The sequence below is a fragment of the Kogia breviceps genome, chromosome 8, assembly GCF_026419965.1.
Source record: "Kogia breviceps isolate mKogBre1 chromosome 8, mKogBre1 haplotype 1, whole genome shotgun sequence".
NCBI classification, from domain to species: Eukaryota; Metazoa; Chordata; class Mammalia; order Artiodactyla; family Physeteridae; genus Kogia; species Kogia breviceps.
The window spans coordinates 27,649,417-27,721,505 of NC_081317.1; positions in this window are offsets into that span (position 1 = coordinate 27,649,417).

Sequence of the window (72,089 nt, forward strand, 5' to 3'; positions counted from 1 at the left end):
ATTTGTAGTGCCTCCTTCCTACCTCCTGATACAAGATTCTTTCTCTGTGGGGCCTGTTTCACGTTGCTACAAGTGGATCAGTATTCCTCAGGCCTGAAACCCCAACTATAGTTCCAAGAATTGGCAGCTGTTTAAACCTGACCTAGAACTTTCCGAGTGGTTGGATTTTATTAACTGTTCAGTAAAAAGACTTGGAACCCTGGAGATAAGTTAGTTTAAAAAAGTAAGTCAGGGCAAACACTTCCTGGCCTGTCCTTACTAGCTGTGCAATCTGGGACAAGTTCCCAGGCGCTTGTAAACCACATTTTCTTCACTTGTAAAGTAGGGATAATAATATGTGATAAGATAATGCATGTGCATTGCTGAGCAACATGCCTGGCACATAGCAACTGTTTAATAGTGGCAGTTATCATAATTAATATTGAAAGTCAGTGATAGAAGGGCCCTTAGGGATTATTTAATCCAAGAGCCAATTTTTCAGCAGGATAAAGTAAGGTCCAGAGAGACTGAGTGACTTGCCTAGGGTTACCACAGCTCATAGTTGATCAAGGGCTAGAACACTAGTTTCCCAACCTCTAATCTCATGCCTTTCCCACTGCGTCACAGTTTTTTGGCTTAGGAGGCCCTGAAGAAAAAAAGGGAAAAGGAAGAAACTACCAACTACTAAGTGCCTACTTTGTGCTTTTATATATATCATGTCATTTTATCCCCATGATAACTTTATAAATTATTATCTCCACTTCACTACATGAAGGCACCAGGGCTTGGAAAAATTAAAATCTTGCCTAAAGGTCCCACAGGTGGCAGATTGGGGACTCCAACCCATGTCTGTCTGACTCCAAAACCAGCCCACGCTCCTCTACCATCTCATGCCCTTTCTGGGTCGGGCTGGGGAGCCTGAGAACCACAGGAAAGAAGAGTTTCTGTAGAGCCTGGCACCACCCTGGCTGCATTTCTTCTCAATCCTCAGATGCAGTAGCTGGTCTGCATGCAAGAGCCTTTCATCCTTCCTTCTACACAATCCTTTTAACTGAAACCAAGTGGCCAAAACTTAACTGTAATTCTGCAGAACTGGCAGCGAGAGGCCTGGCTGGGCCTTGGGCTGCTCACCCTAAACGTCATGTGCACAAAGAGTGGGGCTGACATTGTTTAGCTCTCTGCTCAGCAGTGCCCAGCCAAGCCTCCCGGTCTAAATTGAGCCCTTAATCGTTTTCCTGGCATTTGCTCAGACAGGATTTTATTTTCTAGTAATAAAAGCTCCTACATTGTAGGAAAAAAAAAAACCCGATCTGCCTCTTTTCTAGCTTTTGTGAACGCTTCACCACCTGTCCTTCCCTCCCCGCCTTGTTTTCATGCTTGGGGCAGAGCCAGATTGTTTTGTGCCTGCTGTCAAGTTTGGGGGAGCTCTGCGTGGGCAGAGAAATGCACTTGCATTGACTGTGCCTCTGCTCATTACCAAAGGCCTCCCATCTCTTGGACTAAGAGGTTTAATCCTGCAGGCTTGACTTCTGGGTCTGCAGGTGGCACAGGGAAGCCAGTCCCAAGGAAGGAGGAACAAAGTGAGTAACCAAGGGCCTCCCACCTAAGCAGCTCTTGATGGCTCACACCTGGTTAGCTCAGTTTTTCCCTTAAGAATTTTCAGTGGCTCCCCAGTCCTACAGACTCAAGTGCACACTTCCTGAGACTGTGTTCAGACCCACCTCCTCAGCCTCTTTTTTTTGTTTGTTTTGGTGAAAAATGAAATAACATACAATATAGATGCCTAAAAAAGTAAAATTGAAACTCACCAGAATCTTCACCACTATAACCAATGTTAATATATTGGCATTTATCATTCCACACCTATGTGTAAATATATATATATATATATATATATATATATATATATATATATATATATATATATATTTAAAGATTTTGAGGCCTTTTCTAACCTTATCTTGTGACAATTCCCACAATGCATTAAGCATTATCTAGACCGAGTCTACCTTCTGTAAATATATCATTCACTTTCACATTTCTAAGACTTTGTATCTGCTAGCTAATCTCTCTGCCCAAAATGCTCTTTATACATTGCCTGGCACATAGTAAGCTCTAACAAAATTAGTTGCTCCTCTTCACTTCCTTTCTTGCCTGGTGAGCTCCTACTTACTATTTAAAATTCTGCTGAAATAACTCCCCCTCTGTGAAATCCCACTCTCTCCCAAACGCACACTTGTCTACTTACCAGTTAGCCACTCGTTGTCCATTTTGGGACCCATGGATCTGCTGCCTCCCACCCTAGCCTGTTCTAATACTGAGTTCTTCCAAGGCAGTCAGGGGACTTTACTCAGAACCCAGTATGGGCTGGAGAAATGGGCATCACCTCTATCAGAGGCAGCGATTTGCTGCTGAAGCTGAGCCGAGGCACATTGCTGTGGGCCTGGCACTGCTGGACTGGTCAGGGTGGCCTGTGAGCTGCTGTTTGGACAGAGATTCCAAATTGCTAAGTAGGCCCCTGTTGTTTACTCCTCCCTGTCTGGCAACAGCCAACCTTCAACCTTAAGAGCATTATAGTGCCAGGGAGCTGTCTTGGCAGACCTTGGATGAATTATTTACTCTTTTCTTGCTGAGTGAATGCAGGCATCTGTGTGGTGTGTCCAATTCTGGGCACATCTAAGGCGCTTCTCAAGATGCTTGGGCCAGAATTCTAGACTTAATGATGCTGTATCTTTAGAGGGGGTACATTTTGTTCTCTCCGGCTCACCTTTGCCCCCAGCTCCCTGCACTGCCCTCCCACCCCCATCTACAATTAAAATGGAAATTTTACATTTGCTTGCTGGTGTACGGTCCTTGCTCCTCTCCCCTCTTTTGCCACCCACCATGAAGCTCCTATGTCATAATCTTACACATCCTTCCACCTGGTCTTCCTTCTTCTTCCAGACTTGAAAACACTGATAGAAACCAGGGGAAATGGTTTACTGGATGCTGTAGCTGATTTGAGCAGCATAAGTTGAAAGCATGAGCTGGGTGCTTTCCAATGCCTCAGATCACTCCTGGGCAGTCATCCTCAAGAGAAGGTTTCTAGTCTTCCTGGGTAACACACCTCCATTCCCCAAATCCCCGAGAATGAAAAAATGAAGCAATAGAAGTGACTGGGAACAGCGTCTAACGGTACCTGAACTCACATTGTGTCAAACACTCAGCCTGACTCAATGATAAAGTGACTTGAGTTTCTCCAGGCCTCACCAACCTGTATCAATGATGGGATCTTATTAGGGGCAATGACCTATATTTTGCTTTCTCTTGCTCCTGCAACTTTGTTCCCTAGAAGCATTTCACAGCTGCTCACAAGTACCCCTCTCATTCTTCCTCTCACACCCATGTTGGCAGTGTTTCTAGATCACCTGGCAGCTTTGGGGGCGGGTTGTGGTGGGTGCCTTATGTGCTCTTGTCTGCACTAAGAACACTTTCTCCTCCTATGGAAACTGTTCAGGTGACTAAGCAGCATCAAACGGAGTTCTCCACACGCTGGGAAGAGCACTCCTCCTCCACTCCTCCTCACTTGTACCCCTAAAGCCCGACTCTGCCCCATTTTGCATCTTAGTTTGTCCCTAGGCCCTAAAGTGGTAATGTCCTTTGTGAAAACAGCCCCCTCGGCTTCTGCATGAAGCCCCTCTCTGCTGAGTTCTGACTCCCGCCATGGTGTCGGCCAGGCACAGATGTCTGAAGCTTCCCGCCCATCTGTGTTTCTTTTTCTGGCTTGTGATCAAACCACTTCCTCATCCTCACGTGGAGTGACTCCCAGACACCCTACATACCAGTTCTTCAAACACACCACCCAGGGCTGAAACCAGTTTAGGCTCAAGTTGGGACCTCATTAAAATGATAAATGTTTTTCCAGTTCTTTCCAGTTTATAAAACTCTTTCACATACGTTATTTCACTTAATACTGGAAGCAGCCTTTTGAAGGACGTGTTATCTTTATTCTCTCTGGGGAGTAAAACTGAAGGTCACGCAGGTCAGGGAATGTGGATATGGCTACTTTTTTAAAAAATTGAAGTATAGTTGATTTACAATGTTGTTAGTTTCTGGTGTACAACAAAGTGAGTCAGTTATACATATACATACATATATATATACACAAACACATATATTCTTTTTCATATTATTTTACATTATGGTTTATTACAGAATATTGAATATAGTTCACTGTGCTATGCAGTACCACCTTGTTGTTTATTTTATATATAGTAGTTTGTATTCGCTAATCCCAAACTCCTAATTTATCCCTCCCTCACCCCTTTTATACTTTGTTAACTGTAAGTTTGTTTTCTGACATGACTACTTATTTAGTAAATGACAGAGCTGGGAATTTTCAGTCCTGCTAATCAGAATCCTAAGTTCCCTTTGTTATAGCACCACAATGCCCAACATTTAGATGATTGAAAGGGATATGGAAAAAGTCAAAATGGCTGTGACTTCAGACCTGGAGTTAGATGCAGCTGGCACCACCCAGAGTTGATTGAAATATCTGATAGAGTAATGGCTAGAATTGTGTAGTCCAGGCAAAAATGGCTATGGTCTCTTCTCAAAAGTTTATGAGACTTTTCTGTTCATTTGGCTGGTCTTCATTTTTTATCTGTGCTCCAGGTATTTGGCTAAGACTTACCGTATAGTTATTTTTGTGGGTCTCTTACTATGTTTGCTCTACTTTAGGATCCTTGAGCACAGGCACCATGTTTTTGGCATCTTTGCATGTTCCAAAGCAAGAGCTATGAATATAGTAGGTGCTATAATAAATGTTGTTGGAGTGTTTTGGAATGAATGACTATTTCTTAATGTCACCCTCTTAGATTTCCAAGTGGATAATTCAAATGTAGCCATTTCTTCCCCATTAGCACCTCTATCAGAGGATGAGCATGGTACATGATCAAGCAAAATAATTCAAACCTCTTGGTCTCCTGCCTCAATTTCCAAGTCTTTATGTTGCCCAGCTGTTCCCTTTTGGGCCCATTGATGCACTTCACTTTCAGTTGCCCTCCCTCCCTGTCCCCCACTTCCCATTTCTGAGTCCAAACCAATTCAGGTAGGAAGTAGATCAACAACCTCAGTGCCATTGGTAGGGCTTGGTGGTCAGTCATCTGATTGAACTTGGGGTTTGATGGTCTAATGACATGTTTTCCCAAGTGACATTTGTTCTCTTCCCTGTTCATTGTTGTTCCAAGCCATAGATCTGGCTTATACTGGTCTCTAGTTCTCCTGCCCAAAAGCACTATTCCCTTTTACGACTGGACAATGGCCCTGAATTCAGCCTAGGACTGGGTCCTGATATCCTACCAGTGCCAACCTTCTCCCTAGGCAGGAACCTGGATCTTTATACCAGCTTATGGCTGCCCATGGACAATTTGTCTAGAAATAACTTCCCACCTTTCTGTCTGCCTGACTGGGGAGTGCAGACAGGATGTTTGGATTCCTCTCCATTGTGCTCCACCCATTTGATTGGAAGAGTTTCTTCAATCATGCTTGGGCTTGCTATGTCCTTTGGCCACTGTGCCTCACCCATCTGGCTGCCAGTCTGGTATATGCCTTTGCAGCTGGGCCTATTTCTCCTGCTAAAGAACTGACTGTATACTTCTAGGGCCAGGGTTTTGCTTTGTCCTCTCTGCCTGCTCTGCATGGCTGTGAGAAACCCATAGTGTCCTGTGCATACCCTAGCTAAAAATCCCTTTGTCTTCATCTTAATGTGCTCTTTGAGAGGTTTGGTGTGAAGGAAAGTTTGAAAGTAATTGGATAAATTTAAGGTTAATGTTTGGGGTGGATTTTATTGGTTTATTCTGTATTATTACCATTTTTTTTTTAACGCACATTCAGTCAGATACTGAATATTGCTTCCTAGTGTTACTGAACTCAGATTTGGCTGCTTGACACTTGAAAGTCAATACTTGAGAGACAAGTGCTGGTAGGAATGGAAAGCTTGCTTTAATCAGAAGGCCAGTAATAAAGAGAAAAGGCAGATTCATGTCCCAGAACCAACTCTGAAGATTCTGCTCAGCCATGAAAGTTTTAAAGGGAAAAAGATGATGTAATCTCAGTTAATCATTGAGGTAGGGGGTCAAATTTGTTGCCATCTCCCACTGGGTGCAGGCTTGTAGACTCCTGATCTTTCTTTAGATGCTGTCTCGTTCACACAGTTTGCTTTTTTTTTTTTTTTTTGGCTTTAAAATTTTTTTAAATTTATTTTTAATTTTTTTTAACATCTTTATTTGAGTATAACTTTTACAATAGTGTGTTAGTTTCTCCTTTACAACAAAGTGTATCAGTTATACATATACATATGTTCCCATATCTCTTCCCTCTTGCGTCACCCTCCCTCCCACCCTCCCTATCCCACCCCTCTAGGTGGTCACAAAGCACAGAGGTGAACTCCCTGTGCTATGTGGCAGCTTCCCACTAGCTGTCTAATTTACATTTGGTAGTGTATATATGTCCATGCCACTCTCTCACTTCATCACAGCTTACCCTTCCCCCTCCCCATATCCTCAAGTCCATGCTCTAGTAGGTGTGTGTTTTATTCCCGTCCTACCACTAATCTCTACATGACATTTTTTTTTCTTAGATTCCATATATATGTGTTAGCATACGGTATTTGTTTTTCTCCTTCTGACTTACTTCACTCTGTATGACAGACTCCAGGTCTATCCACAGTTTGCTTTTGAGGTTACTGAAGGGGAAGATGAGGAAAAGATCTAGTCATCCGTTGATTACTTATTCTTCATTTGTATTTCTTAGATCTAAGGAAAGAACCAAAAAGTTAGGTGAGGCACTGTGTGATCAAAAGATCTGAAAGGTGTGCTTGAGCCGCAGGTTAGTTAAAATATAGCTTTGCTAAAGTGACAAGACAAAAGGGTCTCCTACAGAGAGTTGCTTCCCGCAGTAGAGCTGCCTGCAAAAAGCTGCTTACATATCCATTGCTATGGGATTATGAGCTAAGGACCATCTTCTGTAACTTTTTTTTTTAAGCATCTTTATTGGAGTATAATTGCTTTACAATGGTGTGTTACTTGCTGCTTCATAACAAAGTGAATCAGCTATATGTATACATACATCCCCATATCTCCTCCCTCTTGTGTCTCCCTCCCACCCTCCCTATCCCACGCCTCTAGGTGGTCACAAAGCACCGAGCTGATCTCCCTGTGCTAAGCGGCTGCCTCCCACTAGCTATCTATTTTACGTTTGGTAGTGTATATATGTCCATGCCACTCTCTCACTTCGTCCCAGCTTATGCTTCCCACTCCCTGTGTCCTCAAGTCCACTCTCTACATCTGCATCTTTATTCCTGTCCAACCCCTAGGTTCTTCAGAACCTTTTTTTTTTTTTTGATTCCATATATATGTGTTAGCATAAGGTATTTGTTTTTCTCCTTCTGACTTACTTCACTCTGTATGACAGACTCTAGGTCCATCCACCTCACTACAAATAACTCAATTTCATTTCTTTTTATGGCTGAGTAATATTCCATTGTATATATTTGCCACATCTTCTTTATCCATTCATCTGTTGATGGACACTTAGGTTGCTTCCATGTCCTGGCTATTGTAAATAGAGCTGCAATGAACATTGTGACACATGACACTTTTTGATTTATGGTTTTCTCAGGGTATATGCCCAGTAGTGGGACTGCTGGGTACTATGGTAGTTCTACTTTTAGTTTTTTAAGGAACCTTCATACAATTCTCCATAGTGGCTGTATCAATTAACATTCCCACCAACAGTGCAGGAGGGTTCCCTTTTCTCCACACCCTCTCCAGCATTTACTGTTTGTAAAGTTTTTGATAATGACCATTCTGACCAGTGTGAGGTGATACCTTGCTGTGTTTTTGATTTGTATTTCTCTAATGATTAGTGATGTTGAGCATCCTTTCATGTATTTGTTGGCAATCTGTATATCTTGTTTGGAGAAATAGGAGAAAGACCTGTTTAGGTCTTCTGCCCATTTTTGGATTGGGTTGTTTGTTTTTTTGATATTGTACAAAAAAATGTACAAGCATGAGCTGCTTGTACATTTTTGGAGATTAATCCTTTGTCAGTTGCTTTGTTTGCAAATATTTTCTTCCATTCTGAGGGTTGTCTTTTCATCTTGTTTATGGTTTCATTTTCTGTGCAAAAGCTTTTCAGGTTCATTAGCTCCCATTTGTTTATTTTTGGTTTTATTTCCATTTCTCTATGAGGTGGGTCAAAAAGGATCTTGCTGTGATTTATGTCATGGGGTGTTATACCTATGTTTTCCTCTAAGAGTTTTTACAGTATCTGGCCTTACATTTAGGTCTTTAATCCATTTTTTTATCTTTTTTTTTTTTTTTTTTTTTTTATGGTACGCGGGCCTCTCACTGTTGTGGCTTCTCCTGTTGAGGAGCACAGGCTCTGGACACGCAGGCTCAGCAGCCATGACTCACGGGCCCAGCTACTCCGTGGCATGTGGGATCTTCCCAGACCGGGGCACGAACCTGTGTTCCCTGCATCGGCAGGCGGACTCTCAACCACTGCGCCACCAGGGAAGCCCTTTAATCCATTTTGAGTTTATTTTTGTGTATGGTGTTAAGGAGTGTTCTAATTTCATTCTTTTACATGTAGCTGTCCAGTTTTCCCAGCACCACTTATTGAAGAGGTTGTCTTTTCTCCAATGTATATTCTTGCCTCTTTTATCAAAAATAAGGTGACCATATGTGCATGGGTTTATCTCTGGGCTTTCTGTCTTGTTCTATTGATCTATATTTCTGTTTTGGTGCCAGTACCATACTGTCTTGATTTCTGTAGCTTTGTATTATAGTCTGAAGTCTGGGAGCCTGATTCCTCCAGCTCCATTTTTCGTTCTCAAGATTGCTTTGGCTATTCGGGGTCTTTTGTGTTTCCATACAAATTGTGAAATTTTTTGTTCTAGTTCTATGAAAAATGCTGGTGGTAGTTTGATAGGGATTGCATTGAATCTATAAATTGCTTTGGGTAGTAGAGTCATTTTCACAATGTTGATTCTTCCAATCCAAGAACATGGCATATCTCTCCATCTGTTTGTATCATCTTTAATTTCTTTCATCAGTGTCTTATAGTTTTCTGCATTCAGGTCTTTTTTCTCCTTAGGTAAGTTTATTCCTAGGTATTTTATTCTTTTTGTTGCAATAGTAAATGGGAGTGTTTCCTTAATTTCTCTTTCAGATTTTTCATCATTAGTGTATAGGAATGCAATAGGTTTCTGTGCATTAATTTTGTATCCTGCTACTTTACCAAATTTATTGATTAGCTCTAGTAGTTTTCTGGAAACATCTTTAGGATTCTCTATGTATAGTATCATGTCATCTGCAAGCAGTGACAGCTTTACTTCTTTTCTGATTTGGATTCCTTTTATTTCTTTTTCTTCTCCGATTGCTGTGGCTAAAACTTCCAAAACTATGTTGAATAATAGTGGTGAGAGTGGGCAACCTTGTCTTGTTCCTGATCTTAGTGGAAATGCTTTCAGTTTTTCACCATTGCAGATGATGTTGGCTGTGGGTTTGTCATATATGGCCTTCATAACGTTGAGGTAAGTTCTCTCTATGCCTACTTTCTGGAGGGTTTTTATCATAAATGGGTGTTGAATTTTGTCAAAAGCTTTTTCTGCATCTATTGAAATGATCGTATGGTTTTTCTCCTTCAGTTTATTAATATGGTTTATCACATTGATTGATTTGCATATATTGAAGAGTCCTTGCGTTCCTGGGATAAACCCCACTTGATCATAGTGTATGATCCTTTTAATGTGCTGTTGGATTCTGTTTGTTAGTGTTTTGTTGAGGATTTTTGCATCTATGTTCATCAGTGATATTGGCCTGTAGTTTTCTTTCTTTGTGACATCTTTGTCTAGTTTTGGTATCAGAGTGATGGTGCCTCATAGAATGAGTTTGGGAGTGTTCCTCCCTCTGCTATATTTTGGAAGAGTTTGAGAAGGATAGGTGTTAGCTCTTCTCTAAATGTTTGATAGAATTCGCCTGTGAAGCCATCTGGTCCTGAGCTTTTGCTTGTTGGAAGATTTTTTTAAAATTTATTTATTTTATTTTTGGCTGTGTTCAGTCTTCATTGCTGCACACAGGCTCTTCTCTAGTTGTGGCAAGGAGGGGGCTACTCTTTGTTGTGATGTGCAGCCTTCTCATTGTGGTGGCTTCTCTTCTTGCAGAGCATGGGCCCTAGATGCACAGGCTTCAGTAATTGTGGCACACAGGCTCAGTAGTGGTGGATTGCAGGCTCTAGAGCATAGGCTCAATAGTTGTGGTGCAAGGGCTTAGTTGCTCTCGGCATGTGTGATCTTCCTGGATGAGGGCTCGAAAACGTGTCCCTTGAATTGGCAGGCGGATTCTTAACCACTGTGCCACCAGGGAAGTCCTGTTGGAAGATTTTTAAACACAGTTTCAATTTCAGTGCTTGTGATTGGTCTGTTTACATTTTCTATTTCTTCCTGGCTTAGTCTTGGAAGGTTGTGCTTTCCTAAGAATTTGTCCATTTCTTCCAGGTTGTCCATTTTATTGGCATATAGTTGCTTGTAGTAATCTCTCATGATCCTTTGTATTTCTGCAGTGTCAGTTGTTACTTCTCCTTTTTCATTTCTAGTTTTATTGATTTGAGTCTTATCCCTTTTTGTCTTGATGAGTCTGGCTAATGGTTTATCAATTTTGATTATCTTCTCAAAGAACCAGCTTTTAGTTTTATTGATCTTTGCTATCGTTTCCTTCATTTCTTTTTCATTTATTTCTGATCTGATCTTTATTATTTCTTTCCTTCTGCTAACTTTGGGGTTTTTTTGTTCTTCTTTCTCTAAATGCTTTAGGTGTAAGTTTAGGTTGTTTATTTGAGATGTTTCTTGTTTCTTAAGGTAGGATTGTATTGCTATAAAGCTCCCTCTTAGAACTGTTTTTGCTGCATCCCATAGGTTTTGGGTCATTGAGTTTTCATTGTTATTTGTTTCTAGGTATTTTTTGATTTCCTCTTTGATTTCTTCAGTGAGCTCTTGGTTATTAAGTAGTGTATTGTTTAGCCTCCATGTGTTTCTATTTTTTACAGATTTTTTTCCTGTAATTGATGTCTAGTCTCATAGCATTGTGGTCAGAAAGGTACTTGATACAATTTCTATTTTCTTAAATTTACCAAGGCTTGGTTTGTGACCCAAAATATAATCTATCCTGGAGAATGTTCCATGAGCATGTGAGAAGAAAGTGTAATCTGCTGCTTTTGGATGGAATGTCCTATAAATATCAATTAAGTCCATCTTCTTTAATGTATCGTTTAAAGCTGTGTTCCCTTAATTATTTTCATTTTGTATGATCTATCCATTGGTGAAAGTAGGGTGTTAAAGTCCTCTACTGTGATTGTGTTACTGTCGATTTCCCCTTTTATGGCTGTTAACGTTTGCCTTATATATTGAGGTGTTCCTTTGTTGGGTGCATAAATATTTACAATTGTTATATCTTCTTCTTGCATTGATCCCTTGATCATTATGTAGTGTCCTTCTTAGTCTCTTGTAATAGTCTTTATTTTAAAGTCTATTTTGTCTGATAGGAGAATTGCTACTCCAGCTTTCTTTTAGTTTCCATTTGCATGGAATATCTTTTTCCATTCCCTCACTTTCAGTCTGAATGTGTCCCTAGGTCTGAAGTGAGTCTCTTTTAGACAGCATGTGTATGGTTCTTGTTTTTGTATCCATTCAGCCAGTCTTTGTCTTTTGGTCAAAGTATTTAATCCACTTACATTTAAGGTAGTTATCGATATGTATGTTCCTATTTCCATTTTCTTAATTGTTTTGGGTTTGTTTTTATAGGTCTTTTCCTTCTCTTATGTTTCCTGCCTAGAAAAGTTCCTTTAGCATTTGTTGTAAAGCTGGTTCAGTGGTGCTGAATTGTCTTAGCTTTTGCTTGTCTGTAAAGGTTTTAATTTCTCCATCAAATCTTAATGAGATCCTTGCTGGGTAGAGTAATCTTGGTTGTAGGTTTTTCCCTTTCATCACTTTAAACTCTGGCTTGCAGAGTTTCTGCTGAAAGATCAGCTGTTAACCTTATGGGAATTCCCTTGTATGTTATTTGTTTTTTTTCCCTTGCTGCTTTTAATATTTTTCTTTGTATTTAATTTTTGATAGTTTGATTAATATGTGTCTTGGCATGTTTCTCCTTGGATTTATCCTCTATGGGACTCTATGCTTCTTGGAGTTGATTGACTATTTTCTTCCACATATTAGAGAGGTTTTCAATTATAATCTCTTCAAATATTTTCTCAGTCCCATTTTTTTTTCTCTTTTTCTTCTGGTACCCATATAATTAGCAATGTGGTGTGCTTAATGTTGTCCCAGAGGTCTCTGAGTTTGTCCTCCATTATTTTCATTCTTTCTTCTTTATTCTGCTCTGCGGTAGTTGTTTCCACTATTTTATCTTCCAGGTCACTTATCCATTCTTCTGCCTCACTTATTCTGCTATTGATTCCTTCTAGAGAATGTTTAATTTCATTTATTGTGGTGTTCATCATTGTTTGCTCTTTAGTTCTTTTAGGTCCTTGTGAAACGTTTCTTGTATTTTGTCCATTCTTTTCCAAGATTTTGGATCATCTTTACCATCAATTATTCTGAATTCTTTTTCAGGTTGACTGCTTATTTCCTCTTCATTTGTTTGGTCTGGTGGGTTTTTACCTTCCTCCTTCATCTGTTGTGTATTTCTCTGTCTTCTCATTTTGCTTACCTTACTGTTTTTTGGGGGTCTCTGATTCACAGGCTGCAGGTTCATAGTTCCCGTTGTTTTTGGTGTCTGCTCCCCGTGGCTAAGGTTGGTTCAGTGGGTTGTGTAGACTTCCTGGTGGAGGGGACTGGTGCCTGTGTTTTGGTGGATGAGGCTGGATCTTGTGTTTCTGGTGGGAAGGACCGCATCCAGTAGTGTGTTTTGGGGTGTCGGTGACCTTATTATGATTTTAGGCAGCCTCTCTGCTAATGGGTGGAGTTGTGTTCCTGTCTTGTTCGTTGTTTGGCATAGGGTGTCCAGCACTGTAGCTTGCTGGTTTTTGAGTGGAGCTTGGTCTTAGTGTTGAGATGGAGATCTCTCAGCGAGCTTTCGCTGCTTGATATTTCATGCGGCCGGGAGGTCTCTGGTGGACCAATGTCCTGAACTCAGCTCTCCCACCTCAGAGGCTCAGGCCTGACACCTGGTCAGAGCACCAAGACCCTGTCAGACACACAGCTCAGAAGAAAAGGGAGAGAAAATGAGAAAGAAAGAAAGAAAAAGAATAATAAAATAAAATAAAGTTATTAAATCAGAAAAGAATATTAAAAATAAAAAAGTAATTAAAAAACAAAGAGAGAAAGAAATAAGAGAGCAACAAAACCACAAATCAAATCCATGAATAATAACAAGTGCTAAAAACTATACAAAAAAACAATCAAAAAAAGACAGTCAGAACCCTGGGGCAAATGGCAAAACCAAAGCTATACATTCAGAATCACAAAAAGAAGCATACAGATACACACTCACAAAAAGAGAAAAAGGAAATAAATATATATATATATAAAATTTTAAAAGAAAGAAAGCAACCAAATCAATAAATATATCTACCAATGATAATAAGCTCTAATTACTAAACTAAGATAAACATAAAACCAGAAAAAAATTAGATGCAGAAAGCAAACCCCAAGTCTACAGTTGCTTCCAAAGTCCACCCCCTCAATTTTGGGATGATTCATTTTCTATTCATGTATTCCACAGATGCAGGGTACATCGAGTTGATTGTGGAGATTTAATCCGCTGCTCCTGAGGCTGCTGGGAGAAATTTCCCTTTCTCTTCTTTGTTCACACAGCTCCTGGGGTTCAGCTTTGGATTTGGGCCTGCCTCTGCATGTAGGTTACCTGAGGGCGTCTTTTGGGAAGTCTGAGGTCTTCTGCCAGTGTTCCATAGGTGTTCTGTAGGAGATTTTCCACCTGTAGATGTAGTTTTGATGTATTTGTGGGGAGCAAGGTGATCTCCATGTCTTACTCCTCTGCCATCTTGAAGGCACCCCCTCTCTCCGTTGGTTTGTTGGATGGTGATGGCCAAACTGAGGATTTGGTTAATGTACCTCGCAGGACCCTGAGCGGTTGGAGTCGCACTACCCTTCTGTTACTTCTTCATGCTGATGTAGGGCACCATATTCTTAGAGTGGAAGTTGTTGACATGGGTCTGTAGCATCCCTTTGCTGACAATTTTAGTTGCCTGTTTACATACACAGGCAGAGCAAGCTACTATTATTTTGATACCCACAAAGATACAGATGATTATGAGAAATAGTGTTAATCCCATTCTCTTGAGGCTAGTTCTTGGAATTGTGCTAGCCATAGATTCAGTACTGCTCAAGATGGAGCAGCTTATGTCATGGCTACAGGAATGTGCATCAGACACTAAAAGATTCTGTGACTCTGTTGTGCTGATCATTAACTGAGCCTGCTCTTTTATGACTCAGGGAGGCCTGGGATACTTCAGTTTTGCTATAAACAAGAGGCAGGGGACATGGAAGGGCCTTTGTACTTGGGGGTTCCTGCAGTATTCTTCTTGGTTTCACTAGGAAATTAATATAGTTGGTCTAACTCATGTCAGATATATCCCAGTCATAAGGGTCCAGGTTCCTTTTGGGTGTCACACTTCACTGGGCTAGATGTCCTACACAGTCTGGGAAAATAAACCTTGGCAGTCACTATTTAACATAATTAGCATAATTAGCATAATTATTAACATAATTCTTTTAACATAATTGTTGTAAAAGATTTAGTCATAGCTTTCTTAAAATAGCAATAAATTGCATTAGTACCTTTTAAAGAAGAGTGATACACATTGGCTCAAATAAATTAATGTTCCCACCTAGAAAAGCATGTGAGGGGATGCACAGTGAAGAGAAGTATGGAAGAACTATGTTACAATTTGATGATAGATCAGGTCAGGACCTCACTCTTTAGGGAAAAAGAAAACACTGGGTTTGACAGACATAACTAAATATTATTGCCTTGTAAGGAGGCTCAGGGACTGTATAGCTCCAGACTTCCAAAAGCCACCTCAATTCTGAGATATCTCCACTTGGCTTTCTAATAGACGTTTCAAATCCACCTTGTCCCAAACTGAATTTCTGATTGTCATTTCTGCCCCCTCCTCTCCCACTTCCTGTGCCTCTTTTACAAACTTCTTCACTCAAAGCATCTTCACTTTAGTACATGGCAGCTCTATTCTTTCAGTTGTTCAAGTCCCAAACCTTGAACTCATTCTTGATGCTTCTTTTTCTTTCACACCTCATATCAAGCCTATCAGAAATTATGAGTTCCATTTTCAAAATAACTTGAGAATCTGACCATTTTCTACCTTCTCTTACTTCCCTGGTCATAGCGATCAATGTCTTTCACTTGAGGTACAGAAATAGCCTCCTAATAGGTCTCTTTGATTCTACTATTGCTTCCTCTTCTTCTTCCCTCTTCATTCTCTACACAGTCTTTGGTTTCAGCCATGACTCCTAATGTCTGCTATGGCTCCTTAATTTACCCAGAGTAAAAACCAAAGTCCTCATCATGGCCTCCAAAGGCTTCAGGCCCTCAGTTACCTCTGATCTCCTCTCCCATTACTTTCCCCTTTGTTTACTCCACTCTGGCCAGGCTGCCCTTGCTGTCAGACATGTCTTTGCCTCAGGGCATTTTTTTCTGGATGTTTCCTTTTTTCTTGAATATTCTTCCCCCAGAAATCTGCTATCTTTTCTTTTCTTTTTTTTTTTGGCCATGCTGCATGGCATGTGGGATCTTAGTTAATTCCCCAACCAGGGATCGAACCCATGACCCTTGCAGTGGAAGCATGGAGTCTTAACCACTGACTGCCAGGAAGTCCCAATTGGATATCTTCTTGACCAGCTTCCTTTCATTCTTTGAGTCTTTTTTTAAATGTTACCTTCTCAATGAGACCTACTAGGACTACCATTTTTAATACTGTCCTTTGCCCCGCTGTCTATTCTAATTATTCTAACTCTAGTCTACTTCTTTCCTCATAGTACCCATCACCTTCTAACATACTGTAATAATTTACTTATTATGTCTACTGTTTATGGGAAAGCTTTAAGCACAGAGTCTTTCCCAGGGTAGGTTCTCAACAAAGGTTAGTTCTTGCATTGTCAGAGATGTTGAGTTTAATAAATCTTTTAATTTAGGTTTGCTTTACAAAATGTAGAACTTTCTTGAACACTGTCTTTTTTTTAAATTGAAGTGAGATTCACATAATAAAAAGTTAGCCATTTTAAAGTGAATAATTCAATGGCATTTAGTACATCCACAATGTTGTGCAGCATCTATTTTTGGTCATACTTTTATATATTGTGTAGCTACTTCCAAAATATATTTGAATCAGCAGTACCTTTAAATACGGTCTTCCAGCAATTTCTTTTGCCCCTCAAATTTAAAGACAATAATATGAAACCACAGCGACAACACAGATTGTCTGACCTCTTAACTATTTTGCAGCAGGGAAATCTCAATTCAGGCAGCAATAGAGTTAAAAATAAATCTCTCTGTGTTTATAGGCCTTAAAAAAAAAGCCAAGTTTCCATGAAGTTCAGTTAATTGTTTCAAGATGTTGGGTGTTTTAAAGTATGTTGTAAAAGCCTGACATGATGACAAAACAAAACTCATTAGCTAGTACTCCCCTGTTGGGATTTTACTTAAAAATGTAAAAGTTCATGGTAAGACAATCTTACAACTGCAAATTTAAGTGCATTAAATCAGAAAAGGGAAAAATAGAAATAATATTGATACATCTCTGCTTATTGGGCTAGATCTGGGAACCACACATCTCACTCCCTCATTCTCTCCTTGTCCCATTAGAGTGCTGTAAAGTGAATTCAAGAAAATTCCTAAAAGGATACACAAGAAATTGCTAACAGCTTTTGCCTCTGCAGAGGGGCCCTAAAGGTGGTAGAAGGAAGACTTAGTTTATAATTATATAATATACCTTTGTGTACTGTTTGAATTTTTACCCTAGGCATGTATTACAGTTTCAGTAAAATAAAAAATAACACCAACAAAAAAATAAACTTCTGTTTAGTTATTTCTCCAAGTAACACGTAGTTCTGGGCATTTATTAGTCAGGACTCTTTAGGGTGATGAAAGCCCATTTAAACGAGCCTCCGCAGACAAGTGGGTTGGTTTATTGGATCACAAGCAGAGATGGAGTAGTTCACAGAATTTAAGGAAAAACCGCAAGAGTCAGGCCCTCAGGGATTAGACCCAGAATTCTTTCTCCTGCTCTCATTATCATCTCTACTTGCATTTTTGCATGTTGGTGTAATTCTTTCCTACTTTTCCATATGAACATGGCTGCTGGTAGTCCTAGTTTAGGAATCCGAGAGAAAAGAAAAAACTGCGTTTCTTCCAGGCCTCTTTTTCTATCTTGATGAAGGATTTTAATTGGATTTACTTGTGTCACATACTATATCTTGAACCACTGCTATTGCCAGGGGAATTGCCATATCTGGATCATCTGTCAGCACATGGTCAGGGTAGTAGAATCTCTTAACAGAAGGAACATATGAAAGCTTCCTGGGCAGGAAAATAACTTACCAGTCTCCTACAATCTACCCCTTACTGTGCAGTCTAACACAAACTCTCCTTCCATAAAATAGTATTCCAAGAATGTTCTAGGCCAAAATAACACAGCTATGATACAGATCCCTAAAATAGACTCACCTCCTTCCCACATCAAAAACATTTTGTAGTCTTTACCAGCTGATTTAATGCCAAGTCCAAATGTCTGGGAGATCTTCCTTCTTCTCAGGTGACTTTGAATGCTACTTCTCTTGGTTTAGCACCCATGTCTAATTGAGGAATATAATACCCACAATGAAAAACTACAATTTAGAAAAGAAAAAAAGGAAACACGATATTCAACAGTAATTTTTCTATGCTAAATATTACTTCCTACTGATCAGGGATAGCAAAGATTCACCTCTGTGGCAAAGTAACGAGTTTCTTATACACAAAGTATGGTAACTTCAGGTTCTCCCAACTAGAAGGAATCTTACCAAAGTGAAGTATAGTGGACTCTTGAAGAATACAGGGGTTAGGGGAGCTGACCTTCCAGTGGGAAATCTTCATGTAATTTATAGCTGGTTTTCCATATCCCTGTTCCTCTGTATCCGTGCTTCAGGATTCATGGGTTCAACCAACTGGGGATCACGTAGTACTGCAGTAATTACTGTTGAAAAAAATCAATAGTAATTACTGTATAAGTGTATAAGTGGAACCATTTAGTTCAAACCTGTGTTGTTCAAGAGTCAACTCTACTTACCCAGGGCCTAGAAGTCGAGCTTTCTCAGTCCCTCTGGTTCTGCTCAGATAGCCCCATTCCAATACCTGGAAGTCCCCTGTCTTTTTCAATAAAAACATTTATGTTAGTGGAACTTAAATCATTATCTGCAGGCAGAAAAGACTTTGCAATAAGTTATAGTTTATATATATTTATTTGTTTAATGTTTAATTTGTATTAAAATGGAAACCCAAATTTTCTTGTCTTTACTATTTTGAATTAGAAGGAATCGCACTCATTTTCTTTTTGTTAAAAAATAAATTTTTTATTTTGGCTGCATCGGGTCTTAGTTGCAGCACGTAGGATCTTTGTTGCGGCAGGCAGGATATTTCATTGTGGCACGTGGGCTTTTCGTTGTGGTGCGCGGGCTTCTCTATAGTTGTGGCGTGTGGGCTCCAGAGTGCGGGGGCTCAGTATTTGCGGCATGTGGACTTAGTTGCCCCATGGCATGTGTGGCATGTGGTATCTTAGTTCCCTGACCAGGAATTGAACCCGTGTCCCCTGCATTGGAAGGTGGATTCTTAACCACTGGACCACCAGGGAAGTCCCAACAACTCATTTTTGAGTGGTGGTCACCTTCCTCCAGGTAGTGTGTGTGTGTGTGTGTGTGTGTGTGTGAGAGAGAGAGAGAGAGAAAGAGAGAGAGAGTATTCATTCCTCTCCAGGAAATAGGCAGTATTAGGCAATGTTAGGCAATAATATTAGGGAATATTATTTTGTAGATTATTGTTTCACAAGTACTTTCATACTCTTGAGGAATGTGGGGAGGGTCCTGTTTGTTATTGGTTTCTTACCTTTCTTATCCTGCTTTGATTTTTTCATTCGCTGTAAAAGTTCTTTCTGATGATCCTGAGTCTAGTCATTAAGGACTTAGTGAAGGGGGTGGGGAAAGAGGGAATAAAACTTCAGGTGTGAAGGATGAAAGAAACATTGTGAGAAAGTTAGAAGGGCCACTGACTCAGAGTCACAAAAGTAATTCAAGAGTGGCCACCACCTGAAAACTCTGGATGAATAAGTTGAGAAGACTTCTGTGATGGGCCTTGTCTTTGTGCCCTGGAGTCATATTGTATCAGAAACATTGCCAGCTGACTATGCAGTTTTCATAGGATTGAAAATATTACATTACCTATTCCCAGGACGTCTGAAGATCAAGTGTTCACTCTTCATGAAATCTTTGATTATTTTATATTTTACATCAGATATCCTCAGAAGCTTTCCTTCTAGCAGAAGCAATGCGCAGCTTACCAGCTTATATCGTCTACTTCTGCCACTGGGTAGCTACCCCTTATGGTGTTCCTACTAAAATTATGAGACTAAAGGGAACCCCTAGACCCTCAGAGAAATGATGGAAGGAGTTTCCACCCCAGAGCCCCAAGCTGGGACAGTAATAAGTGGATCTTTTCCTCAGTTTATTTCCTGTCAGGCAACCTGGAAATGAGTTTTTTCTCTCCCCTTTCTAATGATACTTTGCTTAATGTTGCCTGGAGACTCAAGGTAAAAGTTTAACCAGCTGATTCTCAACAGTATATCTTAGACCTCAGCTCCTCATCTAATGTGGAGAATGGTTATGGAAAGGGAGGAAAGTGTTATAGTTCTTCTACGATAATTATTCTTAATTTCTTCTGAGTGTTTATTATTTGCATCTCCTCTTCCTGGGACCAAATTATTCTCAGTTAAGGACTATTTGGTTGCAAGGAAGAGAAACATTCAAATTAGCTTGAGTGCAATGTTATGTTTATTGTGTGGTTATAACACCCCATGTCCTGGACAGTGAGGCAATGCTATGGATGTTTATGGAGAAGAAATGAAGTATAGCTGGGCTTAGAGGGTCTGCAAAAGGGAAATAGAGAGTAAGGACATAAACCTGTTCTTTTTAAGAAACCTTTGGTCTCTTTTTCCTATTTCTGTCCACTCTGGTCTTCTCTCTGCAGAGCATGCATTTCTCCTTATTCCTGGTGTCTTTGACCCTATATTTTCAGCTTGGTTCAGTGTCTCATAATGGAGGAAAGGTAGTTACCCAAAAGGAAACTGGAGTGCTACTAAGAAGGGAGGATGAATTCTGGGCTAAAAAATGAAAAAACTTCCATGATAATGAACAACATATTCAAGTCAGTTCAAGTTGGCTGAATAGTTTTCCATGTCTGAAGTGAAAGTTTCCATGCCACCAAACCCAGGTACATGGCCCCATCCCTGGGACTGGAAGACATCTAACAATTGTTTGCTGACTAGATGAATAGGTGAATGAATGAGCAGAGGTTAAGCAGGATCCATGTCTGATTTATTTTGATTCATCTTTGTAATACTCAAACAGCACCTGATATGCTGGGATATTTTGTACATGGTAGGTGCTCAGTAAGTATTAACAGAATAACTTTCACTTCCCTTCTTCTGAATATTGTGCTATTTTATTTTATTTACAAATTTATTTATTTTTGGCTGCGTTGGGTCTTTGTTGCTGTGCTCAGGCTTTCTCTAGTTGTGGTGAGTGGGGGCTACTCTTCATTGCGGTGCACAGACTTCGCATTGCAGTGGCTTCTCTTGTTGTGGAGCACGGGCTCTGCACACGGGCTTCAGTAGTTGTGGCTCACGGGCCCTAGAGTGCAGGCTCAGTAGTTGTGGCGCACGGGTTTAGTTGCTCCGCAGCATGTGGGATCTTCCCAGACCAGGGCCTGAACCTGTGTCCCCAGCTTTGGCAGGTGGATTCTTAACCACTGAACCACTAGGGAAGTCCCATGAATATTGTACTCTTTTAAATGGCAGAATCATTGTGTAGTACAGTGGTCTCTGAAGAGAACTGCACAAAACAATCCACTGGGGTATGAAAAATATCATGGCTTCTATGCATGTTTACCTAAAAAATAAGAAAAATTAAGTATTACTAACATGTAACATAGGGATTGACATTGGCACCTTCAAATAGGTCAAATGTCAAGTGTGGTTCACAGAGTGCTCTGATGCAAGAGTGAGGCTTCTGCAACATGGAAGGCTTGACCAAGTTGTTTTCTCGTGGGTGCTGGCTTTCAGCATACTTTCATCACAGTGGATCCATGAACAACATGGGTTTGAACTGAGATGGCTTCACTTGTACATGAATTTTCTTCACTAAATATGTACTACAGTACTCATGATCCATGGTTGATTGAATCTGCGATGCAGAACCATGGATATACAGAGGGCCTACTCTAAAGTTATACGTGGATTTTTGACTGCATGGGGGTCAGTTCCCCTAACCCTCATGTTGTTCAAGAATCAACTGTATATTGCAGTTTATGTGGGCCTATGTAGATTACAAAAGTGTATATTATCTGGTTTTAACTAAAGTAACTCTCACAAAGTGGACAAAAGGCTTTAAAAGGTATCTGTAAAGAAATTGTGAATTGAAGATAATACCTATAATGGGAACACAAGGAAACAACAAGAAAATAGTCAAGTATACTCTTCTGTTTCTGTTACAAGTTCTTTGTCAGCTATGTTAAGAGATAAAACAAATAATGATCTAGTCAGATATGACAAGAAGTAGTCCAAAAAATTAGAAATTTCATGGAGCCTTGAACTATGGATTTAAATCTAATACTGTTAACAACACACAGTGACCCAAAGTAAACACTGTGCTTGAGTTTTATCCATGAAGCTGTCATGATTATCATAACATTTAGAAACAAAGCATCCAGAACATGTAGGTCAAATCTCTACACCTTTTTTACAGTGATGTTATAGTCAGGCAATGCTTAAATTCACTTAAAATAATTTTACTAACTTTACAGTTTTTGCTTAAGAACAGAAGTTAAAAAGCTACATACATGCCATGGTAAGAATTGGCTGAAATAATAAAGAAAAATGTGTTCCTTTGTTGACAAATATCACTGGAAGATGCATAAAAAACATTGCTGAAGATCTGAAAAACAAACATTAGGAGAGATTTGACAGTGTGAGAAATTTGTAATATGGCTGGATGAAAGTACAGATGTTTCTAACTTGTCTTAATTATGATATTTGTTAGATTCTGTTCCAATAATGAAATACATGAAAAACTATTTTCTCTCTCTGTCTTCACTGAGGGAAAGATAGCCTGGAAGGAATATATTAATTATAAATATATTAATGACTTCTTTAATAAAAGAAGGGATAAGGCTAGAGGGACAGAACCACAAGAGAAATTTAATCATTGTGTCATTCATAGGCAGCTTTTGCAGCAAAGAACTCAAAGCCATAGTGTTTAAAATTCCAGGAATGTAGGTGTGGTGAATCTTGTGAAACAGAGCCTTTAATAGTAAAACTTTTATAATGATCTATAGCAGGGGTTGGCAAGTTTTTTCTGTAATGAGAAAGATAGTCAGTGTTTGCAGGCCACGTGGTCTCTGTCACAACTATTCAACTCTGCCTTTGTGGGGTAAAAACAGCCATAGACAATATGTAAATGAAAGATTGTGACTGTGTTCCAATAAAACTTTAATTATAAAAATAGGGACAGGTGCTTCCCTGGTGGCGCAGTGGTTGAGAATCCGCCTGCCGATGCAGGGGACACGGGTTCGTGCCCCGGTCCGGGAAGATCCCACATGTCGCGGAGCGGCTGGCCCATGAGCCATGGCCACTGAGCCTGTGCTTCCGGAACCTGTGCTCCGCAACGGGAGAGGCCACAGCAGTGAGAGGCCCGTGTAACACACACACAAACACACACACACACACACACACACACACACACACACACACACACACACAATTAGGTATAGGCTGTATCTGATCCAAGGGCTGTGGTTTGCTGACTCCTGCTTCGTAAAGAGCGAGGAATAGCCATGACCATAGAGGTTCACTGTTTATCTTTTGTCAAACACTTAAAAATGTTGTTGAAGTTAAAGACAAGACTTCAATTTATTAACCTTTTATGTGATGACAGGTAGTTGTTGGTAGTGTGTAACCCAGCAGATAAATTAAAAGAAAAATAAGCACAGATTAAATAGCTTGCCTCTTCATGGTAAAAATGACATTTAATAATGAGAAACAAACTGCTTTTAAAAAGAACCCAGAGGGCATTTTTGAAAATAGCTCTTGGGTAATGTTTCTATTGTTATATTGTTCAGTTGTAGAAATTATATATGTTTGTCACCTGCATGCTTAATAAAATTGTAAACAGAATTTTCCAATATGCTTAATAATCTCCCAAAGAGTTTTAGTGAGTGTTGAGTATGTTTGTTAAAAATATCAATATTCAGGGGCTTCCCTGGTGGCGCAGTGGTTGACAGTCTGCCTGCTATGCAGGGGACACGGGTTCGTGCCCCGGTCCTGGGGGATCCCACATGCCGCAGAGTGGCTGGGCCCGTGAGCCATGGCCGCTGAGCCTGTGCGTCCGGAGCCTGTGCTCCGTAGTGGGAGAGGCCACAACAGTGAGAGGCCCGTGTACTGCAAAAAAAAAAAAAAAAAAAAATCAATATTCAGTTCCTTCTAATTTGTTTGCAGGAATAATTTTTTGGCATCAAGAATGATGGAAATTTATTAGCCAAACTTAAACAATAATCTCTGTATAAATGGTGACGAGAACTGAAAAAAGAGTATTATGATTTAATAAGTGCAGTCAGTGAGAGACTTCTATTTGGTTCCATTTGGAACTTCCACGTGAAGTTCTTTTTCCAGCTATGACAACCATGAAAACTAAGTGTTGATATAAGCTGAACTTAGATGCACGCCTTCAAACTGCTGTAACACAAAATATTAAACCAAGATTCTAAAAATAACAAAGCATATTCAAATGCATTGCTTACAGGTTTTCTTGGTTCCAGAGATTAATGAAATAAAGGTTATTTAAAGGCATTTTTTTCATACTTTACTGGCTTTTTAAATGTTTATCTTGTGTAAGGTTTAACATGTAAAGTAGCACATGTATATTATATAAATAAATACACATGTATTGAAGTATGTATGCTAACATTAAAAAAAATTATAGTGTGATATATGATGCAAAAAGTCCGGAGACCATTGTGTTCGTAGGGAGGCAGTGTGGCACAGCAAAACAGTCATAGACTTCGGTACCACCTAGATCAGCTGTGTTTAATAATAGTAATTACCATTTAATAAGTCACTCCTAGGGCTAGGCATCATGTCAGATGCATTGCAGAAATCATCGCATTATATCCTGTCCAAAATCGTATGTGGGAAGGATCACATGGCTATATCTCCTTTCATCTCTACCAAACACATTTCCCAAGGTGCTTGGAAGGCTGGGTCTTCTGCTTGTGAGTGAGGGCCTTGGGCCTCAGGTTCTTTTCAACTCTAAAATTGCTTGTTGAGCTCTAGTCTCCCAGGCACTAAAAATCATTAAAGGGTATTTCTGTGGCAAAAATCATTAAAGGGTATTTCTGTAGTAAAATAACCTATAAAATCACCTCAACATGTGATTATAGTCAACTCTCAATTCATTGAGGGTATTAGCAGGTAGGGATGGAATGGCAGCTTCACAAAAACCTACAACCACAGTTAATACTATAGTCAACTATTATCTAGAGATGATTAACAGTAATGTTGGCTGGACCTAGGAGGGGTTCATTTTCCTAGTGGAGCTGGGCTTTCTGATGGGCCAGAGTAAGTCCATTCTTCTAGGGAAGCTCAGAAGGCAACTGGTCCCCTCTCATCTTGCTGTTTGTTGGAGTAGAGGCTGGTAATACAAACTTATTATTTGCTGCCTAATTACTGACCCTGAAGTCTGGGAAAGCCTGCCACTCTCAGAGCTCTGCTGTACTTTGACCATCATTGATCTACCCTGGATCATAGTGTGTAGACTGGGCATTACCATTTCACAGATGAGAAAACAGAGGCTACTTTCTCACTGACAGAAAACTGGTGTCAGAGTTGGGATTGGAGCCCATGTGTGGGTGATTTCAAAGCCTCTTGTGTCTTTCACTGCTTCCCTACTGCTGACCTTATGGGGTTTGGTCCTACTTGGACAGATATTTTTGGATCGAGGTTCTTTCTTTTTGACTCTCAAAACATGTCATCTTGGCAGATGCCAATTTTGCTTATTCCAAATGACACCCTTGCTTCTCCTTTTCTGTGACTTTGCTGAGAGTCATAAGGGACTTTGAAAATTATCCATTCCAATGCTCTCATTTTGCAGTGAACAAAATTAATACCCAGAAAGATAAAGTAACTTACCCATGTCCCCATGGTAATTAGTGATGGCTATAAACCTGCTCTGTTCAAACTTTTGAACTCCTCACATTTTGGGAAAGTAGATCCCAGAGTATAAATATGTGTGATTCAGCTTAAGTTTTCAAATATCCATAATTGAGCAACGGAGTTGCTCATGGTTTTCAATCAAACTTGTTTGAAACTTTAAGCCTGCTTGGGGTGGCACTTACAGTCTACTAACCCTGGATTTGTTCTTATTCTTGTTTGCCTTGACTTAAAAAGATGAGCCACGTGATTCCCAAGAGTTTGGAAGGTTTTCTGATGTTTTCAATAAAACAGCATGTAGAGTTGGAACTATTCTATGTTAGAATTATTTTTCTGGTCAAGAGGCAGTGAGTAACCATCACTAAACTCTTTCCTATTTCTATTTGAGATTGAATTTCTAAAAAACTGGTTAGTTTTTTTTTAGCTTGCACCTGAGCCTGTAGAGTTACACAAGGCCTCAAACTTACCTTTTCTTCTTGTTATAAATAATGAGTGAATTTACTAAATAGCAGCTAAAAGCAGAAGAATTATTTGTTCTTATTCATTTATTCAACCAATTAAAAAATATACTGAGCATCTACCAGGAGCCAGGCCTTGTGCTCACTCTTATCCTTGCAAAGACATTCATGGTCTTGTAGAGGAGACCTAATCATAAAGAAATGTGGTATTTGAAATGACACATGATGATGGTTGTCATAGAAGTATGTGGCACTGGGAAGCTTCTCTCTGCCCAGAGGGGGTGGGGAAAACACTGGAGGAAATGACACTTGATTTGGGCATTAAAAGATGGCTAGGATTTCATCAAGTGAAAAAGAAGGGAAGCTTATTTCAGAAAAAAAGAGTAATACACACAAAGATAGAGAGTAGTGGATTACCACTGGGTGGTACCTTTTTGGTGGCTGATAATGTAAATGTGAATGACTGGTATTTCAACATATTGGGTCCATGAAGACTGATTTCAAGTTTCTAAAATCCATTTTAAAATTAATTTTTAAACCTAAATTGTAATTATTGTTGGTGTTGCTGGCTACCCTTGTGCTTTACTGTGTTAGGTGCTTTAAAAAATATTTAATCCTAACAGCAATTCTATGATGTAGCTACTTAGGAGGAAATTGAGCCACAGGGAGCATGCTTTGCCAGGGTTGCAAAGCTGGTAAGAAGCCTACCAAGAGTTTTGCCCTTCAAATATACTTGCACTCAGTAAAGTTTTAATTTTTAACCAAAATGGTAGTCTCTACTTTGAAGTGTAAAACCTTTATAAAAGACCTTTAAGAATGGTTTATTACATGGACTTTAAGGTATTATATAAGTGAATTTAAAAAGAGCTCATCTTGTCTGAGGCTTTGAGGCATACATCAAGAACTAATCGCCCAGGAGACCTTCAAGAAAGTGGAAGAGTAAGACGTGGAGATCACCTTCCTTCCCACAAATACATCAGAAATACATCTACATGTGGAACAACTCCTACAGAACACCTACTGAACGCTGGCAGAAGACCTCAGACCTCCCAAAAGGCAAAAAACTGCCCACATACCTGGGTAGGGCAAAAGAAAAAAGAATAAACAGAGACAAAAGAATAGGGATGGGACCTGCACCAGTGGGAGGGAGCTGTGAAGGAGGAAAGGTTTCTACACACTAGGAAGCCCCTTTGCAGGTGGAGACTGTGGGTGGTGGAGCGGGAAGCTTTGGAGCCACAGAGGAGAGCACAGCAACAGGGGTGCGGAGGGCAAGCAGAGAGATTCCCGCACGGAGGATCAGTGCCGACCAGCACTCACCAGCCCGAGAGGCTTGTCTGCTCACCCGCCGGGGCAGGTTGGGGCTGGGATCTGAGGCTTGGGCTTTGAAAATCAGATCCCAGGGAGAGGACTGGGGTTGGCTGCGTGAACACAGCCTGAAGGGGGCTGGTGCACAACAGCTAGCCAGGAGGGAGTCCAGGAGAAAATCTGGAACTACCTAAGAGGCAAGAGACCATTGTTTCGGAGTGCGCGAGGAGAGGGGATTAAGAGTGCAGACTAAGCGAGCTCCAGAGACGGCTGCAAGCCACAGCTATCAGCAGCGCGGACACCAGAGACAGGCATGAGATGCTAGGGCTGCTGCTGCAGCCACCAAGAAGCCTGTGTGCAAGCACAGGTCACTCTCCACACCTCCCCTTCTGGGAGCCTGTGCAGCCCACCACTGCCAGGGTCCCATGATCCAGGGACAACTTCCCCGGGAGGACGTACGGCGTGCCTCAGGCTGGTGTGACGTCATGCCAGCCTCTGCTGCCACAGGCTCACTGCACATCCGTACTCCTCCCTCCCCCCTAGCCTGAGTGAGCCAGAGCCCCCGAATCAGCTGTTACTTTAACCCCACCCTGCCTGAGCAGGGAACAGATGCCCTCAGGCAACCTACACGCAGAGGCGGGGCCAAATCCAAAGCTGAACCCCAGGAGGTGTGTGAACAAAGAAGAGAAAGGGAAATATCTCACAGCAGCCTCGGGAGCAGCAGATTAAATATCCACAATCAATTTGATGTACCCCGCATCTGAGGAATACCTGAACAGACAACGAATCATCCCAAATTGAGGCGGTGGAATTTGGGAGCAACGATATATATATATATTTTTTCCTTTTACTCTTTTTGTGAGTGTGTATGTGTATGCTTCTGTGTGTGATTTTGTCTGTATAGCTTTGATATTTTTTTTTTATAGCTTTGATTTTTACCATTTGTCCTAGGGTTCCATCTGTCTTTTTTTTTTTTTAGTATAGTTTTTAGTGCTTGTTATCATTGGTGGATTTGTTTTTTTGGTTTGGTTGCTCTCTGTTTCCTTTCTTTTTAAAAAAATTTTAAACGTTTATTTTAAATTATTTTTTATTTTAATAACCCTATTTTATTTATTTATTTATTTAATTCTCCCTTTTATTGTGAGCCGTGTGGATGACAGGGTCTTGGTGCTCTGGCCGGGCATCAGACCTGTGCCTTTGATGTGGGAGAGCCGAGTTCAGGACATCGGTCCACCAGAGACATCCCAGCTCTACATAATATCAAATGGCATAAATCTCCCAGAGATCTCCATGTCAATCTCAAGACTCAGCTCCACTCAAAGAGCAGCAAGCTACAGTGTTGGACACCCTATGCCAAACAACTAGCAAGACAGCAACACAATCCCACCCACTAGCAGAAAGGCTGCCTAAAATCATATGTTCACAGACGCCCCCAAAACACACCACCAGACGCGGACCTGCCCACCAGAAAGACAAGATACAGACTCATCCAACAGAACACAGGCACTACTCCCCTCCACCAGGAAGCCTACACAACCCACTGAACCAACCTTAGCCACTGGAGGCAGACACCAAAAACAATGGGAACTACAAACCTGCAGCCTGCAAAAAGGAGACTGCAAACACAGTAAGGTAAGCAAAATGAGAAGACAGAGAAGTTCACAGCAGTTGAAGGTGGAAGGTAAAAACCCACCAACTAACAAATGAAGAGGAAATAGGCAGTCTAACTGAAAAAGAATTCAGAATAATGATAGTAAAGATGACGCAAAATTTTGTAAATAGAATGGAGAAAATATAAGACATGTTTAACAAGACCTAGAAGAACTAAAGAGCAAACAAACAATGATGAACAGCACAATAAATGAAATTTAAAATTCTCTAGAAGGGATCAATAGCAGAATAACTGAGGCAGAAGAACGGATAAGTGACCTTGAAGATAAAATAGTGGAAATAACTACTGCAGAGCAGGATAAAGAAAAAAGCATGAAAAGAACTGAGGAAAGTCTCAGAGACCTCTGGGACAACATTAAATGCACCAACATTCGTATTATAGGGGTCCCAGAAGAAGAAGAGAAAAATAAAGGGACTGAGAAAATATTTGAAGAGATTATAATTGAAACCTTCCCTAATATGGGAAAGGAAAGAGTTAGTCAAGACCAGGAAGCACAGAGAGTCCTATATAGGATAAATCCAAGGAGAAACATGCCAAGACATATATTAATCAAACTATCAAAAATTAAATACAAAGAAAACATTAAAAGCAGCAAGGGAAAAACAACAAATAACACACAAGGGAATCCCCATAAGGCTAACAGCTGATCTTTCAGCAGAAACTCTGCAAGCCAGAATATAGTGGCAGGACATATTTAGAGTGATGAAAGGGAAAAAACTACAACCACAATTACTCTACCAAGCAAGGATCTCAATCAGATTCGATGGAGCAATTGAAACCTTTACAGACAAGCAAAAACTGAGAGAATTCAGCATCACGAAACCAGCTTTACAACAAATGCTAAAGGAACTTCTCTAGGCAGGAAACACAAGAGAAGTAAATGACTTACAATAATAAACCCAAAACAATTAAGAAAATCGTAATAGGAACATACATATTGATAATTACCTTAAATGTAAATGGATTAAATGCTCCAACCAAAAGACATAGACTGGCTGAATGGATACAAAAACAAGACCCTTATATATGCCGTCTACAAGAGACCCACTTCAGACCTAAAGATACATACACACTGAAACTGAGAGGATGGAAAAAGATACTCCATGCAAATGGAAATCAAAAGAGAGCTAGAGTAGCAATTCTCATATCAGACAAAATAGACTTTAAAACAAAGACTATTACAAGAGACCAAGAAGGACACTACATAATGATGAAGGGATCAAGCCAAGAAGAAGATATAACAATTGTAAATATTTATGCACCCAACATAGGAGCACCTCAATACATAAGGGAAATACTAACAGCCATAAAAGGGGAAATCGACAGTAACACAATCATAGTAGAAGACTTTAACACCCCACTTTCACCAATGGATAGATCATACAAAATGAAAATAAATAAGGAAACACAAGCTTTAAATGATACACTAAACAAGATGGACTTACTTGATATTTCTGGGACATTCCATCCAAAAACAGCAGAATACACTTTCTTCTCAAGTGCTCATGGAATATTCTCCAGGATAGATCATATCATGGCTCACAAACCAAGCCTTGGTAAATTTAAGAAAATTGAAATCGTATCAAGTATATTTTCTCACCACAATGCTATGAGACTAGATATCAATTACAGGAAAAAATCTGTAAAAAATAGAACACATGGAGGCTAAACAATACACTACTTAATAACCAAGAGCTCACTGAAGAAATCAAAGAGGAAATTAAAAAATACCTAGAAACAAATAACAATGAAAACACAATGACCCAAAACCTATGGGATGCAGCAAAAACAGTTCTAAGAGGGAGCTTTATAGCAATACAATCCTACCTTAAGAAACAAGAAACATCTCAAATAAACAACCTAACCTTACACCTAAAGCAATTAAAGAAAGAAGAACAAAAAAACCCCAAAGTTAGCAGAAGGAAAGAAATGATAAAGATCAGATCAGAAATAAATGAAAAAGAAATGAAGGAAATGATAACAAAGATCAATAAAACTAAAAACTGGTTCTTTGAGAAGATAATCAAAATTGATAAACCATTAGCCAGACTCATCAAGACAAAAAGGGAGAAGACTCAAATCAATAAAACTAGAAATGAAAAAGGAGAAGTAACAACTGACACTGCAGAAATACAAAGGATCATGAGAGATTACTACAAGCAACTATATGTCAATAAAAAGGACAACCTAGAAGAAATGGACAAATTCTTAGAAAAGCACAACCTTCCGAGACTGAACCAGGAAAAATAGAAAATATAAACAGACCAATCATAAGCACTGAAATTGAAACTGTGATTAGAAACCTTCCAACAAACAGGAACCCAGGACCAGATGGCTTCACAGGTGAATTCTATCAAACATTTAGAGAAGAGCTAACAGCTATCCTTCTCAAACTCTTCCAAAATATAGCAGAAGGAGGAACACTCCCAAACTCATTCTACGAGGCCACCATCACCCTGATACCAAAACAAGACAAAGATGTCACAAAGGAAGAAAACTACAGGCCAATATCCCTGATGAACATAGATGCAAAAACTCCTCAACAAAATACTAGTAAACAGAATCCAACAGCACATTAAAAGGATCATACACCATGATCAAGTGGGGTTTATCCCAGGAAAGCAAGGATTCTCCAATATACGCAAATAAATCAATGTGCTACACCATATTAACAAATTGAAAATTAAAACCATATGATCATCTCAATAGATGCAGAAAAAGCTTTTGACAAAATTCAACACCCATTTATGACAAAAACCCTCCAGAAAGTAGACATAGAGGGAACTTACCTCAATGTTATGAAGGCCATATATGACAAACCCACAGCCAACATCATCTGCAATGGTGAAAAACGGAAAGCATTTCCTCTAAGATCAGGAACAAGACTAGGTTGCCCACTCTCACCACTATTATTCAACATTGTTTTGGAAGTTTTAGCCACAGCAATCAGAGAAGAAAAAGAAATAAAAGGAATCCAAATCGGAAAAGAAGAAGTAAAGCTGTCACTGTTTGCAGATGACATGATACTATACATAGAGAATCCTAAAGATGTTTCCAGAAAACTACTAGAACTAATCAATTTGGTAAAGTAGAAGGATACAAAATTAATGCACAGAAATCTCTTGCATTCCTATACATTAATGATGAAAAATCTGAAAGAGAAATTAAGGAAACACTCCCACTTACTATTGCAACAAAAAGAATAAAATACCTAGGAATAAACTTACCTAAGGAGACAAAGACCTGTATGCAGAAAACTATAAGACACTGGTGAAAGAAATTAAAGACAATACAAACAGATGGAGAGATATAACATGTTCTTGGATTGGAAGAATCAACATTGTGAAAATGACTATACTACCCAAAGCAATCTAGAGATTCAATGCAATCCCTGTCAACTACCACTGGCATATTTCACAGAACTAGAACAAAAAATTTCACAATTTGTATGGAAACACAAAAGACCCCAAATAGCCAAAGCAATCTTGAGAAAGAAGAATGGAGTTGGAGGAATCAGGATCCCGGACTTTAGACTATACTACAAAACTACAGTAATCAACACAGTATGATACTGGCACCAAAACAGAAATAATGGCTCAATGAACAGGATAGAAAGCCCAGAGATAAACCCACGCACATATGTCACCTTATTTTTTATAAAGGAGTCAAGAATATACAGTGGAGAAAAGACAGCCTCTTCAGTAAGTGGTGCTGGGAAAACTGGACAGGTACATATAAAAGTATGAAATTAGAACACTCCCTAACACCATACACAAAAGTAAACTCAAAATGGGTTAAAGACCTAAATGTAAGGCCAGACACTATAAAACTCTTAGAGGAAAACAGGAAGAACACTCTATGACATGAATCACAGCAAGATCTTTTTTGACCCACCTCCTAGAGAAATGGAAATAAAGAAAAATAAACAAATGGGACCTAGTGAAACTCAAAAGCTTTTGCACCGCAAAGGAAACGATAAACAAGATCAGAAGACAACCCTCAGAATGGGAGAAAATATTTGCAAATGAAGCAACTGACAAAGGATTAATCTCCAAAATTTACAAGCAGCTCGTGCAGCTCAATATCAGAAAAGCAAACAACTTAATCCAAAAATGGGCAGAAGACCGAAATAGACATTTCTCCAAAGAAGATATACAGATTGCCAACAAACACATGAAAGAATGCTCAACATCATTAATCATTAGAGAAATGCAAATCAAAACTATAATGAGGTATCACCTCACACCAGTCAAAATGACCATGATGAAAAAATCTACAAAAATTCATGCTGGAGAGGGAGTGGAGAAAGGGAACCCTCGTGTACTGTTGGTGGGAATGTTAATTGATACAGCCACTATGGAGAACAGTTTGGAGGTTCCTTAAAAAAACTAAAAATAGAACTACCATACGACCCAGCAATCCCAGTACTGGGCATATGCCCCGAGAAAACCATAATTCAAAAAAGTCATGTACCACAATGTTCACTGCAGCTCTATTTACAATAGCCAGGAAGTGGAAGCAACCTAAGTGTCTTTCGACAAATGAATGGATAAAGGATATGTGGCACATGTATACAATGGAATATTATTCAGCCATAAAAAGAAACGAAATTGAGTCATTTGTAGTGAGGTGGGTGGACCTAGAGTCTGTCATACAGAGTGAAGTAAGTCAGAAAGAGAAAAACAAATACCATATGCTAACACATATATATGGAATCTAAAAAACGAAAAAGTAGTCATGAAGAACCTAGGGGCAGGATGGGAATAAAGACACAGACCTACTAGAGAATGGGCTGAGGACACGGGCGGTGTGGGAAAGGGTGAGCTGGGATAAAGTGAGAGAGTGGCATGAACATATGTACACTACCAAATGTAAAACCAATAGCTAGTGGGAAGCAGCTGCGTGGAACAGCGAGATCAGCTCAGTGCTTTGTGACCACCCAGAAGGGTGGGATAGGGAGGGTGGCAGGGCGGGAGATGCAAGAGGGAAGAGATATGGGGATATATGTATATGTATAGCTGATTCACTTTGTTATAAAGCAGAAAGTAACACACCATTGTAAAGCAATTATACTCCTATAAAGATATTAAAAAAAAAAAAAAGGAACCAATCGCCCAGAGAGTTTAGGTGACATGCCCGTGACCTGGCAAGTTGGGGTAGCAACTGATCCTCTGCTTCCTAGACACTGCTCTGGTCCTTTGATGCTGGATACCAGTTATGCACCTGCTAGATGTAAAATGAATAAGAAGTAGTGTCTGCAGAATAGTTCAATAACTTGCCCAAAGCCCATAGAACTCAGGCAGTCTTGCTCCAGAGCCCATGCTCTTAACTTTGCTCTTACAGAGGAATGGAGATGGGAATAGGATGGGTAGCCTCACTTTAATTCTGCTCAATGACCTACTAAAGAAGTTTCTTAAATATATTTAGTGCCTCAATGTCCCCATTTGTAGTCACATTTGCCTAACATGTCACAGTTTATAAGGTAAATGAATAAGTTTGACTTTGATGGGATTTCCCAACAACCCCAAGAAGTACAGGCAGGGAAGGTTTTCTTATGCTTATTTTACAGATGAGGAACCAGGCTCAGAGATGCTAAAAGAATTGTTCACCTTTATGCAGCTCTATGCAGAGATGAGATTAGAACCCACAAAAGAGTAATCACCGTCCCTAAGATGCTTATAATATAGACTGAGGCAAAATTGTGTCTGCAAATGAAAACCAGTATGTGGAATGTTTTCTAAGAGGTACAGGGCAAGGTGACTAAATGTTCAGAGGAGAATTAAATTATGTTCTGTTGGCTTTCTGTTAGAGAGGGATAAGAGCTGGGTTATATATATGGGAAAATATAGACCGGCATTCCAGGGAGAGCATGAATAGAGACCTAGTGTGTGAGCTTCTTTCTCATCCTCAGCTCCTGACAGCTGAAGAGCTTGCCCATTTATCTATTGAAGGACATCTTGGATGTTTCCAAGTTTTGACAATTATGAATATGGCTACTATAAACATCCATGTGCAGGTTTTTGTGTGGACATAAGTTTTCAGTTCCTTTGGGTAAATAACCAAGGAGAATGATTGCTGGATCCTTGGTAAGAGTAGGTTTAGTTTTTTAAGAAACCCCCAACTGTTTTCCAAAATGGCTGCACCATTTTGCACTCTAACTGGCAATGAATGAGAGTCCTTGTTGCTCCACATCCGCAGCAGCATTTGGTATTGTCAGTGTTCCAGATTTGGGTCATTATAATAGGTGGTATTGCATTTTTATTTTAGTTTGCATTTCCCTGAAGATATATGACATGGAGCATATTTTCATATGCTTATTTGTCATCTATGTATCTTCTTTGGTGGTGTGTGTCTTAAGGTTTTTGGCCCATGTAAAAAAATCAGGTTGTTAAATGTCCATCGACAGATGAATGGATAAAGAAGGTGTGGTACCTATACACAATGGAATACTGCTCAGCCATTAAAAAAGAATGAAATAATGCCATTTGCAGCAACATGGATGCCTCTAGAGATTATCATACTAAGTGAAGTAAGTAAGAAAGAGAAAGACAAGTACTATATGGTATCACTTATATGTGGAATCTAAAATATGGCACAAATGAACCTATCTACAAAACAGAAACAGACTCATAGACATAGAGAACAGACTTGTGGTTACCAAGGGGTGGGGAGGGAGAGGGATGGACTGGGAGTTTGGGGTTGGTAGATGCAAACTATTACGTTTAGAATGACTAAACAACAAGGTCCTAATGATAGCACTGTATAGCACAGGGAGCTATACTCAATATCCTGTGATAAACCATAATGGAAAAGAATATAAAAAAAGAATGTATACATGTGTATAACTGAGTCATTTTGCTGTACAGCAGAGACTGGCACAACAGTGTAAATCAACTATACTTCAATAAAAAGAAATCAAGTTGTTTGTCTTACTGTTGTTGAGTTTTAAGAGTCCTTTGCATATTTTAGATAACAGTCCTTTATCAGATGTGTCTTTTGCAAATATTTTCTTCCATTTGGTAGCTTGTCTTATCATCTTTTTAAAATTTACTGAAGTAGAGTTGACTTACAATATTATATTAGTTTCAGGTATACAACGTAGTGATTCAATATTTTTATAGATTACAGACCATACAAAGTTATTATAAAATATTGACTATATCCCCTGTGCTGTGCATTATATCCCTTTGACTTATTTATTTTATAACTGTTAGTTTATACCTCTTAAACCCCTTCACCTAGTTTGCCCCTCCCCTTATCCCTTTACCCTCTGGTAAACACTAGTTTGTTTGGTTTTTTGTGTGTGTGTGGTACGTGGGCCTCTCACTGCTGTGGCCTCTCCCGCTGTGGAGCACAGGCTCCTGATGCGCAAGCCCAGCGGCCATAGCCCACGGGCCCAGCCTCTCCGCAGCATGTGGGATCCTCCCAGACCGGGGCACGAACCTGTGTCCCCTGCATCGACAGGCGGACTCTTAACCACTGCGCCACCAGGGAAGCCCCACTAGTTTGTTTTTTGTATCTGTGTGTCTGTTTCTGTTTTGTTGTTTTTCATTTGTTTTGCTTTTTAGATTCCACATATAACTGAAAACATACAGAATTTGTCTTTCTATCTGACTTATTTCACTAAGCATAATATCCTCCAGGTCCATCCATGTTGTTGCAAATGGCAAGATTTCATTCTTTTTTTAATGGCTGAGTAATATTCCACTGTGAGTATATGTGTGTGTGTGTGTGTGTGTGTGTGTGTGTGTGAGATCTTCTTTATCCCTTCATATGTTGATGGACATTTAGGTTACTTCCATATCTTGACTATTGTAAATAATGCTGCTATGAACATTGGGGTGCATATATCTTTTTGAATTTGTGTTTTCTTTGGATAAATACCCAGGAGTAGAATTACTGGATCATATGGTAGTTCTTTTTCTTATTTTTTAAGGAACCTCCATACTGTTTTCTATAGTGGCTTTACCAATTTACATTCCCAGCAACAGTGTACTAAGGGTTCCCTTTTCTCCACATCCTCTCCAATACTTGCTATTTCTTGTCTTTTTGATTATAGTCATTCTGACAGTTGTGAGGTGATATTTTATTGTGATTTTTACTTGCATTTCCCTGATGATTAGTGATGTTGAGCATCTTTTCATGTGACTGTGGGCCATCCATATGTCTTCTTTGGAAAAATGCCTATTCAGGTCCTCTGCCCAATTTTTAATTGGGTTGTTTGTTTTTTTGATATACAGTTTAATGTGTTCTTTATGTTTCGGATATTAAACCCTTATTTGACATATTGTTTACAAATATCTTATCTCATTCAGTAGGTTGCCTTTTCATTTTGTTGATGGTTTCCTTCACTGTGCAGAAGCTTTTTAGTTTGATTAGGTTCCATTTGTTTATTTTTGCTTTTGTTCTTACCTGAGGGGACATGTCCAAAATTATTGCTAAGGGAATTCCCTGGCAGTCCAGTGATTAGGACTCAGTGCTTTCACTGCCATGGCCAGGGTTCAATCCCTGGTTGAGGAATTAAGATCCTGCAAGCTGCACGGTGTGGCCAAAAGAAAAAAAAATTATTGCTAAGACCAATGTCAAACAGCATATTGCCTATGTTTTCTCCTAGGAGTTTTATAGTTTCAGGTCTTTCATTTAAATCTTTAATGCATTTGAGTTCCTTTTTGCATATAGTGTGAGAAAATTTTCTAATTCCATCCTTTTACATGCAACTGTCTAATTTTTCCAAAACCACTTATTGAAGAGACTTTTTCCCATTGTATATTCTTGCCTCCTTTGTCATAGATTAAGTAACCATAGGTGCATGTGTTTATTTCTAGGCTGTCTATTCTAGTCCATTGATCTATGTGTCTGTTGTTGTGCCAGTACCGTACTATTTTGAATTTTATAGCTTTGTGGTATAGTTTGAAGTCAGGGACCATGATACTTCCAGCTTTGTTTTTCTTTCTTAAGATTCCTTGGCTATTTGCGGTCTTTTGTGGTTCTATACAATTTTAGGATTATTTTTTCTAGTTCAATGAAAAATGCCATGTCTATTTTGATAGGGACTGCATTGAATCTGTAGATTGCTTTGGGTAGGATGGACATTTTAACAATATTAATTCCTCTTGCCCAAGATCATCAAATATCTTTCTTTTATTTCCCCACTTATTCTTTTTAAAAAATATTTATTTATTTGGTTGTGCCTGGGTCTTAGTTGCAGCACGTGGGATCTTTGTTGCTGGTGTGGGATCTTCATTGTGACATGCAGGATTTTTAGTTGCGGCATGTGAACTCTTAGTTGTGGCATGTAGGATCTAGTTCCCTGACCAGGGATCGAACCCAGGCCTCCTTCATTGGGAGCATGGAGTCTTAGCCACTGGACCACCAGGGAAGTCCCTTTAAATATCTTTATTTTATTGTCTTCAATTTTTTTCATCAGTGTCTTACAGTTTTCAGAGTACAGGTCTTTCACCTCCTTGGTTAAATTTATTCCGAGGTGTTTTATTCTTTTTTATTCAGTATTAAATGGAATTTCTTGATTTCTTTTTCTGATAATTCATTATTAGTGTATAGAAATGCTACAGATTTCTGTATATTAATTTTGTATCCTGCAACTTTACTGAATTCATTTATTAGTTCTAATAATTTTTTGTTGGAGTCTTTAGGGTATTCTACATATAGTATTTTGGCATCTGCCAATAGTGACACTTTTACTTCTTTCCTTCCAATTTGGATGCCTTTTATTTCTTTTTCTTGTCTGATTACTATATTAAATACAACTGTCAAGAGTGGGCATCATTGTCTTGTTTCTGCTTTCAGCTTTTTACCATTGAGTTTGATGTTAACTATGGGTTTTTCATAAATGGCCTTTGTTTTGTTTAGTTGTGTACACTCTATACCAATTTTCTTGAGAGTTTTTATCATGAAAGGGTGTTGAACTTTGCCAGATGCTTTTTCCGCATCTATTGATATTCCCTCCTCTTCTGTCTTTTGGAATAATTTGTGATGGATGGGTATTAACTCTTCTCTAAATATTTAGTAGAATTTCCCTGTGACACTCTCTGGTCCTGAACTTTTATTTGTTGGGAGTTTTTTTCTTTTTTTAACATCTTTATTGCAGTATAGTTGCTTTACAATGGTGTGTTAGTTTCTGCTTTGCAACAAAGTGAATTACTGATTCAATTTCATTGCTAGTAATTGGTCTATTCAGATTTTCTATTTCTTCCTGACTTAGTCTTGGAAGATTTTATGTTTCTAGGAATTTGTCTATTTCTCTAGGTTGTCCAGTTTGTTGCCATATAAATGTTTGTGGTATTCTTTCATGATTATTTGTATTTCTGTGATATCAGTAGAACTTCTTTTTCATTTCTAATTTTATTTATTTGGGCCATCTCTCTTTTTTTCTTGGTAAGTCTAGTTAAAGGTTTATACACTAGCTTGGTCTTGATTAAAATACTTCAGTGTTACCCCACTGCCTTTAGAATAAAGACAAAATTTCTTAACCTGGTTTTACAAGGCCTTTCATGTTCTTCCATTAATAGCCAGATATGGAGAACTTAATAAATATTTATTGAATAAATAAATATATGAAAGCATCCAGATAGAGAGGAGAAATAGAGACTGGCCTTTGCTTACCTGTACAGTTCAACAATTCTTACAATGTCCCTCACATGCTATATTCCAGCAATATTCAACCCTTCTGATTTCTTAAAATCCCTGTACTTTCTTGTGTTGTCCTCACATATGTCACTTTCTCTTCCCCCACCCTCAACACACACATACACACACACACACACACACACACACACACACACACACACTTGCCTAAATAACCTTCATTTTTCTTCAGGACTCACCTTGAAAGACATTTCCTCTGGGAAACTTTTCCATCCTTTTAGAGTTGGTGGTCCTCATTTCATATATTTCTCATTTATGACAATTATCCTTTAGTGTTCTAGTTATTAATTGTCTGTCTTCTCTATTAGACTAAAAATACACATACATATATTTTACAAACTTTTTTTAGTTAGTAAATAAATTAATGAAAGCTTCTAACAGAAAATGGAAACAAAGAGCAAAGGCTGTCCCATTCCTGTAGACAGGATGTCCCAGTTGAACAGAAAGAAAAGAAGGAGGAGCTGAGCCCTGATCTAGAGCCTGGCTTGGCATCACTAGAGACAGACATTTATGTGTGTAGCATCAGGTAGTTCTTCTCCAATGACTCAACACCTTCCAGGAATGTAAAGAGAGGGGCTGTACACTGTAATGGGCTACCTGCCTTTGAAGGAACTAAAACAGTGACCCTTCAATGCCTGGCAGTCCAGGGTTTGGCTGAAAGAGATGGGCTTCTGTCTCTTTACTCTGCAACAACCTTGAGGGTCTGAGAGTGGAACAGCCTCTGTGAGGCTGCAGTTTTGTAATGGCATTGATCAGGAAAGCATCAATGGCCACTGAATTGGGTCTATGAAGAATAGATGGCTTCCAGTAGAGTCATAGGCAAAGGAAATTTCTCTAAATTATTTATGTTCATTGCTTTTCCTTTTTAATTGAAAGACATTCCACTGGAAAGAATCTCTTGAAGACCGAGAGGGGATTTTTTAAGAAAAGGGGTTAAGAAAGTAATTGTGGCTTGGAATATGAGGTTTGCTGAGCCAGGTGTCACTCTTATACCACGTTTAGAGGAGGTGGCACTTCCCTGGCCTTGGCATTTCCCTTTGACCATCCTGATCTTGCCTCCTTGCTCTGCCCTTCTTCAGAGCCACCAGAATTATAGTAGTGGTCTGCTTTTCCTTTTTTCTGTTCTTGAAGTTCTCAGAGCTCAGTGCATCCCTGGCCTCTGTTCTAGAACTATGAAACTTTATGTCTGCAGGTATACAGAGGTCAGTAGTGGGCCTTGGCTGTCATTTCTTCCTGTATTTTTTAGAAGAAATGATTTTGTTCGCATGATTAAAGAAGGTATGATGTAGTACAAAGTACATTGAACTTGAATCCAGAACCTTGAAGTCAAATCTGAACCTTTATTATGACTTTGGGCAAATTACTTAAAGGTGAGGAGGAGGAGGAGAAGAAAAATGTCATTAACTCTGTACTTGCTATGTGCTCAGTAGTGAATTATCCATTATCTCATTTAATTCTCTTCTATGAGACAGATGTTATTATTTTCATTTTACTTTAATTATAGAAAGTAACTCAAGGTCATGGCAATTTTTTTTTGAAACAGAACAGAAGAAGTGACAATTAGAAGTTGTTATCTACTCCAGACCTACTGTAACCACAATAATTATTTTCTTGGATAGCCTTCCAGAAATGTTCTGTGCTTAAAGTTTTTTTGGAGAAAGTATCAGGGAGAGAAAAGTGATTGAAGCCTTAAAATTGCTAGAGAGTGGAGTGGAAAAACTTGTATAAGGAACCCAGGGGCCTTTAGGGAGAGAAAGAATTCAGAACTTTTCTTATCTAAGAGCCAAAATTATTGAAAGGTGATGGGTTTCATCTGATTGTCAGGGAGTGACATTGAGATTCCTAGGATAAAATCTCCATTAGGAGAGAAAGAGATGGACTGTTGGGCTGAAGGTGTTAGATAATGATGGATCCAGGTCTACATGCCAGACATCTTCCTTTGTCCTTTCTCATCCTGACCTAAGCTCCAGGAGGCTGACCTGTATAGACTAATAAAATACACCAATGGACTTCCTCGACTTCCAACTTCTGCTTGATTTTGGCAGTGAAAATCTCCAGCAGGAAATCAGAGGGAGGGCATGGGAAGGAGCTCTAGATATTTATTCCTCTGGCTCATTTTCTAAAATGTTACCTAGGGCTGGCTACATCTCTAGACTGAAATACATAGTTCCTCTCAAAGTGGCCTTCTCTGCATGACTCTTTTCAGGTTCCACTAACTGCTCCTTTCTCTCATCCTATGGGCATAGAGGTAGTAACATTCCACTGAGGTTGCTAGTTTGGTATTACCCCACTATTCCTTGTGGGTCCTCTATACCCACTCTCTGTAAATAGTCCTTTATTTTTCTAATTTGAAAGTACCATATATATTTTTTGTTGGGACCTTGCTTGATACAGTCAGTTTGGCAGTGGATCCTAGAACCTGCTCCAACTGAGTCATCTTGGTGGCAGGCTTGTGACCTGGAGAAGGAGTTGGAGAAGTGGTTTGAAGCAGTCTTGTCATGGGGCAGCCTTGTTCAAGTATGATGCAGAGAGAAGAGTCATCCTTCCTCACCTTTTGAGGAACAGTGTCTTCTGGGAAGGAATTTCCACCAGCAATGCTGGCAGCAACCAGAAGCAGAAGCTGTGTGGCTTCAGATGTACCAGTCAACAATGGTCTGTACAATCTTGTACTCACTATCTATTGCTGCATATCAAATCTCCTACAGAGTAGCTGAAAACAACATCCAATTTGTTAGTTCTCATTGTTCTGGGCTCAGTAAGAAAGCTCTTGCTGTGGTCTGTCATGCAGTAGCAATCAGGTGGTGGCTGGAACTAGGGTCATCTGGAGGCTTGAGTGAGTTGGACATCCAAATGGCTTCTTCATTCTCTGTCTGGCAAGTTGGTGCTGACTGTTGATAAGAGCAAATCTGCAGCTGTCCATCAGGGGTTTGATTTCTTCCACAGGATATATTCACGTGGGTAGCTTGGAATTCCTCACAGTATGGCTGTCCCAGAGTAGTTAGAATTCTAACATGAAGACTGGCTTCTCCCAGAACACATTTTCCAAGGGAGTCAGATAGAAGCTGTATCATTTTTTATGACAGCCTTGGAAGACACGCAGCATTACTTTGGCCACATCTATTGGTCAAAAGTTAGTTCCAGGTCTGCCCAGATTTAAGAGAATGAATATTCAGAGTGATGCATCACTGGGGGCCGTCTCTGAGGACTAACGACCATAAGGTCCAGAGATAGTTATTCTGGCACCAGTGGTGACAGCAGCAAGGATTAGAGACATCTCTTTGGAATGCTGAGGTTTCTGTTACAGACAAGACTACAGCATTGAGAGCAAACAGAACTAGCTTTTCATTTCCTTCATTTATATGCAGGCTGGGGTCGCTTTGGAAAATCAGGAAAGGGACTGGACTGGAAGCCTTGCAAACTGGGGGCTTAAGCCCTACCTAACGCTAATACCTAATACCCTAGGACACATAGCATTAGGGAGGCAAAATATCCCAGTGTCATATAAATGGAGAAACTGAAGCTCACTCAGAGAGGTTAAATAAATGGTAGTGTCAAGATTCAAACCTAGGTTTGACTGCTGCCCCAAATTCTTAATACTAAGCCAGGGGTATAGAACTCAAGATGTCTACCGGGGCCAGACAAGTTCAATAAATGCATCAAGCTAGAGTAAGACAACTGGCAAGAAGCAGCTTATATTGCAGCCAAGCTGAACACCTGCCTAAAGTAAAGAAACGGCCTTTTAACCTACTTGTGGACAAAACCATACTAAGCAGCCAAACAAAACTCAGCCCGAGGGCAGTGGCACAGGTGGTGTAAATGATGGCTGTGGACAATTGTGATGTGTTTGTGCCTTTTCTTCCTATGGATGGGGTTAGAATTTGCAGACTGGTGTTTTTCGTCACTTTCCTGTAGAATGGCACATAAAGATGCAAGTACTCTGTGAAAAGCCCTTTCCCACACTCCTGCCCAAGGGCTGTCAATTAAATTCTTTTCATTTAATCTGCACATAGCCTTGTAAGGCAAGTATTACTGTCTTCATTTCACTGATAAGAACTGATTGCAGAGAAGTTACACAACTTATGCAGGATCATGCAGTGTTAGAACCAGAATTCAAAGCCAGGTCTATATTATCCAGAGTCCCTGATTTTTTCTTCTATTCTAATGCTGTCTTCATTGCTTAACCTCTCTTCTTTATTTGCAAAATCAAGATAATAGTACCTGCTTTGCCTACCTGGGAGGATCGTTGTGAAAATTAAACAAAAATGAATATTAAAATGTGTATCAAAGACTTGTCACTTGTAAAGTGCTGAACACAAGCATGCTATTGTGTTGATTTATTTAACAAAAATGTATTGAGAATTTACTATGGGTCAAGCACTCACGCTGGAATACTGCAGTGCGCACACCAGATGAAAGAAAGATCCTGCATGCGTGAAGTTTACATTCTATGAAGAATCCGTACAATAAACTAAATAAATATGTAAATTATCTATAACATTTTGGAAGTGATAAATGCTAAAGAGAAAAATCAAGCAAGAAGGTAGATCGGGAGGGGCGAGGGGCAGGTGCACTCATAACTAAGGTAGTCAGGGAAGTCCTCTTTAGACAGGAAAGACCCCACGTCTTCATGGCTATGGGGGTAGCAAAGTGCAGTCCAGTGGTCAGATCTGCCATGGCCTGTCCTCATAAGGCACACAAACTAAGAATTTTCTTAAAACATTTTAAAAAGGATTATAAAATAGCAAAGAGGAATATGTGACTGAAAAGCTTAAAATGTTTATCTGGCCTTTTACAGAAAATGTTTGCTGATTTGGCCCATTTTTTTGTCCCACTGCTGTGACAGCCATCTTTGCACACCTGAGCAGCCTGGAGGTGTGAAGTCCTTAACACCCTATGGGGCAGTCCGTGACAATGGGGAATGGGGGGCTGATGGATAAATGCATCCCCCCATCCCTCTCTCAGGCAATTCCTCTCTTCTGTGTCACATTCTATACGCCTCCCCAGAAGCTCCTGGATTAAGCTTCGGTTGCTCAAGGTAGTGACGAACTCAGTAACAATTTGACTTTTCCTTTCTCTGTTCCTTTCCCTCTGGTTCCTCTCTCTTGCTTCCTAACAGGTCTGTCTCAGGCTCTGCTTTTGAGGGGAAACCCAGTCCAAGACAATTGGTATCAAGAGTGGCCCTAGGGCTTCCCTGGTGGCGCAGTGGTTGAGAATCCGCCTGCCGATGCAGGGCACACGGGTTCGTGCCCCAGTCTGGGAAGATCCCACATGCCGCGGAGCGGCTGGGCCCGTGAGCCATGGCCACTGAGCCTGCGCTTCCGGAGCCTGCGCTCCGCAATGGGAGAGGCCACAACAGTGAGAGGCCCGCGTACCGCAAAAAAAAAAAAAAAAAAAAAAGAGTGGCCCTAGAAAGCTGGCTCTCAGGCTGAGACTCTGGGACTGGGCTTTGGTAATCTTCTGTGTGAAATGATGAACCACTGAAATGTTTTGAGCAGAGGAGTAACCTGATCTGACTAATATTTTAAAATAATCATTCTAGCTGTTGTACTGACAATGGACCTTAGGGAAGACGTTTGCCCTGGCAGTGATGGTCACAGTGAAGGTAGTGAGGAATGGTTGCATTCAGGATATAATTTGAGTCAACTAGATTTGCTGATGGTTGGATATAAATTATTAGAGAAAGAGAGGCATCAGAATAACTGTATGTTTGGCCTGAACAACTTGAAAGACTGAGTTGCTATTAATTGTGATAGGAAATACTATGGGAAGAACAGGTTTAGAGAATCAGTGTGATGCGTTATTATTTTTTTCATTCATTCATTCTTTCAATTTGTCAAATATTAAATGAGTAGTTACTCTATAACAGACACTGTGCTTGGCTCTGGGAATTAAATGGTGAATAAGAAAAATACAACTCAGTCCTCCTAGGCACTCAAAGTCCAGTAAATTTGGTGTTTATAATTTAGTGTGATAAATGCTGTGGTGATTAGAGGAAGGGTCCTAAGATCAGAATGAAGGAAGAGGAGGAGGAGAGAGGGAGGAGGAGAACAAGGAAGAGGGAGGACAAAGAAAAATTTCCTTGATATTGAGCTTCTATTACACACCTGGCTCTGAATGAGCTGCTTTATCCCATTTAGTTTCACTTAGTCCTCTCTATACTTCTGTGATGTAGACACTGGAAGGAGTCGTGCTGGGGCTCAATGCGATGACATTATCTCAAGTTTTGTAAGAACTTTTTTCCTCTCCCTAAATTTAAACCTAAATCTTAGGATGTCACCAATTTGTAACCAGCTATATCACAGGAAATCACAGAAATGGGTACAAGATGGCTGTGCCTCCTTCCTTATGGGAGAAGGCTCTGCTCCTCTGATCACTCTTACCCCAGGGAAGGAGGGTCAGGAGAGCTACCAGTCTACATGAGCTTTGAACCCACCTAGACACTGTTTACAGTTCAGATTAGTGTTTGTGGGCAGAAAAGTGGAGAATTTCTTCTCCTCCTGAAGGTAGGATTACCTCCCTTTTATAGATGAGAGGTTTAGTAACTGGTCCAAGCTCAGCTAAGTAGCAGAGCCCATGTCCAACCTAGGTCTGTCTGACTTTTTTGGCTCTGCAAAACCAGTGTCTGTGGCCTTTGAAAAGAGAACCTGTAGCCAAATGGAGAAAAAACGTGGCATATTAGAAGCTGCTTTTAAAGGTCTAGAGGGCACAGGAGTTCTTAGGGGACTAAAGAGTACCAGCACAAATGAAATTTATGGGCCATGTGGCTGAACATGCCATGAAAATATTGGGCTTGCCAGGTTTCACTTCTTTCTGAGAAGAGCTTAGATCAAGAAAACAAGCTGAGATTGGCTAATTGTTACCCAGATTTCTGACCCTGCTGAAATGTCTCTCATGTGATTCTGCCTGGATTTCAACCTGCCATGCTCCTGTTTCTTTCTTTTAATAATTAAAAAAATATGCAAATAAGTTAATTTTTCTGATTATAAAAGTAATCCATGCTCATTGTAACAAACAATAAAATCAAAAATTTATAGAGAACACTTTAAAAATTATCCATAATACCACAACTCAGAGATATCACAGGGAACTTGTTGGTACACATCCTTCCAGATTTCTAAACTATATCTACATTTGCAAGTGTGACACGATGTCCTTTCCCCAACTTGTTAGTACATTCCAAATTTGGAGTAACTGAGGAAGGTCTTGAACAATGTAACTCCAGGAAGAGAATGAATCAGGTCTACCATAGATCTGATTATGGTAGGAGCCTCTTCCCTTTGTCTCCTTCACCTGTCAGGTCCAGGGTAGCCTCCTGGGCTATCCTGAGAGTCTAGAGTGAAGGCTTGGCACCTGTTGAGAAGTTGGAGAACAACTGAATAGAGAAGAGATGCCAACTCTGGAATCTCCAGGCCTGTGGACTCTGTTTCATTTGAAATATAGGACTTGAAACCCACACTAAAGTTTTGACCATTCTTCTGGCCTCCATATATATTCTCAATGCACTGAAGCAGGAGTCAGCAATCTTCTTCTGTTAAGGGCCAGATAGTAAATATTTTAGGACTTCTGGACAATACTATCTCTCTACTCAACTCTGCCACTGTAGCACAAAAGCAGCCATAGATATGTAAATGATAGGCATGACTGTATTCTGACAAAACTTTATTTATAAAATAGATGGGAGGCTGGATTTGGCTGGAGGGCCATAGTTTGCTAATCCTTGCAGTAGCTAAGGAAGAACATTTTGGAAGAAATTGTAGCATTTTCTCTGCATTACCAGAGGCAGAGCACTAGACCTTCACACACACACACACACACACACACACACACACACACACACACACAAACTCTCAACACATTCACTCACACATTTCACTTTTTAAAACTGTGGTAAAGTATACATAAAATTTACCATTTTAATAATTTTTAAGAGTACAGTTCAGTGGTATTAAGTACATACACATTGTTGTGCAACCACCATTACCGTTTATCTTTAGAACTTTTCTCGTTTTGCAAAACTGAAACTCTGGACCTAGAGTTAAATAATAACTCATCACCCCTTACCCTCAGCTCATGGCAACTACCCTTTTACTTTCTGTCTTTGTGAATTTGACTACTATAGGTCTCTCATATAGTTGAATTTTACATAATTTGTCCTTTTGTGACTGGCTTATTTCACTTGGAAAATCTACTTGGGAAAGTACAATTGCAGGACAGACAAAATTAGAGCAGGTCACACTGTGACCTACAGTGACAGGGAAGCTCCCCATTAACCCCATCACAGTAAGTGATCTGAGTTCGTCTTTTTTTTTTTACCCTGATGAACTTGGCAGACTAAACCAGTACATCTGTCAGTGGATGATTGATATTTATAAATAGTCCCCTTTGCTAGACATTTAGGTTATTCCCAACGTTTTGTTATCACAAACAGTGCTTCAATAAGCATCTTTGTACATAACCCTTTTCTGCATATCTGACCATTTTTTGGTGATAGCTGAGTGATTATATCTTCAGCAGTAACTTTGTTGTGACAGTGGATTGTTTGGCCCCCCAAAAGTTTAGTATCCAGGATTACTTCACTGATAAAAACATTGCTTTACTGGTCTTAAAGAGAACTGGCAAGAGCTAGACAAGACATCAAGACTTCAGCCCTACAGATTTCTTCTCAGAGTAGAGATCAAGCTTGGTGGTGGAGGACAGAAAATCAGGCAGGACAGTAGAGCAAGACTGACCAGGAAGAAACTCCCTGGACTTAAGCCCAAGCTGGCAAACTGAGCCTGTTCATTGTGCATGCCATAGAGGGTGAGGGGAGAAGTGGGGATGGAGTCCTCTGATGAGTAGTTACATAAGCTAGAGGGATTTCCCTTAGCCTAATGAATCCTTGGTCTGTTGGATTTATAGGAACCTTGAAGGAAGAAAGTAATCACACAGTACTGTCACATACTGTGAAACTGGCTGTAGTAGAATTATTCGGTCATATCCAATTTTCTCCACTTCCTGGGCATATAGAAGGGTATGTGTTCTTATCTCTTGCAGGTAGTCAGGGCCATATGACTAATTCTAGCCAATGGACAGCAAACAGAAGTACCATTGTGTCATCTCCAGGATGAGATGGTGAAAAACTCAAGCTTGATCCTTTTAGCCTTCCACCATCTTAGAATACCCAAAGATGTTCTGTTGTGATGGTGACATTACAAGATAGAGCCTCCTTTAGCTTGATTGACTGTGTGGAGTGCTGATTCCCATGTATTGTGATGAGAAATAAATTTTCTTATTTTAAGTTGCTGAGTTTTTAGCACTGTTGCCTATTCTATCCTTACTGATATACTGTCCCTGTGCAAGGTCAGGTGGTAGAGTTGGCATCTAACTCTAAGTCTCTCTAACCTTAAAGCCTACATTATTATCCCTAAATCTTGAAGGTCTCTGGTTGGTGGGATCTTGGGAACACAGTGGTTTTGAGGCTAGGATACCAGATCTTGAATCTAGGAGTATGACTAATCCCTAAGCTCATAGGATTGAGAGAAAGAGAACACAGGCTACTGATAATACCTCCTGCTCCTATTAGAAGTAGGAACTGGTTTGAGAGGCTGACCCCACAGGCAGAGACATCTGTGGATTCAATGTTAGGTAGATGAGTAGAGAAAAAAGAAGAAAAGTGAGAGGAGGATAAGAGTTGGTGACATTCCTTGTTACCACTGAAAATCAAGTAATTTCATTTCCAGAATGACAATGCAGAGTCATTGAATTTTTTCCGCAAACTTCCATCCTGGCTTATATTGCTGTACATGGGCAGGCAAGGCATCAGAAGTCACAGGTATCTTAATGTCAAAGACTTATTCATCTGGTGCAGAATAGAGTGACAGCTCACTGATAAATAGTATTCTTTTGGATTGAGTCACCTTGTCTGTATGTCTTGCAGTCTCAGCATCAAATCATCTCTCTCAGGCTTAGGCTTCAAGTGGGCCCTGGGTGATAGGTCCCTGTACCCTGCAAAATCTCTGGAGAACTTCTCAGCTCTCCTTAGGTTCATCAGGCCAAATTCATTGACTGCTTTAGTCTCTCCTAGGCTCCTAGAGACTAGAAGAGGGAAGAATGTTGTGGAGGATTTCCCTATATTTTCTCTTTCATATTGGAGCTTGGGATAAAAACTGGAACTCCAGGAAGAGAGACACTGGAATTTCAGGGTTCCCAATGGGAAAGAAGAAATACAAAAGTCACTTTTTTGGAAGTTCCATTTTATCACCTCTACCATGGTCATGATACCTACCTTACAAGGTTGCAGCAAAAATTAAGTGACATACACTTAGTATAGTGCCTGGCAGACAGCTAAATAAGTATTCATTCTCTTTTCTTCTATTCTATCCCCAACCATTTTATTCTTTGTTCAGATCTTGTAAGGAAAGTGTATTAAACAGGGCCATCTCATTTCTGAGCCACGCATCATTGAGAGATCAACAATTACAGGATTACACAAGTCATTGACACAAGTTTGTAGAATATACAACTCAACCAAGCATACCCAGTCTGTGGGGCTTGCCCTCCATCATTTCACTGTGTTCTTTTGGTTGCAACACACAGAGAATCAGTCAGGCTAGTACAAGAACTGTCTGTGGGGCAAAGGGGAGACAATCTCATGGAAATCCAAGAACAGCAGGCAAAACAGGGCCAAGCTGCATGGCACTGGAGGTGGAGAGTGGACTAGTGCCTCTAAGGATCTCAGCAGCAGACTTTAAGGATTTTCTCTAAAGTGTTCCCCAAGAAATGCCACACATATTGTCCCTTAGGTCTGCTTCTCTGTGGCTACCCACTTCTTTTCTTGCTAAAAATGGACTTCTTTTCTGTATACTCTGTCTTTTCTCTACCTCATGGGTTTTTTTTTCTGACTTCTAACTTGGTTCATTTATCACTAGTTGTGGCCTCTCCAGCTTCTCACAAATTTGTGACCTTTAAGCATCTGTATACTGCCCGATTCCATCTATATTTCCCAATTTAAATTCTTAAGAGTAGAATTGAGTTGGTCCAGTCTTCCGTATCTGGCAGATCTTTCTCCTGAGCCACATAATAAACCTCTGTCTGCCTTGGGGTCAGGTGTTCATGCTAGTATGGCAGGAGGGAGAATTTGAAGGTTTGAAGGAAGCCAGATGGCTGCATGGTGGAGTTTGGGTATAGCTGCCTGGAGCTGGGAGCTGCAGAAAGACAGTTTCCTGTAGAAATGGCTATGCATAATGGCACACATTCCTTGATTGGCATGTAGAGCAGAGATTCATTGAATTTTGAATTTTTCATTGTCCAATTTAGAGGTAGCCTTGTCCAAATCCTGTGGTTTACATATGAGGACCGGAAACTCAAACATGTACACTGATCTGCCCAGGGTTACATAGTAAGTAGTAGAGCAGAAATTAGAATTTGATTCAGTGTGTTTTCTAGTATGTTAGGTATAAATATTTTTAAAAATCTTGATGGCCTAGTATGTGTGAGGCACTGGAACAAACCGAAGGGAAATCCTTGCCCTTGGGGGCTTACATTCTAGAGGGGGAAGAAAGATAGTAAATCCAATCATGCAAAATAAGTAAATTATATAGTGTTAGAAAGTGACAGGTGTTATGGTGAAAAAAGAGTTACCAGGATTAGGAGTGCCAGGGGAGGAGAGCTATAATTTAAAATAGGGAGTTTGTACTTTACTGTATACCTGAAATGAACACAACATTGTAAATCAACTATACTCCAATAAAAATTAAAAATAAAATACAATAAAATAGGGAGTTCAGTGTAGGCCTCAATGGGATGATGAGAGAGAGCAAGTTCCTGAGAAATAAGGCTATGTGTATTCCTTCCTCTCCCCTTGGCCTAATACCTCGACAGTGGTGAGTATGGAATAACTGTTTATTGAACTGAACACCTGTAGAAACGTCCTGAAGTTTAAGGAGGACAAGAAAAGGTTCTAAGATTATCTTCTTTTTCTGGTATCTTCCTGCATAACTTCATTCCAGCAGCATGCTTCATGAAGCCCCCTCATTATCATATGAGTCATTGAAGAAATGTGCCCTTTCAGTACTCCTGGGACTATTAGACTCATGAAATGCCTTGTAAGCACTCATAATACAAAGTTGTGGGAAGAGATTTAATTAACATAGAAAACACAACTAGACCATTAAACACAACACGACCCAAAGTCTCACAGAATCCCATTCCCTTGGAGGCATTGGAACAGTGGGGAGGCTCTTTGTCAGTGGTGTGCTGGTAAATGTCTGACAACTGACTCTCTAGGGCAGGGAGGAGATTATGATTTGTAGGTTTGCCCATTTCTGTGGTGTAAATACTCTGTGGTTGATTCAAAGTTAAGTTAAAATGTGACATCATTGGGCTTCCCTGGTGGCGCAGTGGTTGAGAATCCGCCTGCCGATGCAGGGGTCACGGATTCGTGCCCCGGTCTGGGAAGATCCCACATGCCGCGGAGCGGCTGGGGCCGTGAGCCATGGCCGCTGAGCCTGCGCGTCCGGAGCCTGTGCTTCGCAACGGGAGAGGCCACAACAGTGAGAGGCCCGCGTACCACAAAAAAAAAAAAAAAAAAAAAAAGTGACATCATTGAACGTGGGCTTGGGAGGAGATGAGCAGTAGCACACTGTGATATAATATTTCCTTCATACAGATAGCATTGATGTAAGTAACCTTAGCATATCTAAATACAGTAAAATAATTAAGAAGTGATGAGTTTTGAGTATTTATTATCATTGCATTTAATATAATTTACTTAACTGAAAGTTTACATAATTTAAAATAATGTTTAGCAACCATGTTAAACAACCAGTTAGCACAAATTCTGGAAACGTAACAATTGGCTCTTGAGAGAAGTTGCAGTACACCACAGTTCCTGGGTCCTTCCCAGGGCATGCCGGTTCCTTGACAAGGACCAGTTCATTCCATGAATACTTGGGGATCAAATGTAAGGACAGCTCCATTGCTTCCTTGTCACCTCACTGTTCACATCTCCCCATGGCTGCCATCTGTGCCTTCTGCCACGTGACAGGAGTAAGTGGGGTTTTGTAAAGACTTAGGAGAGTGTCCTTTTGCAGGTTGGAGCCAGCTGCATTGGGCACATGCTTTTATTCTTCAGTGGAGGTTGATGTCTCACATCCCCACATTCTCCAGCCCTGGTGCTCGTGCTCCCTTTACTGTGTCCCACTGCCGTGCTCTGGGTTGTCAGATTTCAGCTGTTCAGCGAGCAGTTGTGGAGTGCACATTGTGTGCTACCTCCCCTCCTGCTTGTGTTACTGGGGCCCAGGCCCGGTGCTCTAACACCCATTCTCTCATGCGACCCTTAGAGCAACCCAACTAGATGTGTCTTAGTATTCCAGTATTACAGATGAGGGAACTGTGGCCTAGAAAGGGGAAGTGACTTGCCCACAGTCCAGAAGTCATGTCTTCAGTGAAACATTGCCTTTGAGATGTAATATGTAGGCAAACACCTGTCACCCCTCAGCTGGCTGCTGCCAGTGTGGACTTGTTTTGTTCAATTTAGGGGGACTCAGGGCTGTTTTCTGGTGTGCTCTACCACAGAATATCAGGAGGGGGATGTTTGGGTAGAAGGGCAGAGCTAGATTTTGGGTCAGGTCTGCTTCCTGGGAATGTCCATGACCCCATCGCCTTCACTCACATACACCTGTGGCCACTGGAGCCTGGCTCCTGGCTCCTGAAGGAGAATAGCCATTAGGAGGCCAGCGCAGCCTGTCCCAGTGCAAGCGCTGAGAGCAGCTGTGTGCAGAGCAGCCCAGGTGCCTTCCAACTGAGCAGCAGATGTGTCCTCTGGCAGCTTTCTTGAAGGCAAGCCAGTTTTAGCTACAGAGCAAATGTTGAGGACCAAGCAGGAAGAGGAGGTGAGGGTTGTATGAGCATAACGATTTATTTCCCAGAAAACCTGCATTCAAGTCAAAGTGCTCCTACGTATTAGCTTTGTAGACCAGGGTAAGTCATTAAAACCCTACACAGTTTCTCCTTCTGTGGAATGGGGAAAAGGTGAAGTATGAGTGGCTACCATTTATTGAGGGCTCTCTATGTGTAAGGTGCTGCACTCAGCATGCGCTCAACATTACCATACAAGATAGTTCCTAGAAAAGACAGCCCAGTGCCAGACACATGGTTAGTGTGAAACAAATGCCAGCTATTATTTTATTAATCCTAACAATCCTGTGATCAATAATAACGACAGAAAGAATAATTGTTGCTAGCATTTCCCGTGCACTTTCCATGTAGTCAGCTATTGTTTTAACTTATTAACTGAATTAACTTATTGAATTTTCCCAACTGTCCCATGAGGTTGGTTCTATTTTTAACTCCATTTGACAAATGAGAAAAATTGGAACACAGTTAAGTTAAATACATTGCCAAGGACACATAGCTAGAAAGTGACGTCAGTGATTTTATTGTCCCCACTTTACAAAGACAGTTACAGAGGCACGGAGGGGCTGCGTGGCATGGCAGGGGTCAGAGTCAGCAGAATCCTTCTCGGGGTTGTTAGGCAGGTGAAATGACATAATGGAATGAAAACTGCTTATTGAACTGTTGTTCTGTCTGCTTCAGCCAGGGGTGAGTAAGCTTCACATGTTCTGCTTTTTCTAGTCTAGATATACCATCTGGCTTGAGACCCTGGGGCCTTTAGGAAGTCCTGTTTGGACCTAGCTGATTACCTTGGTGGGTGTTGGAAACCAGTTTGGTATGTAGGTCCTGGACTTACCATCCCTTGGGAAAGCCCAGGAGTCGCTGCTTGTCTGACTTCAGAGCTGCTACCAGCTGGAAGACTCCAGGAGGGAGCTGACTGACAAATGACCACCATCACATGTAGCTGGGTTACCAGTGGTTACCCTGTGGGTCTCCTTCAGCCACAGTGACCATCTCCAGGTGCCTGAGCCCTTACTGGTACCCAGGACATGAGGCAGCTAGGCAGGGGGAGGGGACCTGAGGCCCTCAGCGAAGTGGAGGTAATCAGGGTGTCAGGGAGACACTCTCAGCCCCCTCTCTCCACTGGCGCTCCCCACATAACTTCTCTGCCACTTGGGAACTTTCTGTCTTCCTGGGATGGAGTAGGGAGGGGGGTTGGGTTTTTGTGGAGCGGTCCCAGAACCCCAGAACTGAGATGTTCTTTGAGAGCAGGTCAGTGTCACATGCCTCTAGGACTGTCTCCTTACTACATTGAGAGCTCCTCTGGGCAGGAGCAGCTTGGGGTCCCCCACTATCCTGAGTCAGCTCAGGGCCAGGGATGGTGTTGGGGACAGTCATGTTTCCTGAGGGAAGGCCTCTTGTGGTTATTGGGTTGGAACTTGGTGGTGTGGGTGGAGGTGGCAGTGGCAGCATGGTGTGTGTGTGTGTGTTTGTGTGTGTGTGTGTGTGTGTGTGTGTGTAAGGAGTTTTAGGGGAAGGGGAACCAGAGTCAACCTAGTCTGGAAAGGAGCAACTGTGCCAGGCTGGTTGTCCTGTTTAGCAAATGTGTACACTGCTGGTGTAGCAGGAAGGCTTTGAATATTGAATACAGCTGGACGTGGCCTTGACTGCTTGCTGCCTCTTGTACTGTGTGGATGAGATGGTGGTCATGCACGCTCTTCCTCTGAGCCTGTTCATCCCTAAAGGGAAGGAATCATTCCCCCGTGTGCTGGTCTGTCCTGGGTAGAAAGGGTGAGAGCCTTCCTATCTGTCCCACTGTGAGTGTCTTTTACCAAACGAGGGAACGAGGAGGTAGGGGAACAAGGAGACTGGCTCAGTGTCTCCTGGCTGTGATGGGCATTTACTGCTCCTTAATCCTCTGTGCCTGGAAACCCACGGGGGCAGCAGGGGAGCTTCTGACAGGAGATGAGGTACAGGAGAGGCCCAGCTTTCTAAAAATGGAGTCCTCACCAAGTTCTGCTGGAGGTTTGAGCTGTTCTCTTACTAAAGGGCATATAAATCCCTGCAAAGAGCACCAGGATGGAGGACAGAGATTTGGGACCCCGGCTTACATCATCCCTTGAATTGCACCAGGGGTGGGGACAAGTTTCACTGTTTAGGCATTTTTAAAAAATTAATTAATTGGGCTTCCCTGGTGGCGCAGTGGTTGAGAATCCGCCTGCCGATGCAGGGGACACAGGTTCGTGCCCCGGTCCGGGAAGATCCCACATGCCGCGGAGCGGCTGGGCCCGTGAGCCATGGCCACTGAGCCTGCGCTTCCGGAGCCTGCGCTCCGCAACGGGAGAGGCCACAACAGTGAGAGGCCCGCGTACCACAAAAAAAAAATTTAAAAAAAATAATTAATTATTTTACTTTTGGCTGCATTGGGTCTTCGTTGCTTCACGTGGGCTTTTCTCTAGTTGCAGTGAGTGGGGGCTACTGTCCGTTGCTGTGTGCGGGCTTCTCATTGCAGTGGCTTCTCTTGTTGTGGAGTGTGTGCTCTAGGCACATGGGCTTCAGTAGTGTGGCACGCAGGCTCAGTATTTGTGGCTTGCGACCTCTAGAGTGCAGGCTCAGTAGTTGTGGCGTATGGGCTTAGTTGCTGTGTGGCAGGTGGGATCTTCCCGAACCAGGCTCGAATCCATGTCTCCTGCACTGGCAGGCAGATTCACCACTGCGCCACCAGGGAAGCTCTCACTGTTTAGGCATTTGAAGGAGGTCCCACCTGGGTGCTCCCCTGTTGCCCCACCTTCCTGTCTCCAATCATTACTTGTCCTCCTCCCATAACCCCCTTTTTGAGACTCCTCTTTTGTCTTCTCCTTCAGATGCTCTGTTCTTCCTCCCCACACGAGAGTTCCCAGACCTTGTCCCTCATATCTTGCAGACCCTGCACTGCAGGCTGCAGCTGGATGTGAACAGGGTTTCGTCTGCTCAGGCTCCTGCTAAAGACAAGGGAGTAGGTAGCATGGGCAGGCGATAGACTAAGCTTCCTGGGGGTGGGCTCAGGGGGAGGGTGAGAACTGGACTTCAGTTTGGTGTCCCTCTGTCAGTAATGACTGAGCCCTCTTTCTTCCTGATTGATCTTAAGGCAAACGTCTGTACCAGAATTATTTTCTTATGAAGATCATACAGTCCAGTATAACATAAAATTCTTCCAATTAAAGTGATTTGACTCTAGACGTGAAATATTAACCTTGATATTACTGTGCTAATGCTATGTTCTCTTCCCAGGGCCTATTTTCACTGTAAAGGGACTCTGAGTCAAGGAAGATGAATTGAAACTTCCACAAAACCTGTCTTTGTCCCCAGTAGATCTTCCTTGAGAGGAATTGGTGGTGGGTGGAGATTCTCAGTTCATATATCCACAAATATGAGTTCCCTTCACCACCCTTATAGGATTTTACACTTTACAGAATCACTTCCATATGCTTTATGTGAATCCTTAAAACACAAGTCTAGAGTAAGTACTCTCCCCCATCACCAAGTTATAGATAGAGAATCAAAGACTCAGAGGGGTGACTGAGTTGCCTAAGGTCACACAGCTATTAAGCAGCTCAGAGTTTCTTGAATTGCCTCCTGTGCCCTCTTGCCTCTGCTCAGCTGGTCCAGCCTCCCCTTTCTGTGGGGAGGCCACCCACCACCAGCTAAGAGAGGAAGTGCTCAGAAGATACCCAGCTGCAGCTGGTGCAGAGCTCAGGGGGCTTGCTGTTCCTCTGAAGCTGACAGCAATGGGGTGGGGGTTAGGGGGAGCAGATGTCCTGTAGGCTGGGAGTTCAAGTCACCATGGGCAGCACGGGAAAACTGTAGGGAATCGATCTATCACCTGCCTTCAAGCTTGTGTGGGGTGGTTTCTGTGCCCCACCTCCCAGTGGATGGCCGTACCATCCACCAACTGCCCAGCTGGAAACCTGCTGTGATCCTAATATTCTCAAATCCTCACATCCTCTTGACTTACTGCCCAGTCAGTCACTAAGTTATGTCCTGTCTACCACTTCCATAGCTCTCCTGCAGTCCCCTCTTCTGAATCTCCATGGCCAGCACTCTGGCACTGTGTCTCCCTTCCCCAGTCCAGGGCACTCTGCCTCCAGGCTCTTTCCCTTCCTCCAATCTATCTATCTTCAAAGGAGTCTTTGCAGTGATTTTTAGAAAGAAAAAAAAAGTACAAATCTATTTGTGTTATTCTTTAAAATCTTCCACTGGCTCGACATTACTTTCTGAATGCAATGAAAACCCTTTAGCTGAGGCATTAAACTTCTTTTATTTTTATTTAACATCTTTATTGGAGTATAATTGCTTTACAATGGTGTGTTAGTTTCTGCTTTATAACAAAGTGAATCAGCTATACATATACATATATCCCCATATCTCCTCCCTCTTGAGCCTCCCTCCCACCCTCCCTATCCCACCCCTCTAGGTGGACACAAAGATCTCCCTGTGCTATGCGGCTGCTTCCCACTAGCTATCTATTTTACATGTGGTAGTGTGTATATGTCAATACTACTCTCTCACTTCATCCCAGCTTACCCTTCCCCCTCCCCGTGTCCTTAGGTCCATTCTCTACGTCTGCATCTTTATTCCTGTCCTGCCCCTAGGTTCTTCAGAACCATTTTTTTTTTAGATTCCATACATATGTGTTAGCATACAGTATTTGTTTTTATCTTTCTGACTTACTTCACTCTGTATGACAGACTCTAGGTCCATCCACCTCACTACAAATAACTCAATTTCGTTTGTTTTATGACTGAGCAATATTCCATTGTATATATGTGCCACATCTTCTTTATCCATTCAACTGTTGATGGACACTTAGGTTGCTTCCATGTCCTGGCTATTGTAAATAGAGCTGCAGTGAACATTGTGGTTCGTGACTCTTTTTGAATTATGGTTTTCTCAGGGTATATAAACTTCTTATGTTGGCCCCTGCCTGCTTCTTTGGCTTCACCTCCCCACGTCCATGTTCTGCTCTATCACATGCTGAATTTGCCAAGCTCCGTGCATTGTGTCATCTCCCTTCCTGCCCTGCTCACTCCTATTCCCCCTTTTGTTGTTACCTCCTCTGCAATGCCTTCCTCTCAACACCTCCACCGAGACTGGCTTGAGTGCCCCTCCTTGGTACCCCTCCGTGTTTATCCCCACAGGAGGGAGGGACTGAGAGAAGCTGGGAAGGTGGTTGAGAGTCTCCTACAATGGGGTGCCCAAAAGGCGTTTTAAATAGAGAGGCTACACATTTATTGTCAAGTTAGTTTGTTCATTTTTAAGTGAGGCGAACCACTGCAATCCTCTCCCTCCATTCTCTCAACTGTCAGTAAAGTGTATCAGTATTCAGGAATATTTGTGTGAGTGGGTTTGTGTGTGTGCCTGTGGGGAGGGCAGCACTGAGGAAAGGGCTTTGAAGTTGAACACCTGGATGACCCTGGAGACCACAGGTGTGAAATAAGATCCAGGGGAGACCTTGGAATGTTGGGAGCCCCTGGGGAGCCACGGAATCTCAAGGAGGCCTTTGAACTGCCTTAGGACATTGAGTGGGGATTTTGAGACCAACAATCGGAGGAGCATCAATCTCCCCCTGATATCTGAATTATATTAGAAATTAAAGCAAATCTCCAAGGGGAGCTGTGGAAGTAAGAATAAGATGCACTTTTGTGTCTTAATAATTTAGCTTCTGGGGAAGCAGTTGGGGTCAGGGGAAGAGGTAGAGTCTGGACATTCATCTTCCAGATACTTGTGGCTCCCTCCCCGACATCATTCAGGTCTCTGCTCATATGTACCCTCCGCAGAGAGGCCTTCCATGACCAGCAGAACTAATGTTTGCCTAAAAACAGTAGTTTCAAAAACCTCTATCTTAAAACTAGAATACTCTGAAAGGTGTCATGTTATTTATCTATCCATCTATCAGTCATCTATCTGTAATGGGCCATGTTTCTTTTATGCTTTCATTTTATTTATTTTTTAAACAGCAGTTCTTATTAGTCATCCATTTTATACACATCAGTGTATACATATCAATCCCAATCGTCCAGTTCATCACACTGCCACCCCCACCCCCCTGCTGCTTTCCCCCCTTGGTGTCCATACATTTGTTCTCTACATCTGTGTCTCAATTTCTGCCCTGCAAACCGGTTCATCTGTACCTGTAATGGGTCATTTGATTCAAGTAATATCAAACCTAGCTAATTAAATTCATTTAATACAATTAAACTCTGCTCAACCCTGCTCCCCCCACCCAAGAGAAACCTAGAATACTCTATGAAGGAAGGTCAGATCAAATCCAAAGTGCTACCTGTTTCGTTATATACTACAATCATCATCCATTCAGTCAGTCAATAAGAGCTCAGTGGATGCTGAAATCAGACCCTTGTCCCTAAGATGCTCATGACCTAGAGAAGGAACACGCATGGAATCAAACCAGAAGCACACCACAAGATGGATGTTACAGGAGACTTGGGTGGAAAATGCTACAGATGCATAGAGAAAGGAATCCCAAATTCTCTCTGGGAACACAAGAAATGACACTTAACCAGGTCATAAGTGAACAGGAGGATTTCATAGGTAGAGATGGGGCAGAACTTCAGGCAAAGAAAACAAAAAGAAAGTCATGTGAACAAAAACCATCATAACGGATTCTGGTAAGTTCCCTGTGACTGGGGTGTATGTCCTCTACACTAGGGTGTATATGAGTGTGACAGGAGATGAAGATGGAAAGATGGGCAGGATCAGGTAATGAAGGGCTTTGCCTGCTATCCTGTGAGAAATGGGAACCACTAAATTTTTTAAGTAGAGGAGTGTCATGATCAGATTTCTGTTTCACAAACATCGCTCTTGGAGCAATGTGAGGAATTAGACTAGAGGTGGGGAGACCTGTTAGGTGTCTGTCCAGGTAAGAATTGATAAGATCCTAAACCAGGGCAGAGGGGATGGAGAGAGGAATCTGACACTAGAGAGAGTTCAAGGGTAAAATTTGTAAGACTTAAGATAAGTGGGACGAGGTGGCAAGGAGGTTTCTTGCTTGAGTAACTGTGTAAGTGAGTAAATTACATCTCCCTTTCCCTTCTTTCTGACAACATCAGGATGACGATTAAACTATTTTATTATTTAAAAGTGTAGCCATCCTTAAGTTAAATCCTTACCGGTTTTGGTGAATTCTCTGCCTTTTAGGTCCATACCAGTCCAAGAGAAAGGCCAGAAACTTGTCTTCTCAGCCTCCTTTGCAACCAGGATCCACACACAGGAATCCAACTCTACTTATCAGAGATACTAGAATTTTTTTGGAGCCTAGTGACATGAAGAAGGGGTGCCACAAAATCCACTTTGGTGATGGTGGTCTCTGGTAGATGCAGTCCCTGGACGAGTCAGAGGCAGAGGTGTTAGAGATGACCTCCAGACCTTGCCTTTTCCATGAGGTGAGCTGGTGTCTCTTCCCAGTGGTGCAACAGTTATGTCTCCTCAGGGCAGCCCTGTGGTGTGTTTGGGGGTTATTCCTGGAGACATAACTTTCAGTCCTTCCAGGCATTCTATGAGTTTTCTAATAGCCTTTCATAAATCTCTTTTCTGCCTAAACTAGGTAAAATGGTTTTGTCTGCAACTAAAATCCCTAAGTGATACACTTCTCCCTGGTAGTTTGGCTGCAAGCAACAGAAACCTCCTGCCTCTGATTAAAATAGGTAACTGGTTACCTCAAAGTAAAAGTTACATGATGGCAGCACAATCATTATTACAAATATAGAGTAAGCCTTTACTTTGTGCCAGGCACTCTCATAAGTGCTTTATGCACGTACTTCATTTACTTCTTGCACAAATTATCTCAAATTTACCAATGAGGAATGGAAATATCCCAGTATCACACAGTTAGTAAGGGTTAGAATAGCCACTTGAACCCTGGCAGTCTGACTCCAAATCTGACACTCTATAACTACCCTCAACTATTATGGTGTTAGAGAAGCTCATCGTTTATGCAGCCTTATAGTTCATCCAGTCCAAGTTGTATCTTATACCTGATTTCCTTTATTGCACCCCCAAGTGGAGAGTGATTTACTCTCACTAGGGAAAGTGGGGGTATGAGATGGTATTAAGAGGTGGGGGGGGTCTTTGAGAGTTGATTAGATCACGAGGGTAGACCCCTCATGAATGGGATTAATGCCCTTAGAGACCACAGAGAGATCCCCTGCCCCTTCTGCCATGTGAACAAACAGTGAGAAGACAGCTATCTATGAACCAGGAAGTGGACCCTCACCAGACCCTGGATTGCTAGTACCTTGATCTTGGACTTCCCAACCTCCAGAACTGTGAGAAAAATAAATGTTGTTTAAGCTAAAAAAAAAATAAAAAAAAAAAAAAAAATGAGATTGAGAGAGAGAGAGAGATTAAATGGAGCAAGAAGACATCCCTGAAATCCCTCCATTTCTAGGAAGCAGGTACCAGGCCGTACTGGTTAGAATGTGTTTGGCTGCAAACAACAGAAGCCCCAATAAGTAGTGTCTTAAATCTTACAGATATTTATGTCATTATCAAGAAAACAGGGTGTAAGTAGTTCCAAGTCTGGTTAAGTAACTCCAGGTTATTTTAGATCCAGGCTTTTGTATCTTTCTATTCTGCATTCACAGAGGATTAGATTTTTAGCTTCAGGCTGACAAAATGGCTGCCCTAGATAGCTGCAGGCACTGTGTTTTTTCAAGACAGCTTTCAAAGTGGGAAGTTGGGTGTGACAGCAAAACCTCCTTTCCAAAAAGGTACTCAACTTCTAAAAGTCTCACTGGCCATACCTATGTTTTGAGTCCTCCCCTAAACCCAGTCACCAACAAATAGGAATGAGATTATCATGAATGGTTTAGATGACTCATCACCTGGAGAAGGGTTAGTCCTACCTTCCCTGAGTACTTTGCTATCTGCCTAACACCTGATCAAAATCTGGGTTCTGGATCAAGGAAGGGGGTGTGTGGAAGTTTGGCTGTTGGGTAGGCAGTAGATAGGGTCTGCCACAGTAGACTGTGGCATCAGGACACTGGGCTTCTGGTCTAGGCTGATTTGTTTATTTGCTTAAGAATTTTTAATTAGTGTTGAGTGCCATGTGATCTTTGGACCTGCCCATTACTTGCTGTGTATTTTGGCAAGTCATTTGACCTCTCTGGGCTTCAGCTTCCTTCTCTCTAAAATGAAATGGCCAAAGTAGATGATTTTGACAACAAACAACCCAATCCTAAAATGGGCGGAAGACCTAAAGACACATTTAGCCAAAGAAAGCATACAAATTGCCAACAACATGAAAAGATGCTCAACATCACTAATCATTAGAGAAATGCAAATCAAAAACACAATGAGGTATCACCTCACACTGGTCAGGATGGCCATCATCAAAATATCTACAAACAATAAATGCTGGAGGGGGTGTGGAGAAAAGGGAACCCTCTTGCACTGTTGGTGGGAATGTAAATTGATACAGCCACTATGGCGAACAGTATGGAGGTTCCTTAAAAAACTAAAAATAGAACTACCGTACAACCCAGCAATCCCACTACTGGGCATATACCCTGAGAAAACCATAATTCAAAAAGAGTCATGTACCACAATGTTCATTGCAGCTCTATTTACAATAGCCAGGACATGGAAGCAACCTAAGTGTCCATCAACAGATGAATGTATAAAGAAGATGTGGCACATATATACAATGGGATATTACTCAGCCGTAAAAAGAAACAAAATTGAGTTATTTGTAGTGAGGTGGATGGACCTAGAGTCTGTCATACAGAGTGAAGTAAGTCAGAAAGAGAAAAACAAATACCATATGCTAATGCATATATAAGGAATCTTTAAAAAAATGGTTCTGAAGAACCTAGGGGCAGGACAGGAATAAAGATGCAGACGTAGAGAATGGACTTAAGGACATGGGGATGGGGAAGGGTAATCTGGGACGAAGTGAGAGAGTAACACTGACATATGTACACTACCAAATGTAAAATGGATGGCTAGTGGGAAGCTGCTGCATAGCACAGGGAGATCAACTCGATGCTTTGTGACAACCTAGGAGGTGGGATAGGGAGAGTGAGAGGGAGGCTCAAGAGGGAGGGGATATGGGGATATATGTGTACATATAGCTGATTCACTTTGTTGTACAGCAGAAACTAACACAACATTGTAAAGCAATTATACTCCAATAATGATATAAAAAAATAGTAGATGATGTTGAGGTCTTTCCTCATATGCCACTCATACCTCTTCTGTCTTTTATAACAGGTTTACATTAAGAACTGTAATTTTTGCTTTAGACTAGTGGATATGACAAGCAATAGGATAAGCATGGTGTGTCTTCCAGGGTTTTACCCAAAGATTTGGAAGGAAAGCCTTTGAAATTTTTGTTTTCTGTTATGTAATTGTGGGCTTATTATGGAATATGGTGCAAAATGTTCAGACTTGGACAATGGCCACAACTCTTTTGGGGATATGTGTTCTTCTCTGTAGCTAGAAAACTTTGTGTGTAGCAATGACTAATGTTTTCTTAATTCAAAAAATGACTTAGATTATTTACATACCACTTGGATCTGCTTTCTAGATTAGAGGTTCTCAATCTCAGCACATGGATATTTCAGGCCAAAGAATTCCTTGTCGTGGGGGTTTGTTTATGCATTGTAGGGTGTTTAGCAGCATCTCTGGCCTGTACCCACTAGATGCCAGTGACAGTCACCTAGGTGTGACTACCAAAAATGTCTCCAGACATTACAAAATGTTCCCGGGAGGTCAGGGCAATTGCCCCAGTTGAGAACCAATGATGTAGATGGATTAATATTTGAATTCTTACTCTGCCTCTTATTCAGGATTAATAGTTCTGTGACCTTGGACAAGGTGCCTGATATCTGTAAATTTCAGCTCCCTTATCTGCCAAATAGGGCCAGTTCATAAGATTGTTGTCTGCATTAAATGAGGTCACAGGTATTGAGTTTAGTATGATACATAGTCTTAATAGGTCTTCTATGAATTTTAGTTCTCTTTCTCTTCAGTTTTCTGGGGGGATAGAACTTTCCAATTGGAAGCGATAGTAGAAGTTATCTTACCCAAATTCTTCATTTTATAAATTAATGAAGGCCATATAGATAATCTGTCTTCTCAACCCTGAATCTATCTTTATACTCAACTAATGCAAAAGAGACATATCAAAGTGGAATTGTACAGAGTAGATAGGTTCAAAGGCTCTTTCTTGCCAAGGTTGATTTATAAGATTCTTGCCCCTGTAGATTTCCTCACGATGTATTACCTCTGAGAGAATTCCTGAAGCATTAAATTCCACTTGTGACTCAGACTGAGTTCAAATGTTTGGTTTCAGGGACCATCAATTGTCTCTTTGGAAGCACTTGTCCCGTGCACTTTGAATGTTGGGGAATGTTAAACATTGAAACAAAACATATGGAAAATGAGAGTTAATGCTCTGAGCCAGCCAAACTTAAAAAAAAAATTTACAGTCATCAAGAACATATAACAGCTGTTCAAGAAACAGAACCAAAAAAAAAGAATCAGAAAGATTAATGGGTAACTCCAGTTTTGCTCTTTCTTCTCTGTCAAGGACAGGGCTATTCTGACGAAAAAGACTGGGACAAACTGATAAAAGGGACTAAATCCCCTGAGAGGGGAGATACGGGGTAAAAGCTGTCCTAAAAGAGTTTGTCGTCTGGACTAAGCAAATCACTGCACGAGCTATTGGGAGATTTGCTGGTGAGACCATACAACCACTGTTGATAATCTGAGGGACTCATAGAAAATAGGAATCATACTGAAGAACTAAGTATGGGCAAGCATCTTGAGTTCTAGGAAATACGATTAATTTTCCCTCCCCACACGCACGAACTATGAATTCATGAGTTTGGCACCAATCCTAGGCAAAATTCCATAAAAGATTATTCTATTAATGCCTTATGAGTGCTTACAAATTAAGCAGAAATGCCTCTAAGTCAGTAGCATTTCAGTAGAACAAGTCATGCCAGAGTAATCTAATTTCCTTTTTTGATTAGGGCCATTAGAATGGCTGAGCAGGATTATAGAGTGAGCACAGAATATCCAGATGACAGCAAGGCAAGTCTCTTGTGACATCATTGAAGGCAAGATGAGGAAAGATGGGCAGGATACAGATATCATGCGGTGGCTGCATACTTGTGTCCAGTGAATAACAATTAATGGATGGATAGTGATAAGAAAGCAGATACCCAGTGGCTACTGCAGGACATTGGCCCTGGGCCTGGGCCTGTACACACTTTATTAGCATATTAACCAGATCAGACAATGAATGTGCCATACCCTCGGCTCTCTGGGAGATCTACTTGGTCCATAGGCTTTAATGAAGTGATAGATGTGGGTAGCCATGGTTTGTGCCAAGTGACCCCAAGTTCCAGGGTACAGCTTATTGAACTCATTTCTCTAGGGATATGTGATCCATGGTATTGATCCTTGGAGATCTGTCCCCTGACTACCTCTCTAGTCTCATTTTTGCTGCTCCCTTCCCCATGCTCCCAAGGTTTAGCCATACCAACCTGTAGTAGCCTGCACACACCAGGTTGTTTTATGCCCCCTTTATTTTGTACATTTTCCTCTATCAGACTTTAGTGCCTTTCTTTTCTGCCTACTACATCTGCCTGACAAGTTCTTACTCATATTCAAGACTCAGCTAAACCTTCCTGTCCTCTGTAAAGCCTTTCCTTTCCTTCCTTCCCTTTTCTGGCACCATTCCTAATAAATTCTTCTTCATCTGAATTTTTGTACTTGTACCCACAGCTGTTTAATAATTATCACAATATATCAATAACTTATTTACTTATCTATTTCTCCTGCCCTCTGTTCTCTACCCCCACCAATTATTGCCCATACTAACACTTCCAGCTCATTGAAGACAGGGACTGGATCCTATCCAGAGCCTGGTATATAACAGAGGCACTCAGTAAAGGAATTATGAATGAATAAATAGCTTGTGTAAAATCTGTTATTCTGGCTCTCTATTACTGAGTTTCAGCCTGCTGAGAATCACAATTACATTTCTATGTATCCTGGGTGCTTAGATGCAGCTTTCCAAAGGATTTCTTTAAAATACACCAAAGAGGATTTCTTTCCCCTCTAGTCACCTGCTATGTTAATAAGGGCTTGTAAATGCATTGAAGCAGCGACAGGATCCTTTATCAAGGTACACACAAACCACACTACAGCAACCTTACAGAGCTTCACAGGGCTGTTAGTGCCTTGATTCACTGGGAAGCACACACCAAAAGCCCAATTTTTCAAGGCTCCCCTCCTGTGGCACCCAAGAAAGCACATCTATGTGACCTATTTATCAGGAAGCATTTTTAGGAGTGTTGTCTGCACTTTTGAAAAGGGAGTTGAGCCTTATTCATCTTACCTCTTTCCTTGACTCAGAAAGTAAGTACCACCTTATTTAAATGCAACTGGATCAGGGAGGCATGAAGAATAATTCAGCCTTCCTGGTACTTTAGGGAGTGTCTAATTATTATGGGAAGATCTGGACCTTTTAAAAGAATGCTCTGTGGTATAATGAAAGAATTAAAATTCAAATGGGGGCACCAAATGCAAGTCAGCAGGCGTTTATGTCTGTGCCAATTATTCAGTTCTAAATAGCTAGACCAGGCAGTGTTTGTTGCAGGTTGGCAGAGTTGCTTGACTGGAAGACTGGCAGCCTGGCTTGCTACCAATGTCCCTGAGTCCATTCTGGTCCCCATGTAATGGGAGTTGGCACTTAACACCTCCAAAATGCAAGGGATGATACTCCACTTGTGATCCTTCACACTCAGAGCCAGGACTGGCCTTACACGTAAATTCCTGCCAAGTCAAGGGGCAAAACTCCTGGGGTTCTGGAACAGGCAGAGCAGGGTGTGAATCTGCAATGAATCGCAGCATCTGAAGGAAACTCAGACCCAATTAATCACCTTTAAAGGGGCATCTGAATTGATTAATAATGTATATATACAGACTTTTCTGTTTTGATCACAAAGCAAGTGTGAAACACTTACAAGCTTGTAATCCTTATTATATGACACTCTGGCCTGTTTGTGGAACTTTCATCTGAAGCTCTCATAGTGCTTAATGGCTAGTGCTTATTAATAATAATAATGTCATATGTTTCGGTAGAACTTTCCACTGTGGCCTCCATGTTCTCATAATGCCATGGCTAGGAAGCTCTAGAGCAGTGGGATCCTGCTTTGTAGTTGAGAAACGATGGTTAGAGGGCTCAATAGAGTGTGAAGATAGTAGAAACTTAACATGCTTGTGGCTGTTTCTACAGGGGAAGTGTCATGGTCGAAGATCCCTGCAGATATCAGGATGGGGCATGCCTTTTATTTGCTGTGGTTCAAGCTCCCCACTTTTGGAGACAAGAAGACACTGGATCACACTCACTGCTCTTCTCTATTTGTCATTTGAGGTCTAGGGGCCTGAAAAGACATCTGCAGGACCTAGAGAAGGTAAGCCTGGGCTCAGAGAGAGAAAAAAAATGTGTTCAACACCTGCTTTTAGCCTCCTTAGAATAACAAGAGCATATGAAGTAATCAGGGCTTTGTGGAGTCCACTTTCAGAAAGAATAGGGTGAAGATAAAGTTAGATCCATGACTTAACACTGTGATGGTACATTTTATGTGTCAACTTGGCTGGGCCACAGTACTCAGATATGTGGTCAACCACTAGTCTAGATGTCTCTTTGAAGGTATTTTTTAGATGAGATTAACATTTAAATCAATAGATTTGGAGTAAAGCAGATTACAGATGGTCTCTGATTTAGGATAATTCCATTTACAATTTTTCGACTTTATAATGGTGTGAAAGCAATACACATTCGGTAGAAACCATACATAGAACTTTGAATTTTGATCTTTTCTCAGCCTGGTGATATGCATGCAGTAGGATACTCTCTCGTGATGCTGGTCAGGGCAGGGGGCCGCAGCTCCCAGTCAGCCATGCGATCACGAGTGCAAACCACGGATATGCTTACAACTATTCTGTACCCACACAACCATTCTGTTTTTCACTTTCATATAGTATTCAATAAATTACATGAGATATTCAACCCTTCATTATAAAATAAACTTTATGTGAGATGCTTCTGCCCAACTCTAGGCTAATTTAAGTGTTCTGAGCATGGTTGTGGTAGGCTAAGCTAAGCTATGGTGTTTGGTAGGTGTATTAAATACATTTTTGACTTATAATATTTTCATCGAAAAAGTAATCTCATCATAAGTCAAGGATGATCAGTACCCTCCATAACGTGGGTGGACCTCATCTAATCAGTTGATGGCCTTAAGAGGAAAAAAGACTGAGGTCATCTGACAAAGAGGGAATTTGGCCAGCAGGCAGTCTTGGGACTCAAGCTGCAACATCACCTCTCCCCTGCCTCTCCAGGTGCTGGCCTGCACTGCAGACCTTGGACTTGCCAGCCCTCACAATCACATAAGCCAATTTCTTAAAATCGATCTCTCTCCCCCCACCCCCCAACCCCTACACTTCTGGAGAACCCTAACTAATACACATACCATGTACTAGAGTAAGTTCAGTTGAATTAAAGAGCTAAATGTAAACAAACAAAAGGGTAAAAGTACTAGGAGGAAGTATTGATAAATATTTTGGCAGAGGTGGGAGGGAGTGAAAGCCTTTTTTCTTTTCTCTTTTTTTGGCGTGCTGCACGGTATGCAGGATCTTAGTTCCCTGACCAGGGATCGAACCCGTGCTCCCTGCAGTGGAAGCATGGAGCCCTAACCTAACCACTGGACCACCAGGGAAGTTCTGAAGGCCTTTTTAAAGAATGCACACCACAGGCAGAAATCATAAAGGGAAAGATGTACAGATTTGACGAGAAGAAGTCCGTATCTTCTAACTGTCCAAAAGTATCATAAGCATATAAAAAAGTAAATGATTAACTGAGAAAAATTCACAATATATGTTTCAGACTAAAAGTTTATTTAATGCACAAAAAACTGCCATAAAGGAATAAATAAGCTGACTATCCTAATAGAAAAATGGGTAACAAAATGCAAGTCACAAAGAAAAACAAATGACCAGTAAACATAGAAACGTATTCAATATCGAAGAAATGCAAATACAAATAAAATGTAATTTTTGCCTATCAGATGATCAGAAACTTAAAAGGATGCTCATATGCAGTGTTATGAATGATGTAACTAAAGGGACCGCTATTGGTGGAATGTAAATTAGAACACCTTATCTTAGACTTCCTTAGATTTCCATGCCTAAGATTAACAACAGACAAATGTGCAGACATTTATGGAAGTATGATAATCCCTGCAATATTTATAATAGCACACACTTGAAAACAACCTAAATGTCCATCAATGTGGTCTTAGTTAAATAAATTATGATAAATCTACATAATTAAAATTGACTTGTGAGTTATATTTATTTAACTAGGCAGATACCCATTATTTATTAAGTAAAAAGGAGAGTTACAGAAAAATATGGACAGTACAATCCCAGTTTTGCAAAATATGTATCATACATGTATATAAATCAACATTCTTGAATAGAAGAAAGACTGGAAAGAAATACACCAAAGTGTTAACAGTAGTAGATGGAGGGATTATGGATGACTTAAATTTCTGTTTGTGTGTATGTGGTGGAAAATGGGGAATGTTATCTATACAATTTTCTACTATAACTCTATATTACTTGTATAATAAGAAAAAATGTTATTATTATTATTTTTACAGTACAATATGAACGGAGTGGAAGAGGTGACAAGGTGGGGGTGGGACCAGTAGAATTAGGAACTAAAAATCAGGGGCAACAGTTTCCAGATTTGTAAGAGTTCAAAAACTGCTGTCCTGGTCTCACATTTGTTATTTTTGTCATTCTTCTATTTCCCTCACTTGATTTGGCGTATACTTATGAAAAATGGGGCATATTTTGGGGAAGGAGAGAATGGGGGAGGCAAAGAGACTGTGTCCTGTTCATAATGTACCTGACAGGAGTGAGAGTGGGAGGCAACCCTAGAGAGGGGGCATACAGCCTGGAAAGAGTAGAGAGCAGACAACCCGTAGGGCCACAAGAAGGAGACATGTGGAATGGCCACTCTGAAGGAAGCAAGAGAGTTCTACCTACCAGGAGGTAGGAGTTTGGGAGCAGGCACATATGGGGTAGGCCCATCCCAACTATTTGCTGGCCTTGCAGCAAAAGGCCCATATACATATCTCCAGATGTGCACTAAAGTTTGAAAACCACTGCATACTCTATTCACAAATATCCAGCAGCCCTGCATGTACTTCATAAGGGGAAAATTAAAGGATTCTTCTCTGGAGAAACTGTTCAAAGCTGGAAAGCTTATATATACTGACACCCCCTGTGAAGAAAGCCAGCTTGCCCAGCAGTCAAGCCCACCATTTAACAAGCCTTAGCCATGCAAAAACAGCCTCCGTCAGCATTTTAGTTCCTCATGATTAACCATGAATGGACAATCAAGTATCGTGAAATATTTAGGGAAAGCCTCCAACATTAAAAAGAGAGACCAAACCAAGTAGAGGGGAAAAAAATACAATATATGGAGCAATACCTAAAAAGTTTAGAACTAAAATTCTCTAAAAGGGAAGAGAAGATACTGCATCCCTTAAGCAAGAGCAGAGTGCCATGGTTTAACAAAAGAGGTACAATCAGAGACCAAAACAGAACATATAGAAATAAAAAAATATGGTACCTGAAAGGTTTAGGGATTCCCATGACTACCCACACATTCAGTGATTCTCTAGAAGGACTCAGAGATGGTTGTAACCATGGCTATTATTTATTACAGCAGAAGATACACAGCAGGATCATAAAGGGGAAGACACATCAGGCAGAGTCTGAAGGAGTCCAGCTCAGGCTTCCAAAGTTTTTCCTCTGGGCAGCATGGGGTTGCTGTAGAGAACATGCTTTGGCTTACAGCAGTGAAATATAGAAACCTGTACCGTGTTTTTGCCAGATAAGCCCTCTTAAGACTCACAGTTCACAGCTTTTATTGCTAGTCATTCAAGTACTCTCTGCCTGCGCAACCAGCCACAATTACCAAAGTTCCATACTCTCAGGAGAAAAGCAGGTGTTCATCCTAAATCACATTGTTTGCACAAACCATCTAAGGCTGATAGGACAGAATTCAGTGCCTCAGACACTCAAAACGCTTTTATCACTTAGTAGCATGGAGTGCATACCAGAGACCAAGTTCCCAGGAGCCATCTTTAAAACCTCCTAGAGATAGCACCATCAGGCTTACTATGTTAACTCTTTCCTGAAGAGTGAAACTGAAAATTCCATAGAAAAAAATGAAAGACAAAATTCAAAAAAAATCTTTTGAGAATAGGATGGGAAAAAAGATAAAGCAATAGAAAATAGAAAAATGATAAAACTAGGGAATCAGTCCAGAAAGTTTGACATCTAAGATGAGCAAACAGAAAAATATAGATGGAATAAAAATCATAATAGAAGAAACATTTCCAGACCTGAAGAACCAGAGTTTCCAGATTGAAAGAGTCCATTACCAACACAACCCAGTAGAGGCCCATGAAGAACAGATTGTGAGCTGTACTAACTGCCTTAGTGTCTGGGACCTCCAGCTATAC